Source organism: Lygodium microphyllum, chromosome 16, assembly GCF_053477565.2.
Source record: "Lygodium microphyllum isolate KBCC chromosome 16, Lygodium_microphyllum_v1.1.10, whole genome shotgun sequence".
Taxonomy (NCBI): domain Eukaryota; kingdom Viridiplantae; phylum Streptophyta; class Polypodiopsida; order Schizaeales; family Lygodiaceae; genus Lygodium; species Lygodium microphyllum.
This window is the reverse complement of record NC_141150.1, coordinates 70,922,226-70,994,314: the sequence shown is the minus strand read 5'-3', so window position 1 is coordinate 70,994,314 and position 72,089 is coordinate 70,922,226. Positions and strand designations below refer to the sequence as shown.

The following is a 72,089-nucleotide window of genomic DNA, read 5'->3' as shown; positions in this document are numbered from 1 at the left end:
TTCAACCCTACATGCCCCCATTAGGTTCACATGGCATGTAGGGTTAAAGGCCTACTAATCACATGATTTAGGATAGAAGGTATGTAGAGAGCAGGGAGAGAAATAATAAAAAGAAAGACTGTTTATGAATTATAAGAGCCCAAACATACCAATTGAAGCCAAATCAGGGCCTTTTAAGTGATTGATAGCTTGTAGAACATGTCAAGACTAATGCATGCTGCAAGTAATGGTACAAACCCTTATGATGGGACAATTGCCAAAACTCTCTTACTAAAGCATTGAATCTCAAACCTTATAAGCATTGAATATCATCAAATCAAGAGGACAGCAATCCTAGCTTGGCTGCACTTGATTCTCCTCAACTTTTTCCTTCAAACATGGTATATGGACATTCAAGGACTCAAATTAATTGGAACAAACCTCCTCTCCCAAAGCCTACAGAAGTAGAATTGCGAAAAACGTCTCAAAATAGTCAAAAAAGTCACTTTTCATAAGTTTTGTTGCTTTTTTGTTATAACTTAATAATGGGTATTCATAATATTTTGGAGATTAGTTCTAAACCTAAAAATCATGTTTATATCCTAAATAAATCTCCCACAAGTTGTCTTCTCATTCTTGTAGGTAGTGCATTAAAGTTTGCAAGGTACAAGTAATCATCCACTTTCAGAGCTTGGACCAAAATTCTCTTGACACCAAAGATTCCCTTGATCCAAATGAAATAGTGCAAACATTTTAAGGCCACATGCTAGCAATAGGAATCCATCATATCCATAAAATATCAAAAAACATAAATATTTAAAACAATGAATGAATAAGTTAATTACTATTTCAATGAGAAGGAGTGGACACATCAATTAGAAAGTACATCAATGATGTTCCAACATCTACAACATAATAATACATGACAATGCACCACACAATTTAGATCTCAAACAATGTGTATCGTCAAAGTATTATTAACTTACCTTTTACTTAAAATCCTTAAGTAGTAGAGTCTTAAAAATAACTAAAGTTGTTGGTAAGTGGAAAATGTGACTAACTTTCATATGAATGAAACTGACTTTTGATTTTCTATTTATATAATGGGAAAATATCTCTTCTATCAAATAAATTTTCATATGAAGGCACACTAAATAGGTTTTTGAGTATCAATAACCCTTGATTGTAGCTAGTTTTTCTCTTTTTGGCATATATAATTTGCAAATTGCAAAGAGAGAGAGAGAGAGAGAGAGAGAGAGAGAGAGAGAGTTGTGTGGGAGTGTGTGTGTGTGTGTGTGTGTGTGTGTGTGTGTGTGTGTGTGTGTGTGTGTGTGTGTGTGTGTGTGTGTGTGTGTGTGTGTGTGTGTGTGTGTGTGTGTGTGTGTGTGTGTGTGTGTGTGTGTGTGTGTGTGTGTGTGTGTGTGTGTGTGTGTGTGTGTGTGTGTGTGTGTGTGTGTGTGTGTGTGTGTGTGTGTGTGTGTGTGTGTGTGTGTGTGTGTGTGTGTGTGTGTGTGTGTGTGTGTGTGTGTGTGTGTGTGCAGATATGTGCTACAAGATTTCATATGTTTGTGTGAACATCATTTCCATAGTTCATTGTGATGAGGTTGTTACCACAACTCTTAATCATTGTAGTAGGAAAAGGGTATTAAGTAGAAACAATTTCACCCACTCTCCAAGAATCTAAATTCAAGGTCTATAACAATGGGAAGCTCTTACTTAAAGCAATAATATTTATCATATGCCCTCCAAGAATGTAAATTTCACCCACTCTCCAAGAATCTAAATTCAAGGTCTATAATAATGGGAAGCTTTTTAATGGATTTTTTTTGTTTATATATCCAATTAGTGACAAATATTTGGTTTACTAAGACTTAGATCCCTAATTGAGCATATAAGATTATCATGGAGACATCTATCAATTGCATGTGCACAATTTCTTCTATGTAGGTACATGGTACATTGCTATGATGAGTGGTTGATCCTCAATGTAATTAGTGGAGCACTCACTTTTTTTGGTTTGTAGAACTCTAAGTGATACACTTCAATTGCACATCCCAAAAACAATTTTGTTTTATTAATGGGCATAAAATTGTAAGAGTGCTAGTACTTAGCCATAAATATGCCAAGTTAAGCTTAAGCAAATAGGTGAATTATTTTATTTGGATGTTGATACATTTTCTAATGCATTACTATATTTTCAAAATAAACTTCTCAAATGACCCTTCTCCATTTTCACCCATCATCATCCAGAGCCACCACCAACAATTCCTACTTTGTCAAGAAGAGCAATACCTCATGTTTCAAAGTGTAGAGGGTCAAATTTGCAACAAATGTTCTACCTAAACCACTTTCTTTGTTGCATGGTTTGCATCTCATATTAGGGGTTTTAAAATAATATAGTGCATACTATAGTTCTCTTGTATTTATGTTCCTTGGTACCAATGTCTATGAACTTTTATAGTGATGGGAAAGTATACACTTGTTTAGTGCAAGGTTCAATACATCATCTACAAGTTCTCTATACAAGTTCTCTAATCGAATATGCTTTGAGCGGATGAACTAATTAACTAGCTAGAGGTCATATTAAATCTCTTATCAAAGAAAAAGAAACATTGAAGGTTGATGAAGGATTAACCATATGATTTCAAGTTGATCATTTGAAAACAAAACCATGATATTATCACCCTAAGTTTAGCAAGCCCTAATAATAAATCATGGAAGTCTAAATTTTATTATTGCAACTTGTGTAATCAAATTTTCCTAGTTAGCATCAAAGTCTAATTTAGGTTCATGGAAGTGTGATCATATTAGCATTGAGATAAGCATGATCACATGATCATTGAAATCTCCATTTGATATGTATGATGTTTATGTTCAAAATTGAGATAAAATTTGTGTTGTTATATCTCATTTGCACAAATCATGCATGCCTATATTTATGTCCTATATTTTATTATGGATGAAGATGAGTGGCATGTTGCCATATTTTGGCAATGATATGTCAGAACACATTTAGGACAGTTGAGGCACTTTTTTCCCCTTTAGGAGGCTTTAACCCTTGGCCTTGTATATATACCTATTCACTTTTAGGGTACACTTTTGTAGATAATTTCTATTGATACCTCTTAATACACTTTTGAGTTGTGCTCTCTCAAGTTTTTTTTTTCTCCAAGCTGTGTACTTATATTCTTATGATCCAAAATCCAATAATTATATCAAAGTGGGCTTTGATCTCTTTGATAGAGTTGTGAACACCCTCCCTTAATTTCTTCAGATTGAGATGAGATTTGACAAGCATTTATAGGTCGCCAAATACTGTGAGTGAGTTGGTAAGGGCTTGGTTTTTTCAGATCTTTGAGTTGCGAGCTCTTTTTGCACTATTGCTAATATTGTGTAGGTTATTTTGTCCTTTTGTGAAGAATTTTTGACATTGATCAATTTTGTAGATATGATCCCTTATAGTCTTCTTTATACTATGTTGCATAGCACAAGTTGGTTTTGTATATATTTTCATCTATCTATGCATCTTTTGCAATTAACGGCCATTGTTGGAAACAATGATGTATTCTATATATTGGCTATTGAGTACAAGTTGGATGGAACCAACTATTTGTTATGGGCGTATATGATGCATCATATATTGGTTGCAAAGGGGCTTTGGAACATTGTAGATTGAATTGAAAGACATCCTGATGGTATTTTAGAAGCTGTAAGTGCAACATCAACAATAGAAACAAATGCTACATGTCCTGGTTTTGCTCAAATTAATGTTAGAGCACCACCATCGCCTACTTTTAAGCAGATTTGTTGGGATTGTAAAGATGTAAAGGCTCATGTATGAGTTAGTTTTTGTTTTGATGTAAGAAGAATCGTCCAGGTAATACATGTCCATTATGTGTGTTGTAGATCAAGCTTTTGTAGCTAGTCAAAAAGGTAAAGGAAAAGCTTCCTATTCTACTAGTAAACATTAATTTGCAAGTGCTACTCAGACAAAGAAGGCTAATACAGATGAGAAGAATTTTGCATGTATAATAAGGCAAAAGATCATGTCATTAAAAGGACTATCCTAAATTGGTTGCATAAGAGGCTAGTATGAATGAACATTTAGTATGCAATGTAATTACGATCCTTCTTTACGTAATCTTGTATATCTATTGTGGGAACAAAGTATGGTACTTTGGCAATGGTGCCAAGAAACATATTACTTCTCTATGTAGTTTATTCACTTCTCTTGAGCCTACCCCTATGGATATTATTGTGATATGTGCCAATAACTCCTCTTATCTATCAAAAGAGTTGAAAAGTTTCTAGTAACTACTATTATAAACTAAATATTTAGTTAGGAAGAGATTGATTACCTCTCTTATCTATCCTTTTTGCATAGGGAAGGAGGAGAACGTTTCTATAGCTCTTTTGGGATTACATAGAAGTTCAAAAGTTTGGAAGGTGGGGAGAATGGGTAAAGCTAGCTTGACCGGAACCGCAATTGGATTGACAATGATGCCTTTGCCCGAAGCCTTGTTGCCGGTTGCAGGATTGTCATCCGCACGCGACATTCTTTGCTTAGAGGCCATCGTCCGCAAGTAGACTCAAGAGATTAAGAAGGTGGAATAGATTCAAGATGGGAGAGCGTAAGAGAAGATGGTTAAGTTGAGGATCGAGATAGAGGGAATTGAGCTAATTCTCTTCCTTGCAGCCTCTCGGGGTGACTCTTCTCTCTCTCTCTCTCTCTCTCTCTCTCTCTCTCTCTCTCTCTCTCTCTCTCTCTCTCTCTCAAGCTCTCTTTCAAGCTCTTCCTCACAATCTCTTGGAGGGGCATCCTTCTCTCTACCTCTCTCTCGCAGCCTCTCGGGGTCTCCTTATGCTTCTTGTACCTCTCCCATGCCTCATATTTATAGTGATTTAGAGGAGAGGGCTTGTGGCTGAGAAGTGGAGCTCTTTGTGGAGGGGGATCTTGGAAAGATCAGTGATCTTATGCTCAGATCATAAATCTGATGGTTCCATTGGCTCCGAAAGGGGGGTAAAACTCCAAGACACTTGATTAGAAAGCTCTTGGTTCACTCCTTCTTCTTTTCTCTATTCAAAGCGTTGCTTTTTGTCCGTGGACTGCGATCGCAACACGCGCGATTTCACAAATCACTTTTTTTATTTTTCTTTTTATAAATTCTCCAAAACTAACTAAAACATCACTTGTCTTTTCTTTTAAATGACATCCAGTTCTAAAAATCTCCATATCTTTTTTAGGATAATATCTAAAATATACTAGTTTTGCCCAAAATCTAATATTTCTGGACCATCCAACTATACACATTAATGTGGTGATTAATATAACTCATAAGTCTCGTTCACGTCGTAACTTACGTGAAGGCTGGCTATGGTCCTTGTCAATCCGAAAAAAATATCAGATTCGTGACCCTTGATTTTTCTAAATAAAATATTTTTAATTAAATAAAAATTATTATTAATTAATGTTACTTAGTTTTTACCTTAGTTAGTCTTTAGTTAGTAATCTTACTAACTTATTAATTGACTAACTAACTTTCAAACTAACCAACTAACTTTTATTGTGTGGAAGTATTACAATAAAGTAGAAATAATACCTCTATGGCCTTGATATGGGGGACAATGAATTTCATGCAATATAAATGATCTAAATGGAACAGTTACACATAGCCTTTTCTCATAAAACATGAATCCATCAACATAAGACAATGAATTAATTGGAATCCAGTTATTGGCAATTAATTTATTCCAATCAGCTTGAAAACTAGGGTCTTGGTCATAGGTATCTTTCATAGGGATAAGAGAATCGAAAGATATCATAGAGATATTATGAATTGTCGATCTTCTACTTAAGGCATTGACAATAACATTTTCTTTTTGGAGAAAATATTAGATAAGTGGATGAAAGCTTTGAATAAAAGTAGCCCATTTAATGTGTTGGTCAGATATTTGTGGTTGACTAAGGAGATGTTTAATACTTTGTTGGTTAGTATTAATCATGAATTCATATCCCATTAAATAATGTTTCCATTGATGTAAAGCTTGTACTACAGCTATCAATTCTTTATCGTAGGTAGAATACTTAAGTTCAGAGAGTTTAAGCTTGCAACTGGAGTAAGCTATGGGATGGAAATCTTACATAAGGACGACTCCTATTCCAGATCCGCTAGCGTCAGTGACTACTAGGAAAAATGGTCTAGTAAAGTTAGGGAGTTGCAATACTGGAGCATGAGTTAAAGCATGTTTCAGTAAATCAATGGACTTTTACTGATTTTTGGACCAATGATATACAATACCTTTCTTTAATAATTTTGTTAAAGGTAATGCAAGCAATGAAAATTTTCTCATAATTTTTCTGTAAAAACTGGCAAGACCTAAGAAAGAACATAATTCATGCGCATTTTTAGGTATCAGCCAATTCAAATTTGCTTCTATCTTTTTAGGATCAACTTGAATACCTTCAAATGAAACAATATGTCCTAAGTGTTTAATTTATGTTTGGAAAAATTCACTCTTTTTAGGATTACCATATAATTGATTCTCTTTCAATAATTTGAAAACCAAAGATAAATGTTCATAATGCTCGTTCTCATTCTTACTAAAAACCAATATGTCATCAAAGAAAACAATGACACAATGCTGATGCTTCAAAAATATGAGATTCATCATATGACTGAATGTAGCTGGTGCATTAGTTAATTCAAAAGGCATAATAAGGAATTCATAATGTCCAAATTGAGTTCTAAATGCATTTTTGAAAATGTCAGATGTGTCTAGTCGTACTTGATGGTATCCAGGTTTTATATCTATTTTACTAAATATTACAGACCCTTGTAGTTTGTCCATAAGATCGTCTACTCTAGGAATGGGATATCTATTTTTTATAGTGATTTTATTTAGGGCATGATAATCAATGCACATCCTATAAGTGTTGTTTATCTTTTTAACTAATAGAACAGGTGCACCAAATGGAGAACTACTGGGTCTAATGAGTCCTCGAGTTAACAATTCTTCAAGATTTTGAATTTCTTTCTGTTCAATTTGATTATGTCGATAAGGTGCTTTACATGGTGGTTGAGAACTTGGAATTAAGTCTATTTTATGATCTTCAGGATGTATGGGTGGTAAACCAGGTGGTAAGTCAGCAGCAAAACAGTCTTTAAATTGTGAAAGAATTTGTGCATGCCTAGGATGCATCTTATTTTCCTTAACTTTAATTTCATTCACCCAGATTAAATAGGATTTGCTACCTTTTCTTAATGCACGTTTAGCCTGTGTATGACTAAGCAATGAAAAATTATCAAAAGTGTGTATACCATGCAATGTGATTTGTTTCCCATAAGAATGAATATTCATTGAATGCGTGGAATAATCTATATCGGGATTATACCGATGACGCTAAGGCATGCCTAGAATAATGTCAGTAGATTGCAGAGGCACAACTAGGAAATTTCTACGTTCAACATAATCACCAATTTTAATTTCTAAGTTATGCACTTCTTGTGTTCCATTGTATCTAGTGCCTAAGAATGCAGCCTTGATGCGATAATGAGTAGAAACAGTATGTAATTTCAATTCTTTGACCAATTTTGCAGAAATAAGTCGTGTGTACTCCCATCATCATGTAAAACAATCTTTTCTTTACCATGCACAAAATATTTCATCGTTAATAAAGAATGGAGACTCGGGATACCTGGTAAAGTATCTAAAGTAGTGCCCTTATCGTCATCGTCTTCCATGAAATCTGGCATTTCTTCATGGTCTTCATCTTTAGTCGCTCCCAAATAGTTGATGTGAACAGTTGGCTTTTTGAATTGACAATTCACCGCTAGATGTCCAAGTTGATGGCATTTATAACAGACTATGGATTTGGCTTTAGATATATTATTAGTAATAGTGGGAAGTTTAGGAATTTTGGGAGTTGTTTGAAGAGATGGCTTAGGATTTGGATTTGTGTTTGATGGTAAAGCAGGGGATCGTGTCCAAGATTTACGAAATGAAGATGGAAGAAAACGGTTTGATTGAATCTTCAAAAATTAGAATTGAATTGTTTTGTACCAAAGTTACCATGGTTTAGGAATTGTTGTGGTCGCTTCTTTCGTCCTCAAATTTTGTCTTTAGCATCATGGGCCAAGGAAATTGAATCTTCGAGAGTCGTTGGCTTGAACATATTCACTTCCGCATAGAAGTGACCAAGTAACCCAGACATAAACTTGCACTTACGAGTCATCTTAGGTACATCTTCAAGCATTCGTTGTTGCAATAAAGCATTCCAAAAATGTTCGGTATATTGAGAAATAGGCTCGCGATCTCTTTGTTGTAGAAGATCCCACTGTTTAATTGCTTTTTCATGGCATTGGAGTGAAAGAAATTTCTACAAAATTTTCTTTTGGAAAGTCTCCCAAGTAGTAGGACAATCAATGCTTTTGCATACTATAGTCCATCATAAGGATGCTCTATCCACTAAATGATTGGTGACACACTTAAATTTTTTTTTCGACATACTGTTCTTCATGGAAATAATCATCAAACCGGTTGATAAAAGCAAGTACAGTCTTTCCATCGCATGACCCATTGAAAGTACAAATTTGGAAATTTCCTTTACTTATCTTTGTTTCTTTCCAAATAGATTGCGCTTCAAGTGTCGCATCGATCATACGTCATATAATATCTTCGGATTGTGGTCTATCTTGATCGGCAGTAGAGCGCTGCAGATTGGCCAATTGAACTTGCAAAGTTTGACGTGCTCTTCGTTCCTCTTGAAGCTACATCATAATTAGGTCCAGTTTTTGCTCCATCATTGGTTCCAGTAAATCACCTTCAGCTATAAAATCTTCCATATTTTGATTGGTCATCTTGCAAAATTTCAAACAATCTCACACACTCGAAATCCTATTAGCGGGATGAGCGTAGCTCAAGTTCGGGATTACAAGAATTGTTTTTTTTGTTTTAACGACTTTTTTATGATCTTTCTTCTTCACGGCTATGGAAATTGATGTCGAACTTCCTCCAAGAAAATACTTTGTCCGTGTAGACTGCGTATAGCAATATGTGTGCTAGAATTTGGCTCTCTCAGAGCACAGATGCGAATTGGACTTGAAGAGAAGTTAAAAAAACCAGCCCAAGAGTTGTTGCATATGAATTCCTACTATGGGAAGTAAAAGGTGAGAATGATCGAAGCTTGCACTTGAGAGCTAGGGCGGGAGAGAAAGAGCAAGAAAGAGAGAGACAAGAAATGGGAACTCCAACAGTCACAATGTGTGACCGGGCCTTCCTTTATTCAAACTGTCACTAAAAGAATAAAAAATAAAGTGACGTGAACGGGCGCCCACCACACCTGCAGTGTGTAGTGGCGGTGACTATCAGTGTAGTAATACACGGGCGGCTAGGCGGAGGTGCCTTTACCCCCAACAACCTCCCACTTAAAGGCGAATCTGCCCTAGTGAGGAGTGAAAAGAAAAGGAAAAAAAGACAGTACAACATGTACACATGTACAACAGGATGAGTGTAATGTGTCCACTTGTTCCCTTCAGGACACGTCTTAGTAGTCCATCGAAAAGGAGGTCTAGAAAGCTCCGCCCAATACTCCCATGGAATGTCACGGGATTTGCGATCTAGGACTTTCCCGCGTCTGCCACGTAGCAGAAGTATTCTGGCCGTTCCCACTTAGGACCGGCCTGAATTAGGGTTTTTCCTAATGGTCATTTCCTAAACGGCAACTAGTGTCGAACCCCGGGAGAACTACTTTACGCAGAATCACCAGGGTTGAAGCAGATTCACGCTGCACTTGGTTCAAGGAGAATGGGAAATGAGAGGGATGCAAGGCTCGACCTCTCTGCCATAAGGCATAGTCCCATTCCGTTCCCCTAAAATAGCATAAATCCAGGATTATTATTACCTAGACTCTAGATCAGCACCCTTGCTATTCATTTCCTTTGAAATGATCTTCTTGCTGTCCATTATGATTGAGAAAAGTTCCCAGCCGATCGGGACCACCCATCCGTAGGACGGACCCATGGCCACATCCACCGCACTTTCCTCAAGTTGTTTTAGTTATCTAATTACCTACCACATTTAGTTGAACATGCATCAAGCAGCTTCCTTAATTAGCCCGTTAGGCACCGGTTCCTTCACTAATCATAACACTTGACATAGAAAAGCAGTGTCAAACAAGTTCCTTTTCAACAGGTTATCATATTTGTCTTTGGAATACATTTATAAGCCCGTAGGCTTATCCATAATCCGCCCGAAGGCTATCCAGCAATCCACAGGGATTACTAATCCAAGATTCTACCCGTAGATTAGTGTGCAGGCCTCAAGATCCAATCCCGAGTCACATTGGCCTCTTGTGCAGGGCCCGGAAGGCGAGGGATTTACGGCTAGATCCCCCCTGGCACCCAAGCGTCCTCCTACTCCAAGTAGCGCTCAACAGAGAGACCTCACGCGGTGGGTTCGGTCCACCTTCCCGGTGCGGCTAACAACCCCCTTGGTTAGGGTCAGGCAGAAAGTCGGGGGTAATTGAGGCTGCCTCTTCCTTCAAGTCTTCAACTTGAAGCATTAGATATCTTTTTATCCTTTAGTTCATTGAGCAAACAAAGCAAACGGTGCTCTTTAAACTGTTACAAGCACAATCATTTCCAGTGGTTGTTTATTTGGCCAACTGCTAAGGAGTGAATCCTTCTCTCCGAATGTATCCAGCATTCGATCCGGGATCAATTGCGACTTGGCAAGATTCTCAAGGGTTTGTTTATTAACCCTTATGTCCTTAGGTTAGGGCCGTTACCCTATTAACCCAACTTAACCAATACCTTAAGTTTTATTAATATGTTGCTCCAATTTATTGGTTGGTCTTTTGCTTCCAAGAAAATATCTAATCCCCTTATCTTGGTCACTTTTCCCAAGAAATGTGCTATATCAGGACGACTACTTATCCTCTTGCAAGATAAACTTGCGCAAGAATCTGCCAATCTCATTCCGAGGAATTGGCCAGAGGAATTGGCCATTCTCCTGTGATCAAACCACAAGATCATGCGACTCTACAACTTGTTGCACAAGTGTCGCATCTAATCCATGGGACTATTTTACCCATCGAACAGTGTCTTCTAATCACGGAATCATGATTAGATAGGAAACAGGGTTAGGGTGTCTTCATATCCAATATGTTCCTGATTGCACTAGGCCGACATCGTCGGTCCTAGGGTTCCATCTCAATCCGAGTTTCATCTTTTTAGCGAGCGATCCTTAGGGTAGAAACCCTAGATCGTTTCTTGCAAGTATGTCCTATTGTCCCTACATTCCATGAATGTGGGCAGGTCTTTAGGGTATGAGAGTTTCAACTTGGCAATAAGTGCGACTAGGTCACGTCCTCAATGTGCTAAACCCTAGTTAGCACTTGGGATATGTTGCCTCGATTTAACCATTCCTAAGTGAGTCCTTTGCGGTTTTGGTGTTTAGGGTAAAACAATGTACTTGTCTATTCCTAAAGATATTGTCTTGATCAAAGAGGAGAAAAAACTAGTAGTATTACGTCATAATTCATGTAAGCATGCGATTCATTTCCTCTAGATTCGCAATCCCTAACTTTTCTTGTTAAGACCAAGCCCCTGTTAAAATTCACATAACTTCCATTGATCCTACTAGGACATGCATTCACGACTCATGCTACTAAGCTTTTAGGGTTCTATGTTAAACAAACCATGTAGCCTTTCCCTAACTTCATTTCAGAATGAAATATTCATACCCTGATTGAGCATTACACAACCTTTCCTAACTACTACGTAGTTGAATGAGATTGATGCCAATTGACTAGAGTTAACATATTTCATGCTGCCCTAGAATCATTTCCATGCCTTGTAAATTCCTACGGTTGTTAGCAACCTTCTTTAATGAATCAGTGCAAAGAAAGAGATGTCTAATAATGCAACATGCGATTTAATCTTTCCATGCATAATCGAAGTGTACTACAATAATTTCGACTTTGTAATGATGGTCATTAGTTGATCTAGATTTGTTACTTTGCAATGTATAAAAACAACTTGCTAAGAATGCATAGACATCTTATGTTCTTTTTTCGTTCGTTTCATTGAAAAATACAAATGACTGATTCTTCAATCGTGAGTTATTTCCTTTAAAATAGCCAATGTATTTCAATCGCAAAAGTGCATCTTACTTCTGTGAATTAACCATGCATAATTGCAATATTTCGATGTAAATCAAAAAATAGGAAGAAAACATGGACTTGTGGGTTCAGTGAAATGTCCACATGAATGTTAGGAGATGATCCTCCTGCGGTTGCGCCTTGTGCCTTTTTAGGGGCCATCGTGAATTCGACCTTCTTGCCTTGGCCGCAGACTTATGATCTTGGCATGTCTCCCTCGTACGCGCTATTCCCTTTGAGATACAGCTTCCTTGTCCGAAGTACCGACTTGCAGAATTGGGCTTTGGAAATGGGGACTTATGAACTTTCCCTTCCTTTCGTAGAAGTTTTGGGAATAAAGATCTTTATGGAGAGAGAGTGTGAGGGAAAAATTAGAGATGGGTTTATGGGGGAAATCTAGTGGGAAGGTTTTAGAGAAACCCCTCTTCTTCTTACAAGAACCGGGGCTAGGTTCTTAGTAACTCCCTTTGCTTCAAAGTCGGGATGGCTTATTGAGAATCTAAAGGGAAGGCCTTTAAAACCGGGGGTGAAGATTTTTGCTTGTGGTGGCTGCTATGGGAAGGGGACTTGAAAATTCCGAGTTCGGAATGAACTTACAGAGATCAATATGAAGGCTTTAAATTCCGGGAATAAAATGGTCTTCACGGAAAGGGGGCTTAAGAAAAACCCGCGATAAAATGGCTTGTGGGAGTTACAATGGGCAGGAGGGCTTTAAATCCGGAGGGTAGAGTGGACTTAAGGAGATCCAATGGGAAAGGGCTTAATTCCCAGTTACAATGGACTTAATAGGGTCTCCACAGATAGGGGCTTTAAATCGAGGTTAATAGGGAATTATGGGAGTCGCAATGGGAAGGGGTTTAAGAGAAACCCGGGGGGTAATATAAACTTGTGTGGGGAATCCACGGGAAGGGTGTTTAACAACCCGGGCTAAGGCGGCTTTTGGGGGATGCAAGGGGGGAAAGGGGGCTTAAAGACTCCCCCTTAGAAGCTTCTAAGGCTTCTGGGCTGCAGCACATGGCGATCTGGAGCCTTGATGACGACGACCAAACTTCACGACAGCAGGCGGCATTTGGACTCGGCGACAGTTGTCGCGACGCAGCCCTCTTCTCCTCCCCTCCACATGGCGCAACAGCACGTCGTTCACTCTCTCCACACAATGGTCCTCCCACAGTCGTCGTCACAGCCTTCTTCTCTCCCCTCACGGTCTATCAGCCTCACGACCTCCCCTCCTCCACCCCTTAGAGGGGGTTTATATAGGACAAGGGGGGGAGAGGGCTCCCTCCCCTACGTGGCCCTCCTTCATGCATTCTTTCCCTCCACCTCCCCCATTGCCCAAAATAGCCCATTCCCTTCCCTCAGCCACGCATCAGCTGGGGGAAGGTAATTAAAAAAATTTACACTTAACCTATTATTATCCTCTTGACCTCCTCCCAAGAGGATGTTCACCTGCGATTATGTGGGTTCTTTTAAACTTCGGTCCCATTTTGCCAGTGGAAAGTCATGATACTTCACGTACAGCTTAAAGATTTCACCATCGGTAACTTCAATGCTTGAATTTGTCATTTGCATGAGACTCACGCAGGCTAGTAATAAATTTTCAACAAAAATATTACAATGAGGAAAGATATCATCTCATCCCTCGCCCATCAACCTCCTGAGGAAGGCAAAGCACTCTGTAGAGAGGCTTTTCGTGAGCAGATCTGTAGGATTCTGGTCAGTCGAGATCTTGATAAGATCAACAGATTTGTCCTCAACGACCCCACATATGAAGTGATACCTCACCTCAATGTGTTTCGTCTTCGCATGGAAGACCGGATTCTTGGCTAACTGAATAGCACTCATAGAATCCGAATGTAGTGTAGGGGTAGCATCAATACCAAGGTCAGCAACCAAACGACCCAACCAAATGGCCTCCTTGCAAGCCTCAATGGGTGCAACATATTCAGTCTTTGTAGTAGAAAGAGCCATGCATTTCTGCACCCTGGACATCCAAGAAACAACACCTCTAGCATAGGTGAATACATAGCCGGAAGTGGACTTCCTACTATCTGCATGTCCTGCATAATCAAAGTCAGTGTGTCCCACGACTCCTATATCCTAGCTGCCATAGCATATGCACATATCTGCAGTGCCCTTCAGGTACCTCATGATACCCTTCACGGCATCCCTATGCTTCTTGCCAGGTGTAGCCATATAACGTGCCACAACACCAACTGCAAAGGCAATATCTGGACGAGTAGCTATCATGGCATACATAAGATTGCTCGTTGCAAATGCATAGGAAATGTTGGCCATCTTGGCCCTCTGCTCATCTATCTGCGAACAATCAGCCTGTGATACCTTCACATAAGAAGGCAATGGATAGCAATAGGCTTTATGTCCTGCATGCGAAAGCGCTCAAGGACTTTATGAATGTACTCCCTCTCTGACAAGTAGAGGAGTCCCTGATGCCTGTCGCATCTAATGCGCATACCAAGTATGTGAGAGGCCTGTCCCAGATCTTTTATCTCAAGGCTCTTTTTGAGGTGAGCCTTAAGATCATCTAGCTCATCATGAGCTTTCCTTGCTATCAGCATATCATCCACATAGAGTACCAAAATCAATAAAGAACCATCACGGGCTTTTTTCGTGTAAAGACACAGATCCATAGCACTCCTGTTGTAGCCTTGTGACTGCATAAAGGCATCAAACTTATGATACCTCTCCCTAAGTGTCTGTTTCAAGCCATAAAGACTTTTCTTCAATTTGCACACTAGGTGATCCCTGCCAGGTTCTGCAAAGCCCTTAGGCTTCTCCATATAAATCTCATCATGCAAGTCCCCATGTAAGAAAGCCGTCTTGACATCCATCTGGTATAAATCCAAGTCAAGCTGAGCAACCAAAGCCAAGACTAAGCGCAGGGTGGTCATCTTAACCACAGGAGAAAATACCTCATCAAAGTCCACACCATGCTCCTGCTTAAAACCCTTTGCTACCAATCTAGCCTTGTATGCTGGCTTGGGGTGTCCAAGGGTACTTTTCAGCTTGTATACCTACTTGCATGGCAAAGCCTTCTTGCCCGTAGGTAAGGAAACCAAATCCCAAGTGTCATTCTTATGCAAGGAGTCTATCTCAGACTGCATAGCTCTCTCCCAAGAGTGACTGTCACCCCTGTGTATAGCCTCATCATAATGCATCAAGGGCTGAAATCTATCAGGTGGACATCTGTCTCCAATAGACCGCAAGCTCTGTGGCCTGCCCAGGTACCTGTCCAACATCCTGACTATGAGCATCTGCTGCAGCTGTAGGCTGTCCAACTAGCTGTGTGGGAGCTCTCGATTCCTCCTGAAATATGACCCTGCAAATCTCAATAACTCTCTCAGGCTGCCGATGCATCTTGTCTTCATGGAAGACTATATCATGACTGCGGATGACTTTCCGCGCTTTGCGGATCCCAGAGATGGTAACCCATCTCGCCTGCATCCCCATAACCAAGGAGAATGCATTTGATACTCTTAGGATCTAGCTTACTTCTCTTGTCCCTGGGCACATGGCAAAATGCCTCACATCCAAAGACATAGAGATGCGCATAAGAAGGAGGTTTTCCAGTCTATACCTCCTCGGCAACCTGGAAATCCAAACCACTAGAAGGTGATCTGTTTATGATATGCACAGCTGTACGAACTGCCTCAGCCCAAAAGCTATGTGGTAGGCCTGCGTGGCTAAGCATACTACGTACACGCTCCTGGATGGTTCTATTCATTCGCTCAGCCAAACCATTTTGGGGGGGTGTAGGGGGCGGTCAACTGACGCTTAATACCCCTCTCATCACATAACTGCTCAAAAGCACATGAGACATACTCACCCCCATTATCTGTTCTTAGGCATTTTAGCCTATACCAAGACTAGTTCTCAACCAATGCAAGCAATATCTGAAACACAGCCAAGACATCGGATTTCAGCTTAATGGGATAAGCCCAAACTTTCCATGAAAAATCATCTATGAAAGTAACAAAATACTTTGCACCACCCATAGAGTGACAAGGCATGGGCCCACAGACATCCGAATGTACCAATGCCAAGGGCTCACTCATGCGTGGCTTACCTGACTTCTTATGCATAGATCTAGTCTGCCTGCCATAAAGACAATGCTCACATGAATCAAAACATACATAATCAAGAGGCGGTAAGTACTGCAAACCAGAAAGCATTTACATTCCCTTCAAAGACATATGGCCCAAACCGACATGCCAATGAGATACATGTGGGATAGAACCCACAGACAAAACATGATCAAGGGAAGAAGCGGATACAATCAAGGGATAGAGGCTGCCAGCCTTGGCACCTCTCACAATCACAAGTCTGCCACGAGTGATCTTCCATGCAAAGTCTCCAAAAGATACATGATAACCTGCGTCATCAAGCTATTCAGCTGACATGAGACTGCATGTCAAAGTAGGTACATGATGTATATCCTGCATAACAAAACTGCTGCCAGAAGGAAACTATAGCCTAACATCACCAATACCCACAATATCAATAGAGTTGTCATCACCCAAGCGCACAGAACCCAAAATAGTATAGTATGAATGAAACCACTCTCGGCAAGGTGTCACATGAAAGGACGCACCTGAGTCCAAGAGCCAACACTGTGCATACATAGAGTGTATCTCGGTCATCTGCGAAGCACTAGAAGAAGCTGCAAGGATATAATCATCATCATCAACATCCTCAGGCTACATAACATTGATCTCTTCAATTTTAATAGTGGACTTTGCAGGCACTATGCTGCGATCAGAAGACTTATCATGCACTTTGTCTTTCCCCTTATCTTTGCGCCTTTCATTGAGCAATTCATGGCATTGTGGCCTAATATGGCCCTTTTCCCCACAATGGTGACAATTAACATCTGCATTCCTGCCACGAGATTTGCTACGTGACTTCCCATGAGACTTAGACCGGGATTTCTGAGAATCCCGTCCATGGCCACTGCCACTGCCGTGCTTTCCATACCCATGATTCCTGCCTCTAACTGTCATAGCATGCGACACACGAGAGGCATCCAAATTCTTACGATTAACCTCTTCCTGTAGAAGAGCACTCTCAACATCGGATAGTCTTAAGGTAGCAGTAGAGGAACATAATGCAGTGCAAAATACATCCCATGACTCATTAAGAGTACCAAGCAAGAAAAGAGGAGTGACATCCTCTGCAAAAGTGATGTCCTGCGAAGTCAAGTTCTTGAGTATACCATGGAACTGGCTCAAGTGAGCAGACATAGTCACATTCTCCTTCATGCGCAGATCCATAAGCTGCTTCAGCCAATACATCTGACTCGTTGGACTTTTCTTGTCATAGAGATTCTTGATTTTATCCCACAACTGCCATGCACTCTGTTCTTCCTCAAATACATTGTAATGAACCTGTTCTGTGAGAGATAATACAATAGTGGACTTGCATAACTTATCAAGCTTAAGCCATTCCTCATCTGGCATAGTTGTAGGTGGATGCCTGCTCAACCTCAAAGATTTGATCCGCGATTTCTGCACCAATACCTACCAAATCTGGCTCTTCCAATAAGAGTAATTCATACCATCAAGCTTAGTGATGTTGAAAATAGCATGATCAGTGGACGAACTCGCCATAATCCAGGCTGGAAGACTGTAGACAGTTTAAAACTGCTTGCTGTTTACTGCAGAAAATGACCAAAAAATCACCAAAATCGAGAGAAAAATGGGGAGAAAAGTGTAACAAAGCTGTTGTCCACCAAGTACTAGTGAAAGTACATCATTTCAAAATATTTCAGCATGAAAAATCCATATCAATTTGGAGTTATATGCTTGTTGTAACAAATGACAACAGGGTACTGTGAGAGTCAATTGCTGACCAAATCACTGCACTAAGTCAATAAATGACAGCCAAGACATGACCGGCCATAAACGGGCATAAATCAGCACCAAATAATCATTAAGACCCTGAGCAAACACCCAAATATGTCACCAAAGCATCCATCAGTGAGTATGCATACCCCCTGGACAGTAGGGCAAAGTATACATAACACTGGCAAGACCTGACACCAGTAGGTGTATGCTCACAAGAGTCCAAAGCCCAAGCTCAGGTCAAAAGCAACTCCAAGATATCAATGCATGGACCATGCATCATTTAAGTGTAAGAGATGCCAAAGTCTCAAGTATCTGCAAAATGCTCAAAATAGCATAAACCTCCTGCTCAATGTCAGTCAAGCATACAAGATGCTCCCACTAGTACAAAAGGTGGATAAACGAGCTCAACAGCTCAATCAAACCAAGTCAGAGTACCAAAGACAAGTAACCAAGACAATGCCTCAATAGCATCCCAAGAGCATGACGGCTATAAAGCAACTGTAGGTAGCATCCATGAGCAAGACATACATCCCAATAAATATCTCTGACAACCAAAATAATAGCCAATACAAAATTCCAGAATAGCAAATGAGAATCCAATCCAAGTCTTCAGAGAGCACTAAAGCTCAACAAGTACATGGTACACTATGCCAAGACAAATGCATCAAGCCGTAGGCGTCGGGTAAGCATGTACCCAAATAGCATATAACTGTCAAAGCACTGACCACTGTCAAGCATAGATCAATGTCAATAAGTGTGGGCTGAAATAAGCTCAAGCTTCCAAAAGCATATGGATCCAATGACAAGCTCGAAGTCGTCCCTCGAAGATCAATACATCATAGCATAACCCAAGACAAACATCCGAAACCAATATGCATATATCAAAGCATAAAAGATAGCTTCAGCCCAAGAGTATTCAGCATGCATTTACTGTTATAAATTGAGTATTTCCAGCCCTACAATCAGGCCGAAATCATAGCATTACATGTAGCTTCAATCCCCCAATCAATTGACATTAGTAGAAGCATCACATAAGCCATAGGCATACAAATACGTGCTGTCTCAGACCTGAAATCTGTTGCAAAATATTCTGTCATCAGAATTTGGCAAATCCGACATCATCATCGCGTCCGGAGCAGCGTGCCAAAACCCCAACTTAGACTCTTACCTTGCCTGAATCGGGTTCTGAATGGGCCAGATTTTGAAACATGTGCAAAAAAAATGTGAGCTAGCTGGGGGGGTCTGTTGTCCCACGTGTCGACAATGGGGCCCAAAAGGGGGCCAAAGAAGGCCTACACCAAGCCTCAGCAAGCCTTGATAGGCTGGAAGCAAGATCCAGGTGAAGGAAGCTCCAAGAGGTGTGAGCTATGGTTGCCCACAACATGTGAAAACCCTGTTTACCTAGACCTGTAGACTGAGATAAATCTCTGAAATAATGAAGCAATACCTCAATGTCAATGCCCTGATGGTGCCTCAATAGGCCGCGGGAAGAAGCTTGGGAAGCCGGGGAGTGACGGGAGCTCAAGAGAATGAGCTATGGCTACCGGAAAGGAGACCCAATGCGAGTGGGGAGTCTATGGGAAGCTGAGAATGCCACAAGCCAAGCTCAAGAGTCGAAAGCCATGCTGTGATACTAGTTGAAAGGTGAGAAGGATCAAAGCTTGCACTCGAGAGCTATGGTAGGAGAGCAAGAGCAAGAAAGAGAGAGACAAGAAATGGAAACTCCAACAATCACAATGTGTGATCGGGCCTTCCTTTATTCAAACTGTCACTAAAAGAATAAAGAATAAAGTGATGGTGACGGGCGCCCACCACCTGCAGTGTGCAATGGTAGTGACTGTCAATGTAGTAATACACGAGCGACTAGGCGAAGGCGCCAACAAGAAGATTTTGGACATTGAGAATTGAAAGCTTTAAAGCTTAGAAAGCTTTAGGCTTTGACTATTAAGCCTTAATGAAAAATGTTTTTCTGCCTAGTTTTCAACGACCAGGACGTCAATATACGTCAAACGCCAGTTCATCCTGCCGCCGCAGCGTCGTGAGTTTCCAATTGTTAAGTTTTTTTTTAAAAGCTTAAGTATTAAGCTTAAACACTAATCAAACTGGAAGTCTCTGAGAAGAAATAGACTTAACAATTGGAACTTCTCGGGTGGTCCTCCGCCTGTAGAGGCTGGTCCTTTGCAATCCGACTGTGTAACAGAGGGTTCTTTACCGCCAGGAACATGCTAGTATTGACTGATTGTCTTGAGATTGACTGTAGAGCTCGATCGTTCCAGGAGCTTCGCCTTTGCGCAAAATGGTAAGCCATTAGAAGCCCTCGATCTCAGCTATGCTCTAATACCACTGGTACGCAAATCAAATGCCGTATATGTACGTAGCGAGCGTCGAAAGGTCCCCAAGAACAAAGAACTCTACTTTTTGCTCAAAAACCAAGAGAAAAGAATTGCACAACATGAAGCAAGAAGACCAATCGTGTACAATCTCCCCCCATGCCTTATGTGAGCGCTCCACAAAGAATGTATTTAATATATTATTCATCTCCAAGATTAAAAATAGCCCAAATTTACAATTAGCACGCTTTAGCTATTGTGTTTGCTTTTGTCCAAATAAAGAATAAAGCGATTGGGTGCCCAAAGAGTCGAGCTGTGCCCAAATACAATGTCCAATAATGAATATTTAAATCGTACGTCCATGCGCATACAAAATAATAAATATATATCAAGTGCTTTAATAAATAAGCACGTCAAAAATAAATATTAGCACCATGCCTAAGACACGCATCTATAAAAAATGATAATTTCTTCTAAATAACTTGAATACACGCTATCACCCAGTGCTTCCTAGCGCCGTCGCCACATGCTCTACACATCAACTGAAGCATTCACAATTATTAGAAAATAATAAAATTAAACTGACAAAAGTGAATACCTAGCAGTCTTCAGCTACAAAATAAATAAATAGGTTGGAACTCTATCCTAACCTTAATTTAATACGAGTGCGCACTCTAAACTCATAAATGTCCATTAATTTAAATATGTATTTTGCGAAATCACCCGCTATGGAATCACCCACTTGCACATTAAATTAACGAGACACCCAAAAAGGACATGTGTCCCCATCAACATTTCGCACAAGGAATCCACCTTGTGTATGAGCCCCGGCATTAAATATAATTTTATGAAATCCACCGCAAAACCTCATGGAATCCACCGTGGAATATGCTTGGTATCAACTACTACTGCTGCTGCTGCTGCTGTTGCTGTTGCTTTTGCTGTTGCTGTTGCTGTTGCTACTACTACTACTCCTACTACTACTACTGCTAATAACACATGCCTCATATAATCACTAGTCCTTGCAATAGAACTAGAACCTGATGAATATCCCATGTTTGCAATCCTTTTAATGGCCTACACTTCGAGTTCACCAATGTCGAGGTGTGTAGGGTTGAAGGCCTAATCTTAGGGGTTTCGGATAGAAGGGATGCTGAGAGTAGGGAGAGAAAGATTTTTTTAAAAGACAAATTATAAATTAGCAAAGCCCAAACATACCAATTGAAGCCAAATCGGAGCCTTTTGATTGATATCTTGTACGTCAAGACTAATACATGCACTACAAGTGACAATATAAACCCTTATGAAGGGACAATTTTCCAAACCCTTTGAGTCAATAGCTCAAAAGATACCCTCGTATAGATTATATTCCTAATGTACATAAACCTCTATGATATGCAAAAGCATCAAAGTTCAAACCCTATCCAACAATGGAATATCATCAAACCCAAAGGACAACAATCTTGTCTTGAGCTTGGTTGCAACTTGATTCCACTTTAACTTTTTCCTCCAAACTCAAAATATGGGCGTTTGGCCAGAATAACCCTGATCTCTTAGCCAATGCAGGCAGCATTGGGAAAAATATCTAAAAATAGTAGAAAATTTCACTTTTCATGAAACCCATTACTCTTTGGTATTTATGGGCTTGGACAACTTGTAGCACTCTGATTAAGTCCTTACATGTATTTTAATCCACCCAAAATTTTGATTAAGTTATTAGAACTTAATAGTGAATATCCATGATATTTTGAAGATTAGTTCTAAACCTAAAAAATAATGTTCACATCCTAAATAAATTTGACATGAGATGTCTTCTCATGTCATGAAGGCAATGCATTAAACTCTGCAAGGTACAAGTAAGCATCCACTTTTAGAGCTTAGACCAAAATTTTTATTAGTATCTATCTAAGACATGGCTACCAAATTAGCCATCCACTAGCCTATGTCAAATGTTAAGGCTTAAAATAACCTTATTCAATGTATCTAGGTGGGAACTTTAAGGACCATGGAACAACTAATTTTTCATGCCTTTTATTGATGTTGTAATAGGAAGATTTGTTTATTTTCAAGAATGGATAAAACTATGTTGTTATGTTTTATTGTATGTCAACTTTAAAATCATTTCTCATGTTTAAACGTTGTGAAGTGCTAATGCTATTAGTAATGGCATGGTTCTTATTACCTTAACTCTTCAAGATATAATGCTTTGTCCGTTCTTTTAAAATGAAAAAGAGGGCCAAAAACAAGTCTAATCCCAATAGTTTATCCAAATCCAAGGAGATAGATGTTATTTTCTTATCCAACAACATGGTTTTGGGTTTTGTACAAAGTGATATCTTGAAAGACATATGTTAACCCTCAAAATGTGAAGAAGGATGCAAAGTAAGTCAATCAAAGGAGCATGCAAGTCAAGTCTTGAAAGAAATGGAGCATTTTTCTAGATTTCAAATATATTATATTAGACTCTATCCATATGTAATATGGAGGTGTAAGTCACACCATCAATTTATTGCAGATATGTGTATATTATCATATTTCGTAACATTATGTGAGAGATGGTCTCACTCTTGTGCAAAGTATAAAATTTCCTAATGATAGATTGGGTAGTTCTGTGTGTGTGTGTGTGCGTGCGCACGCACGTGCATGTGCGCACGTGCATGTATGCACGTGCGCATGTGTGTGTGCATGTGCGTGTAGGTGCACGCGCATGCCGTATGTGTGTGTACTAAGAAAGTGAAACACTCTCTCACATATCCTCTTACTCATCCTCCTCTTCTACTTGCAACACATTCCACTCAAGCTTGGAGAGAGGCTCATAGATGTTGGATCAAAGGCTTAGCTTGTGAAGGGCAAGCATGAGATCATGAGACCATCTACTTCTATCTACAAGTAAGGACTATAATGAGAAGGTATTAGAGAGTTGTGTATACTACAATCTCATGAATTATTGAGCTCTCTTTCTTACATGGATACTATGAGAGGAGAATGAAATGATTTTAGGTTGAAAGGTGAGTGATTGCATGATAAATAGTCACCTTAAGTTTGTCAAACCCTTTAAATAATAAAAGCTCCATCCATGTCCCATCCTTAACTGCTCATAGAACATGATATATTAGTTCCAAGCCAAGACAAGGTGCTTGCATTCTCATCATACATAGGAATAGGAGGTTTGTGTATATAGGTGAGATGCACCAATGAGGAATCAATCTCTTCCTTGTGTGTTATGCTCTCTCAAAAACATGCATGGTTAGGCTACTACATAATTTAGGCATAGCTTAGAGGAGGATAGTTCATTTCAAAAGAATTAAACATAACAAAAACAATAGGAAAACAAGATAAAAATCTCCATATTTTTCCAAAAAATGTCATTCTCCCTACACCCATACATGAAAGGAAAGTGGAACCCAGGAGAAAGAAGCTTGGCGGTGAGAGCTATGGCAGATGGAGAGCAAGAGCCAAGAGAGAGAGAACCTCAAAAGTGGGAACTCCAACAACCACAATGTGTGGCCGGGCCTTCCTTTATTCAAACTATCACTAAAAGAATAAAGAATAAGTGACTATGACGGGTGTCCGCCACCTATAGTGTGTAGTGGCGGGTACTATCAATGTAGTACTACATGGGCGGCTAGGTGGAGGCGCCTTTACCCCCAACAACATCCCACTTAAAGGCGAATTAGCCCTAATGAGAGAGAAAAAAGAAAAGATAGTACAACCTATACACATGTACAACAGGATGAGGAAAAAGACGTCATCTCATCCAATGCCCATCAATCTCCTGAGGAAGGCGAAGTGCTCGGTAGTGAGGCTCTTCGTGAGCAAGTCTCTAGGATTCTACTTAATCGGAATCTTGACAAGGTAGGCAGACCTGTCCTCAATGACCTCGTGAATGAAGTGATACCTCACCTCAATATGTTTCATCTTCGCAGCATGGAAGATCGGATTCTTGGCCAATTGAATGGCACTCATAGAATTCGAATGCAGTGTAGGCATAGCATATGTCATACTAAGGTTAGAAATCAAAAGGCCTAATTAGATAGTCTCCTTGCAAGCCTTTGTGGTTGCAATGTACTCGGCCTCTGTAGTAGAAAGGGCCATACACTTCTGTGCCCTGGACATCCAAGAGATAGCCCCTCCAACATAAGTGAACACATAGCCAAAAGTGGATTTCCTACTATCTGCATGTCCTGCATAATCAGAGTCAGTGTACCCCACAACTCCTGTATCCTAGCTGCCATAACAAAGGCACATATGTAATGTGCCCTTCAAGTACCTCATGATACCCTTCACAGCATCCCAATGTTTCTTGCGAGGTGTAGCCATATAACGTGCCACAACCCCCAATTGCAAAAGCTATATCTGGACGGGTGGCTATCATGGCATACATAAGACTGCCCACGGCTGATGCATAGGGCTCATCTGTCTGTGGATAATCGGCCTATGAAACCTTCACATGAGAAGGTAATGGACAGCCAATAGGCTTAACATCCTGCATGCAGAAGCGCTCAAGGACTTTATGAATGTACTCCCTTTGTGATAGATAGAGTAGTCCCTGAGATCGATCGCGCATAATGCGCATACCAAGTATATGAGAGGCATGTCCCAAATCTTTCATCTCAAAGCTCTTCTTGAGCTGAGCCTCAAGAGCATCTAGCTCCTCATGAGTTGTCCCTACTAAAAGCATGCCATCCACATAGAGTACCAAAATCAGTAAAGAACCGTCACGGGCTTTCTTCTATACAAGCACGAATCCATAGCACTGCGGCTGTAGCCCTATGACTACATGAATGCATCAAACTTATGGTACCATTCCCTAGGTGCCTGCTTCAAGACATATAGACTCTTCTTTAGCTTGCACACTAGGTGTTCCCTGCCAGGGTCTGCAAAGCCCTTAGGCTGCACCATGTAAATCTCATCATGCAAGTCCCCATGTAGAAAAGTCGTCTTGACATTTATCTGGTACAAGTCCAAGTCAAGCTATGCAACCAAGGCCAAGACTAAGCATAGGGTGGTCATCTTGACCACAGGAGAAAAGACTTCATCAAAGTCAATACCATGCTCCTGCTTAAAATCTTTAGCAACCAATCGAGCCTTGTATGCCGGCTTGGGGTGTTCAGGGGTACTTTTTAGCTTGTACACCCACTTGCATGGCAAAGCCTTCTTACCCTGAGGCAAGGAAACCAAATCCCAAGTCTGATTCTTATGCAATGATCAAGCTCAGATTGCATAGCCCTCTCCCAAGAGTGACAATCACCCCTACGCATAGCCTCATCATAAGTGAGAGGCTCTCCTACATTTGTAACCAATACATAATCCATAGAGGGAACAAAACGGCGGTCAGTATCTCTAGTAGAGCGCCTCAACCCAGGCTCTACTGCCTGACTGACATCTTGTCTAACATCAACATGTCTAGCAACTGGGCCATGAGCATCAGGTGATGCTGCATGCTATCTAGCTGGCCGTGGAGCGGGCTGAACGGGAGTAGGTGGCTCCTTCTGAAAGATAACTCTGCTTACCTCAACATTTTGTCCTCATGAAAGATGACATCATGGCTACGTATCACTTTTCGCACCTGCGGATCCCATAGACAGTAACCCATCTCTCCTGCATCTCCATAGCCAATGAAAATGCATTTGACACTTTTAGGATCCGACTTATTGTGTTTGTCCTTAAGCACATGATAAAATGCCTCAGATCCAAAGACATACAAATGAGCATAAGAGGGGGGACTTGCCTGCCCATACCTCCTCTGCAACTTGAAAGTCAATGCCACTACTAGGCGATCTATTAATGAGATACACTACAATAGTAACTGCCTCAGCCCAAATGTGCTGTAGTAAGCCAGCCTGGCTAAGCATGCTATGGACCCTTTCTTGAATGGTCCTATTCATGCATTCAACCATACCATTCTAGGGAGGGGTGTAAGGGGCGATCAACTAACGCTTAATACCTCGCTCATCACAAAACTACTCAAAAGCACGTGATACATACTCACCCCCATTATCTAACCTTAGGCATTTTAGCCTTTTCCCAAGCTGGTGCTCTGCCAATGCAAGCTAACACTGAAATGTGTCTAAGACATCGGATTTTCTCTTTATGGGATAAGCCCAAACCTTACGTGAGTAATCATCTATGAAAGTAACAAAATACTTTGCCCCACCAAGTGACTAACAGGGCATGGGCCCATATACATTTGAGTGCACAAGAGCCAAGGGCTCACCCATGCATTTCTTACCAGACTTTTTATGCGTATTTATAGTCTGCCTGCCATACAAACAATGATCACAAGAATCAAAATGCGAAGGGTCAAAAGATGGAAGATACTACAAAGCACGAAGCATTGTCATTCCTTTAAGAGACATATGCCCCAAACGAGCATGCCAAAGGGATACATGGGGAATAGAACCCACAAAAAAAACATGATCCAATGTAGCTCTAGATACAAGAAAGGGATAGAGGCTGCTAGACACTTGGCACCTCTTGCAAGTACAAGCCTACCACGAGTAATCTTCCATGCTATCTCCAAAAGACACAAAATACCCTGCATCATTAAGCTGTCTAGCTGACATAAGGCTATGAGTCAACGCAGGTACATGGCATACATCATGCAAAACAAAAGAACTACCGGAAGGAAACTGCAGCCTAACATCTCCAATGCCCACAATGTCAAGAGACTTGTCATCACCAAGATGCACAGAACCAGACATGGTATGATAGGTATGAAACCAATTTCTATAGGGTGTCACATGAAAGGACGAACCCGAATCCAAGAGCCAACACTGCGCATACATAGAATGTATCTCAGAAGTCTGTAAGGCATTGCGTGAAAAAGCTGCAAGTATGTAATTATCATTTGAATTAGTGGTCTGCATGACATTAACCTATTCTATCTTCACACTGGACTTTGCAAGTACAATACTGCGCTCAGAAGACTTTTCCTGCACTTTCTCTTTTCCCTTTTCCTTGCGCTTATCATTGCACAATTTATGGCACTGCGACCTAATATGTCCTACTTTCCCACAATAATGACAAGTAAGATCAAACTTTCATCCACGAGACTTACTGCGACCACGTAATTTGGACCTAGACTTCTAAGAGTCCCTGCCCTTATGATCATTATCATGCCTGCCATGTCTGCCACCTCTAATGGTCAATGCATGTGAAGAGCGGGAAGTATCATTGTTTCTCCTGTTGATTTCCTCAATCAATAAAGCACTCTCAACATCTTTGATTTCCAGCCCATCAAGCTTGTTCGTGCATATGGCAGTACAATGTCGTCGTCGTTAAGAGTTGAAGGTCTACCACCGAGGCTTTTAGTGCATAAGAAGGGTTTGGGATTCAAGATTCAGAAAGGAAAAATGGATTGGGTTTTAATAAGATTCAGGAATTAGAAATAATTTAGGTACGGAAGAGGAATTCAAGCCTTCTCACTTTGTACTTAACATACATGAACAGAAGGGATAAGACTAACTTGAATGCATCAAATGCTTCAGGATACATGCATCATTTCATAAAGGATATTTTCAGATTTCCAATTCATTTTTGAATGTCAAATGCAAGCTCTAATGGCATTTATTACATGTACAAAGATGGATTTCAATCCTTTGGGACAAGTATATTGATGCTAGAATCAGTATTGATGCTAGAATCAAATACATCCAAGATTTGGGCCAAAGATGCATGAAATGGATTGAAAATAAATAATTTTAGCTTCAGCCCTGTTTTAAAATAGAAAATTCTAGCCCATAAACAAATTCAAAATGAGTGCATAAACTCAAGAAGAAGCACTCTTAATCATCTATGAACAATGTCATGAAGAAAAGAGGTCATTTTCCTCTATTACAATCATAAAAAACCCATGTTTGCTCATAAAAATGGATCAAAATAGTAGGTTGCCCTATTTATGACTGGTTATTCCAGCCCATAATAGTGCATAAATATTCAATATCCTCACCCTTTGCTTGCCCCAAAGTCACTCAAGTACTTGGGCACAAGTTGGGCTTCATTGGACCAAGAATAAGGTTGAGAAGATGAGAGAAGTCGCGCATAAGAGCAGGCTGAATACTCTTCTCTCAGATTTCCCCTCTTTTATAGACAGTTTTAGCATGCATTTTTGTCAGACCAAAGAGGCAGAGAAGTGGAGCACTCACCAAGTTAACATCTTCAGTTGTGCTGGCCTGTTAATCTTCAGTTTGCATGCTCCATTCCATGCATCTCAGCTCCAACTTTCTCCCAGTTTCCCTCAAGCAGAGCAGCCCGCATTTTGCACCAAAAAACGCGGGCTGCTCTCTGCTCCAACCCTGGTCACTTTTTGACCAACCTAGGTCACCTGTTGGTCACCTTAGTCAGTTACTTTTGGTCTCGTGTGGACCTAGTGGACTTTTGACAGTTTTTGGCAACATTTTTGGGGTTTTGTCCATATTTTTGTACCTGAATTAATGTGATTTATCCAGCAGACTGTCAATTACTTTCAGATGTCCAAGTTTTAGGTTCCCATAGACTTATTTTTCATAAATGTACATGGTATATCTGTAAATTATATGCTAAATACGAAAGAACTTGTATAACTAAGGTAGATATTGGATAACAATGCTTGGAAATATCTCATATAATTCTCAGTGAAACTCTTTTGAGTTCATAAGAATCCCATGATTTATATCATGGACAGTAAACTCTTTGACAACAAAAGACATCCCATGATTTAGGCAAGGTGCCAAGCAGAAACAACGGGTGCAAGTTGTCTTTGAACTCAATACCCTATGACAACAAACTCTTCATGATAGTATGAAACTGACTAAAATGAGATGAAAGGGAGGTCCCCTCCTTCATGCGAAGGTCCATTAACTACTTCAGCCTATACATCTGTGATGCAGGACTCTATTGTGCATAGAACTCCTGAATCTTCTCCCATAAATCCCATGCACTCTGATTCTCATCTTCAACAACATTATGATGGACCTCTTCTGAGAGTGACAAAAAAATGGTAGAATTGCATAGCTCATCAACTTCCATCCAAACATCATCATCCATATCCTCAGGTTTGATGCCCTTGAAACGCAAGGGTTTAATTTGCAACTTCTGCACCAAAACCTGCCATATTTGGGACTTCCAATACCCATACTTGGTACCATGCAACTTGGCAATGTTAAAGAGAGTTGTGTCTTTTAGATGACCGGCCATATTGTCCCAAATCAATGCAAAAAAGCAAAAGTGTAGGTTGTTGTAATTAGCAGAAAATGCACTAAAACCATTGCTAAAACTGGTTGAAAGGGTGGATTTCAGTGAGAGAAGCACCTATCCACCAAATATAACCAATATAACATCAAATAGTAAGCATTACCCTCATAGAAGTGCTCAAAATTTGCAAATTTTAGTTGCTGTAATAAATGACAACAATATGTAAAACTGTCCCAAAATGAAGCAATCACTGATACATATGTCACTGCAACTGCCAGGTAGCAAGATACATCCAACAGTGAGTTTGCAGGGGCAATGATAGTTTTGATCTCTTCACAAACACAAACTGCTTCAACACACAAGGTTTTTGATAATGCATCAATTCTTGAATTTCATGATGGTATGATTTCCTCCATGTAAGCATTTATTATGTAACACCACTATGCCATTTATCATGCTTCTAGTGCACTTCTTCAAACTTGAGCCCATGTGAGGTTAACAATATGTGAACCTCCTTACTTTGGCACAAATTTATTAATGCACAATTATTTTTTTGAAAAAGCTTTAAACATTAAAAATATACTTGAAAAAAGTGTTTATGTAATCTAAGTGCAATGAAACTTGAAGAGCAAATTCATAAGGAACAAAGGATTCACAAATTAATTTTTTTAAAAAAAGGTGGCATGTAGATAGCCTAGTGGAAGTTGTATCTATACTAGGACATTTTTAGGCTAGACTTTGACAAGTAGGCTATTTCTAGGACACTTCTTTTGAAAAACTTTAATTTGTGCACTTCTCTCACCATTGTTGATATGAATGTCCCTAAACTTTCCCTTTCTAGTTCATTCTATAGGTGCTTCTCTACATACATAAGAGAACCACTCTTTTCTACATCCGTATCCGAGAATTCTCTAATCGCAAGATCACTTGGCCTTATAAGTCTAAACAAATGAAATGAACTTAGCCTAGACTAAATTAAAATAACAAAAAATCAAGAAACAACAATTGAATAAAATGGCCATAGCCATGCCATAGATGAAAATGTATTAAATCTACATCACAATGAAGCCATAGGTAAATAATATCATAGGTACAATGAGAATCAAGGATGAGAGGCTATGGTGGGCATTGAGTATTCACCCTCAATGTTGGTGGGGAAGGCAATAATCCTCAAGCTCCAAGAAATGGAGAATGTTTACAAGCGTGCTTAAAAATATCCTTACAATGGCACACCCTTGCCCTTTTATACTCTAGCCAATTAAGGTATTTCCCCCTAAGCTAAAGGTACAAAAATTGTTTTATTACAATCCATCCCTACCTAAAAGTTTTTTTCTTAAAACTTTAAGATAGAGAAGGTAAATGAATGGTAAAAATTAATAGAATATGTCCAATATTAGAGTATTCTTCAAGAAGTCTCATCAAAATCAAATAGTGTATTTATCCTGAACAAGGTAGCTATAGAAAATGGCCCATAACTTGAGATAGACATGTTGAATTGGTGCATGTGAGGTATAGAAATGAAGTATACTTTAGTAGGTAACAATCCATGCCTTCAAAATCCAATTGTGACATCAATAGGCCAATTATTTTGAGTGCAAAAATTTTATATAGCAAGCTGTCCACTATTTAGTGAGCTAGTATCTGCTTGGAGAATCCATGGAAATTGTTCCAAATATGAAGCATGCTACCAAGAAGATATTCCATGATAATACGGTTCCTTAGAACCTTCTCCCACTTATTTCCAATAATTCTCTTGGGTTCATAAATGATTAATCCATCTTCATCGAGGGGAGATAGTTCTTCAAGAACCTGAATATCAAGACCAATATACTTTTTGAGATGAGAGACATGAAATACATTGTGAATACGGGTTGTGGAAGGAAAATCAAGTTGGTAGGCAACATCTCCAACTTTTCTTGAAATTTGATATGGACCATAATAGCGATGAGCAAGCTTATTATGTCCACCTTTAAGAGAAGCATAACATGACTTAGGTACTTTTAAGAAGACCCGTTCTTCCTCTTCAAAGTCCACATACCTTTACTTATCATGAGCATAAAATTTCTTAATCTCTTGGGGTTTTTGAATATTTTTCTTACATTACTTCATTAAGGTCTCTATCTTTTCTAGCTCTTCCTCGAACCTTATAGCAATGTAAAGCCTCAAAGGATGGCATGCCTATACTCATGTGGTATGGTTATTGCAGCAAAACTCCACAAGATGAATCCAATGATCCCTGTGGATATGCCTCAAGTCAGAGTTTAAACTCTTTTAACGTATTGATTGGGTTGTTACTTGAGGCCTATTGCTCAACTAATGGAACTCTTGAGTTTGTTGGCTCTTCACTAGCACCATTCAGATTATTAGAGCTTTGCTTATGCTTGTGTTTGTAGTTGATGGAGTGATTTAAGATGTCATCATTATCTTCCACCTCATCCATGCACATGTCTTTGACCTTCTCATGAAGCTTGCTAATGACTACTCGAGCAAGCTTCCATGCAGAGATTTGCATGGGGTTGCCACATTAGTGGCCCACTAACTCTATTGAAATGTGAAATAAGGGCAAGTTAAAATAAGCATGTGAAGGAAATGGGCCGTACTATAGCCTTCTATTAAATATGCTTAATGCCCCACCCTCATAAGGTGCCACCGATGATATTGGGACATTGGTTGGGTCTTGTCTTGTATGTTAGATGAGATCTATGTGATTTGATGACAATAAGGGAATCTTTGTGGATTTAGCCTTTGGGTTAGATAGAGTAGCTCTGCTGGTAGCAACTTGAGACACAATGCATCGAGTTGTAGGGTATGGGAGTTGTTAGGGATCTCTACTTTGGGGCCCAAGCATCGTAGAAGTGGCCCTTAGGTCTTAGGGAGGCCAGCAACCCCCTGATGGGGGTAAGGGAATGTATTCCATGGAACATTCCTTGGCTGACTAGGGAAGGTTCATAATATGGTCAGACAGGTTGATTGGACTACTTTCCTAGGCTATAAAAGGAAGACCCCTCCAAAGCCATAGTTAATCCATCTTTTACCTAGTCAAAGTTTTTTCGGTTAGTCTTGAGCTCTTCGTCTATTATCTGTTTGGATCGCCATATAAGCTTCATAGTGGAAGTGCACGGGTGGATAAAGCCATATCTGTATCAATTCATTTGAAATTAAAGTAGTTTCTATTCTCCTCATATTTGTTGTGAATTCTCTACCCCTTGCTCAAATTCTGTCCGTTATGTTGTGTATATTTTATACTTTAGATAAATTTTCATTTCCCCCTCTGCTACAACGTATTGATATTTGCGCTTTGTAAATATGAATCCCTTTTTTTAACCATACAATTTTAAAATCAACATTGCTTGGTCAATCAATCGTATCACACATTTCGAAATTTATCGATGATAGCAATCTTGTATTTTTGATCTTTGCCATGAAAATTTTCCATTTGATATATTGTAGAGATCAAATGCAACGGAGCTCTTTGTGGGCGTCGTTTAATGGGCTCCTCAATCGCAAAGATGTTTCATAAAAGTGGTACCTCTTGTAAGTTCGCATGTTCACGGTCCGCTGCCGCGACTTGCGTGTGGAAGGGCTCTAAAGAAGCTCTAGGCGAGAAGGGCCAGGATGGTGCTGGTCAGTGACCTGATCTTTTTGTGGAGGAAACCAGATCCATATATTTGGCACATGAGATGCTTTATGTGGCAAGCAAGACGTCATCAATCGTCCTTGTGACTCCTAAAAGAGGGGACTGCCACTCTGCCAAAATGGTGAGCCTCTGGTCTTTGTCTGTCTGAAAGCCCTAATCTTGCCATATCTACATCTACAAGGGCCTTCCCTTCCTGCAGACTCAAATTTCGCCGAGTTAGAATGGTTGCTTCTCTTCAGTCTCCTTTCTCTCCATTTTCCTTCATTGCTCCGCCGCGTAGCCGGTTCCTTAGAGGGCCCCCTTCTCTTGAGCTCCATTGCCCTGTCTTCTTTCTCTGCTGCTGCAGCAGCATTTATCCCTTTTCCCGATCTGTGCCTGTCGCTGAAGTGGCGTTGCCCGGTTGAATCTTGCGGTGCCATGTTAAATTTGCTTCGCTATGCAATTTGTTGGCGACGATAACAATTTCATCTCTGGAAAGCCTGCTATGGTCTTAGGCATGCTGTTTGAGTTTATTAGGAATCAATCGGTGCAGGTGCTTCAGTGAACCGTTGCCTCTGCTTCGGTCGGGCCATGAATCTCCCGTACTCGATTGGATTGGAAGGTAATCCTGAACACATCCACTTCATCCTAAGGTCTGTACGGGTATTATGTCCACGCTCATTATTTTCATTCTCGACATCCGCGCCAATTCATTTAAGATGCATGCCAATAGGTGATCGAATTCTTCAGTTTAGACATGATGTAAGGGATATCTTGTCTCAGGGCATGGTCTAAATCATACATTATTCTTTTGGCTGGTAAGTGTTGCCACAGGTCCTATTGCAAGCTCTCTGGATCAGCTAAGGCTACGCTTTGTGCTTGCTAACTTTTCTCTTCATCATGGCGGACCAGAAAACAAGGCTTCTGCCTCCACGGCCACCCGCACAAGAGTCAAATCGTCGAGCGGTTTTACCTGCTCGGCCTCTTTTCCAGGGTATGGATCTTTCAAGTTTGAAAAAGAGAGGGTCAGGTGTTCGTTCTTGGATACGAATAGACAAAGAAGGAGTTTCTCAAGTAATGGAAGTTGACAAGCTGACAATCATGAGACGCTGTGACCTTCCCGCCCGTGATCTTCGTCTGCTTGATCCCCTGTTTGTTTATCCATCTACGATATTGGGAAGAGAGAAGGCCATTGTAGTCAATCTAGAGCAGATAAGATGTATTATCACTGCCGATGAAGTTCTACTACTCAATTCACTTGACAGCTATGTCCTTCAGTATGTTGCAGAATTGCAGAGAAGGCTGGCTGTTAAAAGTGACTCTGGGGCACAGGGGGTGAGAAGAGTTATAGAAAATGTGCAACAGAAGGGGACTGATTATTTGACAGGTGACAGTATTACTCTGTCAGAGGATCGAAATTCTCATCCAGGCATCGATCCACATTTAACCAGAGGGTCGTCTGCTGACTACATGCCTTTTGAATTTTTGGCCTTAGAGGTCGCTTTAGAAGCAGCTTGCACATTTTTGGACACACAGGTAAGAAATATATATTGTGTTTAGTGTATTTTGATGTGAGTTTTCCCATGTTAATTTGCACTATTTTTGTCAGTAATGTTCTTAGCATATCTATCAGTGTGCATGATGAAGGTGCTTGTCCTAAGCAGGCAAAGTTTTGATCTACAAGATGTCCAATAAGGCGAAGGCACATTTCAATTCAGATTTACCTTTGTTTGCCAGCACTTTTTTTGGTATTCATATCCCTATAAAGTCTTGTCATCACATTTATACTCTCCAATATTAAGGCACTCTCTGAGTTACATTAACCTGTCTGATGTTACCAAAGGACTGGTGATTAAACCTTGTTTACAAGGATTCTTCTGAGGTTCTTTTTGCACACATTTTGTAGCTTTCTTTCTAGAGCTGTCTTAATTTGTTTTTGAGGTTTGCTGTATGGAAGTTAGATTTGTCTGCTTCTTCCCATATTTTTTGACTAGCTCTTTTACCATCCCTGACCCACGCTTGCGAGCAGTATTCACTTGGACAGGGGCCTATCATCAACCTGCTACTTTTTGTACATCTGAGTTGGTGTGGATTATTAGATATTGAACTCTTGGCTATTTCTGCTGAAACTTTGTCTTGTAACTCATTAAGTCTTCTGAGTATTGCAACTTTTTATTGGATCTAGTGGTTTTTATTCCTTTACAGGCTACTGAGTTGGAGTTGGAGGCATACCCTGTGCTAGATGAATTGACTTCAAGAATAAGCACCTTAAACCTTGAGCGTGTTCGAAGACTAAAAAGCCGGCTGCTTGCTCTGACTCGGCGAGTGCAGAAGGTACTTAGAGTTGGGAACTTGTGAACTTTGTCATGTAACTGGTTTGCAAAGATACCAAGTTTTCACTTTACAGGTCAGAGATGAGATTGAGCAGTTGATGGATGATGATGGAGACATGGCTGAAATGTACCTTACAGAAAAAAAAGAGAGGATGGATAATGCATTCTACAGGGAGCAACCTCAGACTACATATGCTAGTATTGGAGTTGGAGGTTCTATGTCGGCTCCTGTTTCTCCTGTCTGTTCTCCCCCAGAATCTAGAAGGCTGGAAAAAACCCTTAGTATTGCGACTAGCAGGCATAGCAGTTCAAGGGTCTCTGAAGAGGACAGTGACATTCAAGAACTGGAGATGCTTTTGGAGGCTTATTTTGTGGTTATAGATGCCATACTCAATAAGCTAACATCGGTAGGCATTTGAGTTTTTTATTTTCAAGGGTGAAAATGCTCATGCAGCTTTAACGTTGCAAGTGCTTCTGTTTTTAATATCATCTGTCTAAATATTGCAACTGCCTCTGCTCTTTTGTATCACAGCTGAAGGAATACATCGATGATACCGAGGATTTTATCAACATTCAATTGGTGAGTGGTCTTCATAATAAGTACCTACCTGCCTTGATGCAATTAGGGCATACCATGAGTAGTAACAGTCAAATATTCATTATACAACTTTACTCGACATTGGTGGAGCCTTAATCTGTATTATTCAACATGGTAGAATTCATCGCATCAATGGTCAAAGAGCTGTGTCAATCTATCGATCGATAAAGTTCAACAGCCTCACAAGTCAAATAGGTTATAAATGTGCAGCACATATACAGACCTCATTATTGGATATTCATATAAGCATGCGGTGAACATTGTCTACACTTCATAGACATTAAATTTACACCTCATAGATGTTAAATAAGGGTCAAATAAGTTGCTGTAGATATGTATCCTTAACCCTTTAAAGGGCTTGAACTTTGTACTCTCATTGATCATGCCACTTGCCTGCTATATGCATTTCTCTTCAGCTATGATATATTAGACCAGCTTCAGGCTCAAGTGTCTCCTCCATAGGTTGCCTCTATCGTCTTGTACATACAAGAATTTTGCCAATTGCAGCTTTGTAAGCCTTTTCATAGCCTCCATCCTCGTTCTTGAGGCCCGGTAAGCAAAGTTCATCCTTGCATCACAACATAAAGCTGCATTCTTTTCTCACCTTATGCTGTCACATTGAGCTGTGCTCTCCCTCATCTCTATTTGTCACAATTAGTTTATCACTTAATAGCTCATCATAATTGAATTTTTCTTGCTTTTACTCATTGTATATCTCTTCACATTTATGATGACATTATCGACTTTTTTAGACTCTTCATGCACTATATCAAGATGGCTTCTTTGATTGACATGTTGAAGTTTGACATCACTTTGAAAAACTATTTTTGGAGGATGAAAATGTAGTTGTTTCTTGTGAGAGAAGGGCTATGAAAGTGGTCTTATCTTCAATGAACCCTAGCAAATTTGAATCCATCTTATTTGTATTAAAGGGATTTGATATCCTCAAGCAATATTTTGACGGCCTCACTTCCTTTTATCAATTGTATGTGTCTAAGTTTTCTTCCTTTGTGTCCCTTTTTTGTATTAGTTACACATTGATGCATGTGTCCTTTTTTAATGTTATTTACACACTGATGCATAGGGCTTTATGATTGGTCTTTTGTGAGAGAGACACTCTAGGTTGCTCATCTCTCACATAGCCGAGACAAACATGTTGGTAAGTGGGCTCCAAGATTTGGTAACCTCTCAACTAGCTTCTCATGGGCGGCCTCTCATTCCCACCTCTGTGTCCTTCAGATGTCATTTTTCCACGTGGTTAGGTTCATGTGGCTGGTATATCGTCTTGTTTTCTCTGTAGTTGGGTCTCCATGTATATTCTTAATGATTAAGGACCAGCCCTTTAATGGTTATTGGTAACCCTTCAACTAGATTCATGTGGTCGGCCTAACATCTCATTCCCACTTGTGTCTCCACATGTTGTATTTCCACATGAATAAATTCACGTGGCTGGCCTACCATCTCGTTCACATTGTTGTTGTGTTTGCATGCATCCTCTTCATGTTTAAAGACCATCAACATCGAACAATTAAGGCCTTTATTTACCAAGCCATTATCCTTAATAGAAAGGAATATCCTTCACTCTTCATTTCTTGCTTTTGCTCTCATTTTCTCACATCGTATGCATGTGTATCATTAGGTAATTTGAATGATGATCTAGTTGACTACCCCTTGTTATGAATTGACATATCCTTAGTTCAAAGCATCTAAAGTATTTCCTTACAACATTGATATGCAGGTTATCGAGAATTTCTCTAGTATCCATATGCTAGGCTTGTATTTCGAACTTTAATGTCAATTTAACATTGCAAGATCTACTGAAATTAATTGGTTGGGGTTTTGTGTCTTTATGCTCTCATGGTGGTTACATGTCTTCTTTGGCTCAACCTCCACATCCTCGCACCAAAGTCAACAATTTAGAAATAGTGACAAATTTGAGCATTGATTTGATTCACAAATAGATCTTATTTGTGGAATCGCCATGGTAGTCATAGGGTGGGAATAGACTTGGTGATGTGGCCAACATATACAGGTGTCCATGATGATCTAGCCTTACAACTTCTATAAGGAGTAGTTGGACTCGTGTAATAGCTAGTGTAGAAGTGAGGAGGGCTTAGATGATTTTGTGTCCTTTGAATTTGTATTAGAGCCTCAAGAAGGCTTCCAACACTCCTCCTTGAAATCTCACAATATGGGTTAAGGCTTCTTTGAATTTGTATTAGAGCGAGGAAGCTTCTGAATGTTGAACTTAGTTCTTTTTCTTGTTCTTGGCTTGCTTGTCCTTTTGTGGCCCACTTCCAAACTCGCAGCAAAAGCCCAAGTAATGGTGGATTGAAACCAGCCTTCCTCGTCGGATAGGGTGGTAAATATCGTGATTAAGCACAATTAACAAATTCTCAAAATTGAAATGCTTTCTTTACCATATAAGCTTGGATATTGGACACCTTGTAGGCCCCAAAACTAGCGTCCCTTTTGGTATTTATTTAACTTAATTGAAGAAGAAGTTGATGTACAATGGGATTCTCCCAATCCCTTCCAATATTCCAACTTCCGTTGCTGTTCAAAATGACTAACAAGTCTCCAATTTGATTTGCCCCTTGATTCGGGCAATCAATTGGCCTTTACCCGCTCTGATGGAGATGGAAAATGCTCCAAATTCAATGATTCGCTGATCCCTCCACTTGAATAGGCTAAAAACAGCTTTAGTCCTGTTGAATCCAAGTCTTGGATCTTCTAATTTTTGGTACGCTTCTCGAGGTTGGTACTAAATCCTAATTTCTGCTGTGCAGATTGGGGTTTACAGCAAAGAAATCTGAAATTTCTTAGTCTTTGGTGATCTCAATGTTGTAATCTTTGGAGCAAGGCTGTAGAAAGGTTGGGAGATGGGAGAGAATACTGAGGAGAGAGAAAATTCAGACTTTCTTCGTGAAGAACTAAGGAAAATCTGCCCATTATTGCTACTGCCCTGTCTCTACAGCTTGTAGATGCAAAGAACTGAAGAAAATCAGTCATTTATTGTTGTAGATGCTGACACTTGCTGTTGATTGGTCTTCTCTTGTCCCTGGTTGCCTCAGAAGGTCCTCCAATGGCTGCAAATCAGACAAGCAGCATCTTCTCCCTCTCTCTTGCAAGCTGAATACACAAAAAATGTCTCTCTCCAGCCTCTAAAGACGTTTTTCAGTCTTGCATGGGCATTTTTGACAATTGGCAGCCTTTCCAAATGGTTTTTTCAACATTATCTATAATTAAATATCAATTTTCAGTCTTTAAATATTGAAAATTAATCTAACAATTATTTTGGTGCCTTGAAAAATAATCTAACTAGCCAATAATTAAATTGACTTGGCAACTTTCATTCCTGAGTGTCTCTGTGCCATCTTTGACCATTAGATTGGCATTAGGTACTAGTAAACGCCACTTCGCTAGTATCACCAACTAACACTTATGGCCAAATGAATGACCTAGGCCAACAACTAGCACTAGATACCACCAAGTACCCGTGCAACATAACCTATAGCAACTTTTGCCTTTGACATCCCGTGATTTCCTTGGGTTCCGGGCTCGTAAATTTACTAACCCTAGTTACACCTCACATATGCGATATTTACTTAACCATGTGATTAAAAATTAATCTACATGTTAAACATGTACTCATGACATGGATCTAGTAATATCAAGCTCTTTGAATTGCTATGTGCTTCAAAACAAGTGCAGCCAACTTTTCCCATAAAAGAGTCTCATGAACCCTAGAGGTGAGCAAACTGGTGTAGAAGATATCATACTTGGGAGATGACAATCGAGAAATGAGAATCATTGCTATTTTCTCCAATGAGATAATCTTGTGAGCGTGCAATGAAAGAACACGAGCATAGTGAGAAAAGGAGAAGAGAGATGACAACATGAGAGGAAGAAAGATTTGCACTAAATTTGAAATGAATGCTAGATACAAGGGTGGACTGATCAATCCTGGCACGCAGCCCAATGTGTCAATGAGGGTATCGGATTAGGTTGTAAAATGATGATGACATTAGAGACGGTGATGATGATGGAGATGGAGTGTGTAGCAAGTAGTCCTTGCAATCAACGAAGAAAAACAACGAAGTCCAAGATTGCACTTGCAAGACAAAGAAGTAAATGATCTGCCCTAGCCAACCAGCTACTTCATATAATAGCAAATGGCCAATGTGGCCTACTAGTGCTGTTTGACCTGTTGACCAGTTGGCCCATCACATTAGATGCAATCTAATTTCCTGGCTAGTGAAAATGCTGACATGGCAGTGTAAAGGTGATGTGGCACTCTTGAGGTCTGATCCAAACAAGATTGTGCAAGTAGAAATTACACATTGAAGATGAATGAATGACATAGTTAGAGCTTGAATGTCCTCGTCAGACTTTGACTTCTCAAAACTAAGAGATTATAGATTGACAAAATAGGGTGCGGTAACATCCCCTCTTAGATAGTGGGAGAGTTTGAGACCCAGCCACCCCATATGGTGAAGCATAGGATCGTGTAGAAGAGGTTTCGTGAAGAGATCTGCCACAGGATAGTAGGCCACTTCTAACTCGGAATCCACTATCCACTCTTGGACATAATAATATTGAACCTTTTGTTCTTCGCACGAGCATGAAACATAGGGTTCTTTGCCAAAGCTAAGATACTTTGGATTCCATGCATATTTGTGTGGGTCTTGTTTGTGGAAAGCCAATCTTCGTCAACATCCAATGGAGCCAAACTACCTCCATAGTTATAGAACAAAGTGCTCGGTACTTTGCGGATCATCATGACTTCACATCACTTGTCCAATTTGAGTCACCTCATCTAGAAACAGTGGTCCCGTAGGATCGAGTCCCCTATAAGTAGCGCAACCGTGCAAAGTAGCTCACGAGTGAGGGTGAGTAGGAGTCTTCATGAAAGAAGACCAATGCTACTATAAACTTTAAAGGAAACATCCGGCCTAGTGTGTATAAGCTAGACCAAAGAACCAACAAGGCACATGTAGTAGGTAGTATCAGGTAGGGGTTTTTCGGCTGCCACAAACTTGGATTGTAGGTCCATTTAGTCATACTAAACTTTAAAAGAAGCTTGGAGATGTGCTTGTGTTAGGAGATGAAGATGCCCTATGCCATCTGACAGGTCTCTAGACCAAGGAACAAGTGAAGGATTCTTAGGTCCCTCATATCAAACTCCTATTGCAAGATCTCATGAGTTTGATCAATCTCCTGTGAGTCACTTCTTGTGATAATCAAGTCATTTACATACAAGTTGACTAAAACTAACTTGTCACCTAGAGCCTTGTAATAAAGGTTGGGGTCATGATTTGATCAACGGAAGCTATTGTGTAAGAAGAATTGATCAATCCTTAGGTACCAAGCCTAGGAGCCTACTTCAAGCCATAAAGAGCTTTCCACAATTTGTAGATATGATCCTTCTTTCCTTGTATAAGAAAACGAGGAGGCTTTATAACATAAACCTCCTCCATTGGGACGCCATTTAAAAAGTCAAACTTGACAGGCCAATGATATTGGTTGCATCCATTTGAAAGACATGCCAATGGTGATTGGTTGCAAGAACCAAGATAGCTTGCATCTAAATCATAGGTGCAAAAGTCTCAAAATAATCCAACTTTGCCCTCTATGTAAATCCTTTGGCAACAAGCCTAGCTTTTTTCTTGTCCAAGGATCCATCAACCAAGTACTTGGCCTTAAAGGCCACTTCACACCAATCACCTTTTGGTTTCATGGAGGTGGAACCAACTCCCAAGTCTAATTTCGCTCAGTAGAATCAAGCTCCTCTTGTGTAGCATGACACTAGATATCCTGTGCAAGAGCCTCATCAACCATAGTAGGTTGATGATCTTGAAGAATTTGAGACATAAGGACACTGTTCACATAGAGTGAACTATCCCATTGGGCCCGTATCCTGGCTGATCTACATGGGCTTGAAGGGGTCGCAAGAAAATGAAGCACATGCATACCACTGTTCACATAGAGTGAACTATCCCATTGGGCCCGTATCCTGGCTGATCTACATGGGCTTGAAGGGGTCGCAAGAAAATGAAGCACATGCATACCAGATATCCTGTGCAAGAGCCTTATCAACCATAGTAGGTTGATGATCTCGAAGAATTTGAGACGTAAGGACATAGTTCGCATAGAGTGAACTATCCCATTGGGCCCGTATCTTGGCTGATCTACATGGGCTTGAAGGGGTCGCAAGAAAATGAAGCACGCGCATCCTCTTGAGCTGTCTATACCACTGAGGAATGGTGATAGACTCATCTTGCTGTAAGGGACATTGAGAGGTCTTTGGTACTTGCAAAGCATTTGTATGGGAGAGGGACTTTCCCTCATTGGGTGAAAGATACGTCCTCCTTATTAGAAGAGGGCTCCTCCTCAGACGACTCTTGCCAAAGGACACAAGAGGGGATAGGGAAGAAGTAGAAACATATGATATTTGATGAAAAAGGAATAGAAGGAGATGGAAGAGAAAAAGGGAGGGAAGGAGGGGATGCAAGGGGAGGAGTGGAAGATGAAGAAGGGGTGCCAACAGGTAATCAAGAAGGAAGGGGTGGAGTTGATGGTTTTTTTTGGGTGGGGGGATCGGTCAATGACGAAGGACCACCTGCATATGAATCGCTATCAATGGGATCATAAGAGGCTAAAGCATTATTAAAGATAGCATTCCAATTTACATCGATCTTTCATGTCAATAGATTGTAGAGCCTATAGCCCTTCATGGTCGTGTTGCTATCCACCAAGCTAAGCTTCTTTGACTTCAAGTGAAGTTTCCTGTCGGATTTCTTATTGTCTACATGGACATAAGCATCGCACCCAAAGATGCGAAAGTGGGACACATAATGTTAGAGGAGATCACAGCCTGTGCAGCAGGTGCAGTCGGACAGGTGCTGTCCGTGTGCAGTCAGACTGCAGCCGACAGGCTATTTCTGGCACCCTGTTTTTCGCCCAGATTCTCGCTATAAATAGCCGAGTTCTCCAGCAGTCTCCAACACTTCTCTGCTCGCAGATTACAGACCGGTGGCACGCGCAGATTCCGTCTCTGTTCGCAGATTTCAGACAGGAGACAGTGCAGACTGCAGCGGACTTCGAGGTGAACAGCAGGTTGCATCGTCGAGGTGGAGACACGCAGTCCAGCGCACTGCGCCCGTGTATATATCTGCATATCTTTGTATTCAGCACACTTTATACAGCAGATCTTCATCTTCCACTGTCTCTCTCTCTCTTCTCTCTCTGCGTTCTCTCTCTCTCTCTCAGTCCTATGCTTCCGCACTGCTGCACTTTGACATGGTATCAGAGCAGTGTTAAGAGGGCTGACTGAGCGCAGAACCAACCTGAAGAGGAGTTTCTATCGCGACACAAATTTGCGTTTTCAGCGTTTGAGGGCAGACAGGAGGGCTACGCCTTGGAACAAGGCTGAAGCGAGCATGGGGGCACAGGAAAGGAGTCCAGGTGGTGGATTTGCTACTGTTTACTGCTGTTTGACGCGGAGGAAGTTTGAGTTTTCAGTCTACAAGTGCAGGTTTTGCTTTTTCATCGCCTCCGGTGGGTGAAGAAGTTTCAGGACGCGGAAGAGCCTTAGCAAGCTGAGTTTTCACAGTCAGAGGGGGCTGCTTTTGCGTTTGTGAAGGCATTACAGGTGAAGATGTCTATAGAGATTGACTTGGAGTTCCAGTCGATTATGGACCGGAAGGTGCTTGTCTTCCCGACTCTTCCCGCAGATCAGAAGCTCGACGGCAACAACTACCGCATTTGGCGCGTCATGATGTTGGCCATCCTTGAGTCCTATGATTTGGCGGAGCTTGTACAGGAGGCGATCAACCGGCCCTCGGTAAGAGATGAGTCCAAACTCTCTTCCGATGCTCGTGCGGAGTTGGCCAAGGCTCAGTCTCATTGGGACAAACTAAATGCCAGGATTCGTTCCTTTCTTTTTCTATCTTGTACTATAGCCGTGATAGCTCACATCAAGCACTTGACGGTGGCTCGTGAGATATGGTTGGAGCTTGATCAGATGTACAATCGGATGACCCTTATGAAGCGGGTTTCTTTGGAGGTACAGATGCGGACCTTGTCTGTAAATAAGTCTTCTTTGCTGCGGGAGCATATCAACAAGCTAAGGCAGCTTTAGATGCAGGTTCAGAATGCGGGGAAGCCGATTTCCTCCGAAGACATGGCGATCACACTATTGTCCCAGTTGCCACCACGATTCGGTACATTCTAATCTGCTCTTATTGCTTCGGGGCGAGAGTCTACTCTTCGGTGGAAAGGGTTGGTTCCTATGGTCTTGGACCAAGAGGAACAACTAAAGGGACAGAATGCTTTCAAGACGGAGGCGCTGACAGGTCAAGCCTCTCAGAAGAAGGGGAAGGACCAAAAGAAGAAGAAGGGAGATAACAAGTCAAAGAAGGACAAGGACAAGGACAAGGACAAAGAATCCACATGTCATATTTGTGGAAAGACTGGCCATTGGAAGAAGGATTGCCCTGACAAAGACAAGGACACCAACAAGGACACAAAGGATTCTGGAGCGGTGGCTGCACCCTCATTAGTTGCATTTCTTCATCTAGCTGTCATAGAGGACTCTACACCGAATGCTTCTGATGCTGCGATGACGGCTCCCCAGGCTCGAGAGTGGATCGTTGATAGTGGTGCCTCCCTGTACATGACTTCTTCATCAGATGGTGTTGCCCAGTTGCGACCCTCGTGTGGGCAGATTCTCATTGGAGATAGCTCTTCAGTATCTATTGCAGGACAGGGTAAGATGCAACTTATTCCAGATGGACGTGGTGGTACCCATACCTCAGAGGTCTTGCATGTACCAGGCTTAGGGTATCATCTCCTGTCAGTTCATAAGATTTGCTCCCTTGGACCTTTGGTGGAGTTTGACAGTAACTCGGTGCGAGTCCTTGATTGTGGGTCAAGAAAGGTTCTATCATCCGGATATGAGGAGAACAGCATCTATAAATTGAAGTCTTCCACCGCCTTCTCTACTCTTCTTCTTACCTCTCAGTCACAGTCAGAGTTATGGCATGCTCGGTTTGGTCACCTCAACTATGATTATCTTCGGAGGGCATCACGTGGACAGCTTGTTCGAGGGTTGCCGGATATAGTGGTGAGCCAACAGCCATGTGTCTCCTGCATTCAGGGGAAGCAACATAGGGATGCCATTCCCCACACAGCTTCGCGGCGGTCTACTTCACCGATGGAGCTTGTATCTACGGATCTATGTGGCCCTATGAGGAATGAGTCCTTGCGTGGGAGCTCGTACTTCATGTTGATCGTAGATGACTATAGCAGGATGACATGGGCCTATTTCTTGGCATTAAAGTCAGAAGCCTTCTCCCACTTCAAGGATTGGCTTCTCTTTGAGGAGAACCGATTGGGCCGGAAGTTGAAGACCTTGCGATCCGACAAGGGTGGTGAATTTGTTTCTAATGAGTTTGCTCGGTTTTGTGTAGATAAAGGTATTCACCAGGAGTTTGCCAATACCAACACTCCTCAAGAAAATGACATTCTTGAACGGAAAAACCGCAGTGTGATTGAGATGGCGTGCACCATGATGGAGTATCGACAGACCCCTTAGGTTCTGTGGGCTGAGGCTGTGGCTACTGCAGTCCATATCCTTAATCGATTCCCCACTTCAGCCGTTGATGGGATGACCCCTTTTGAGGCTTACTATGGGACCAAGCCTGATGTTTCTTACTTTAGGGTCTTTGGGTGTGATGCCTATGTTCACATTCCCAAGGCTCACCGTGATAAATTTGAAGCAGCTTCCCGAAGACAGATATTTGTTGGCTACAGCTCCCAGTCCCAAGGCTATCGATTGTATAATCCCGTCAAGCGGGATGTGTACACTAGTCGAGATGTGCGGTTTGTGGAGGTTCTGGCTATATCAACGGGTGAGGAGCATCCCGTTCTTGGAGATCCAGGGGAGAGTTGGGCTCTTGCTACCGTTCCATTGGAGCCCGTGCCTTTTGATTATGATTCTGTTTTTGACACAGAGTCTACTGTTCCACCTGTCACCCCTGAGGAGTTACCACCGGTGGATATTCCAGAGTCTTCCACTGATGGAGAGCGACGAGGGGAGGTTCGGCCTCCTCCTCGATGGGCCCGTGACACACTCCGTGATTCAGGGATCGAGGGGGTTCTTGAGGAGTGGAGACCGCAGGATGGTCTGCGGCGGTCACGGCGGCACCAGGTACATTCTATGGAGCTTGTTTGCTCTAACTATTGTTTGATGACCCGTGTTATGCAGGATCGAGAGCCCACCTCCATGAAGGAGGCTTTATAGTCCGCACCATGGAAGAAAGCTATGGAAGCTGAGGTGGAGGCTATTGAGAGGAATGACACTTGGTCACTCGTGCCCTGCCCCCCGAATAAAAAGGTGATTGGCGTCAAGTGGGTCTTCAAGACCAAACACCTTAGTGATGGTTCTTTGGATAAGCACAAGGCTCGCCTTGTTGCTAAAGGTTTTGCACAGCGCCCAGGGATTGATTGTCATGATACTTTTGCCCCTACTGCTCGTATCGCGACCATTAGAGCCGTTCTTGCCTTGGCTGGCCATAGGAGATAGCCTGTTTACTAGTTGGATGTGAAGTCGGCCTTCCTCAATGGTGATTTGACGGAGGAGATCCATGTTGAGCAGCCTCCTAGCTTTGGATCCTCAGATGGGAAAGTCTACAGGTTGAAGAAGGCCTTGTATGGCCTTAAGCAAGCTCCTCGTGCATGGAACGAGAAGATTGATTGGTTCCTTCAGTCTCAGTTGGGATATCGGCGTTCTACGGCCAATCCGCAGCTTTATGTTCACACTTCCGAGGATGGTTGTGTGCTTTTTGTGTTGTATGTTGATGACTTGATTGTCACAGGTGATCATGCACAGCAAGTCCAAGAGACGAAGTCAGCTTTACATCGGACGTTCGAGATGACGGACTTGGGTCTACTCCATTTCTTTTTGGGCCATGAGATTTATCAGTCTCAGAGGGGGATCTTTATCTGTCAGCAGAGATATGTACAGGAGCTCTTGGTGTCTTTTGCGATGGAGGATTGCCGGACCCTTTCTACTCCTATGGATCCGAACTGGAAGGCCACTTCCCATTCAGCTTCTCCCCTGGCGGATGCTTCCCGCTATCGTCAGTTGATTGGATCCTTGATTTGGCTTCTCAACACTCGGGTTGATCTTTGTTTTGCTGTTGGGCTCTTGGCAGGGTTCATGAGTGAACCTAAGACGGTGCATTGGCAGGTTGCTTAGAGGATACTTCGGTATTTGAGGGGGACGTCTGATTTAGGGATTCATTATCCCGCAGGGACGAATGGTTCAGATCTTGTACTGGCAGGTTGGAGCGACTCGGATTGGGCCGGTGATGTGGACCACAGGCGGTCTACTACAGGTTACTGTTTTACCTTGGGTGCAGGTGTTATCTCATGGAGTAGCAAGAAGTAGCCCACGGTAGCCCTTTCCTCTACTGAGGCGGAGTATCGGGCCGCGTCTTCCACCACATGTGAGGCTGTGTGGCTTCGGAGCTTATTGGAGGAGCTTGGGTGCCCCCAGACTCGTCCTACTTTGCTGCAATGTGACAATGAGAGTTGCATTGCCTTGGCATGGAACCCTGTTTTTCATGCCCGGACGAAGCACATAGAGATCCAGTACCACTTCATCAGAGAAAAGCTTCTAGATAAGACCATCACTGTGGCGTACTGCAAGACGGAGGACAATCTTGCGGATTTGTTTACGAAGGCACTTCCCCAGGCTCTACTTCGGCGACATTCTAGATCCCTCAGGCTTCTGCGTCGCCCAGGCTCTGAGAGGGGGTGTTAGAGGAGATCACAGCCTGTGCAGCAGGTGCAGTCGGACAGGTGCTGTCCGTGTGCAGTCGGACTGCCATGTGGCAGTCCGACTTGTTCAGACAGTCGGCCGACAGGCTATTCCTGGCGCCCTGTTTTTCGCCCAGATTCTGGCTATGAACGGCCGAGTTCTCCAGCAGTCTCCAACACTTCTCTGCTCGCAGATTACAGACCGGTCGCACGTGCAGATTCCGTCTCTGTTCGCAGATTTCAGACAGGAGACAGTGCAGACTGCAGCGGACTTCGAGGTGAACAGCAGGTTGCATCGTTGAAGTGGAGACACGCAGTCCAGCGCACTGCGCCCGTGTATATATCTGCATATCTTTGTATTCAGCACACTTTATACAGCAGATCTTCATCTTCCACTGTCTCTTTCTCTCTCTTCTCTCTCTGCGTTCTCTCTCTCTCTCTCTCTCTCTCTCTCTCAGTCCTACGCTTCCGCACCGCTGCACTCTGACACATAAGGCTTCTTTGTAAGAAAGTCTCATGCGGAGTCATGTGTTGTAATGTGGAAATTGGAGACTTGTTGCGGATATGAACTATAGTAGCAACTGCCTCACCTCAAAGGGAGCGAGGTAGACTTCGATGCTCAAACATCGATCGGTGGGCCATCTCGAGTATGGTTTGATTTATGCACTCTACCACACCATTCTTTGATGGTGAGTGTAGATGGGAATATTCCATCCGAATGCCTTGATCACTACAAAACTTAGAAAAAGCATTAGAACAAAACTCGATGCCATGGTTAGCATGTACATCGCGAATTTTGAAAGACGTTTGCATTTCAATAAAAACCTTCCACTCGGAAAAGTTGGGGTATGTACTTTTGTATGCCAAGAAGTGTGACCACACATATTTGCTGAAATCAACAACAATTGGCATCAAGTACTTCCCTTTCCCAAGGGAGACCATACCTATAGGTTAAGGGATGAATAGGAGGTAAATTAGGGACCCTCCACTAAGTTTTTTTGAGAAGCCTTGCATATTACCTTGAAGTTGAGGTGCCCATTATGGGCATGACAAAGGAGCCCAAGCCTATGAGTAGTCTGTGCAGCAAGGGTTGTGACTTTGCAAAGCCCACTCTCTTGAGTAACTGTCCAAGGAATAGAACTCGTAGAAAAGTCCACAAGAGTCACAACATCTCAGATAAAGAACACATGGGTACCTAGCTATGTCAAATCATGGACATAAAGAAGTTTAAAGCCACAATCTGGAAGATAAAGAACTTTGACCGTTGAGGCTTGACGATCAGGGAAAAGGGAAATGGTCTCCACTCTATGCACTGACATGTAAGAGTCATCACCAATGGTGACCAAACCCCCTCTAGAATGAAGATTTTGAATGCAATCTTGATGGTTAGTCATATGAAAAGTGGCCCCATTGTCAATGAGCCATGGCTTCTTCTTAGTGGAGGATGCAAGAGCAATATGCTCCATCTCAAATAGATACACAAAAACAAACTTTGGAGTAGTGGGGGTGGCCTTCGAGTCCTTTGAACCATTCTTCGGCTTCAAATGGGGTACTTTTGCCAAAACTTCTCCTCAAGACAAGTGCCCTTCCCACAACATGGGGACTCGGGCTTAGACTTCTCATCCTTCGTATCTTGTTTCTTGTTATTTGCCTTCTTGTCCCCTATTTGTTTCCCCCTCTCGTACTTGCAGTAAAAGCTTTGGTAGAGTTGGATCCATTGGCTCCTCTCTCTTTAAGACGCTCATCATGCTCCAAGATAAGCGAGGCTGATACCTCCCAAAGAAATCTCTCGGGAGTTCTTAAAGCAACAAGGTGTAGAACACATTGTACTTTGGAGATGGCAAGTGAGTTAAGAGAATCATTGCCATATTCTTTGAAGATATTGTTCTCTTGAGGGGTGCAAGCTCATTCCTCATATATTCTAGTTTATTGATGTGATCCTTCATGGAAGGAGTGTCATCAATACTAGGCATCCGAAGTTTTTTCTTCAAGGTGATTTTGTGGCCAAAGGTCCTTTGAAGATACAAAGAAGCAAGTTTTGTCCTCACTTCTGCGGCTATCTTTAACTTGTGCACATGAACAAGGACAGAGTTGTGAAGGCCTACAAAGATAAAAAACCGGGCTCAAGAATTGAGCCTATCCCAAAGGTTTGCTCAATCCATAGAGGAGCCAATAGCCAAATTCTCCACGAGCTGAGGAATGGGGTTTTAGCAAATATGTTAGTTCATGGCTGAGTTTGTGCATGTGATTCAGTGGGTTCAGTTCATGGCTGAGTCTAGGCATGCGATTTAGTGGGCTAGGGCACCAATATATTGTATTTAGGCATTTTTATTTGGCTATTATGATGTGGTTTGTGGCATTTATTGCTTGCCGACCAGACTGGCCCATATTGATGGCTGATATTTGGCCCATTTATTGTCAATCTCTCCTTCTTCTCATTCATTCATCATCAGATAGGTTTTGGTGGAGAGAGGGAGACGGTGCTAGTACCTTCACAGCCGGTGACTCACGTTGGATTTGTATTGTCTTATATCTTGGTATACCCCAAAGGTTTGCTCAATCCATAGATGAGCCAATAGCCGAATTCTCCATGAGCCAAGAAATGGGGTGTTGGGAGATATGTCAATTCATGGCTGAGTATGTGTGTGTGATTTAGTGGGCTAAGGCACCAGGATATTTTCCTATGTATTTAGGCATTTTTATTTGGCCATTATGATGTGGTTTGTGGCATTTATTGCTGGAATTCTTGTTGACCAGCCCATATTGATGGCTGATATTTGGCCTATTTATCGTTAGTCTCTCCTTGTCCTCATTCATTCATCATCTGATAGGTTTTGGTGAAGAGAGGGAGACAGTGCCAGTGCCTTCACAGTCGGTGACTCACGTTGGATTTGTACTGTCTCATATCTCAATGTATGGATTCCATTTCCCGAGCATCTCTTTGGTTCTAAGTTCTTTGTGCAGTGTTCTTTTCTTTTGTAGTGTTTCTCTTTCCTTTCTCTCTTAGTCTATTACAGCAGTTTTCCACGCTTTCATCATAGCATCCACTTTTGACACGGTATGAGATTTTGGGATTATGGTTTCTGCTGCTGTTTTATGCTGGTGCAGGTCTGTGTTTTGACTTTTTGTCTGCTGTTTGGACCTGTTCTTGCTGCTGCAATTGCTCTTCAGCTTGGGCGACCATCCTCCCTTGATTTTTGGCCTGTTTCCATCAGTGTTTACAAATTTTTTGGGCTGTCTTAGGGCTAGGACTTCTTGTTGACCCTTCCACATCAGTGTTTTGGTGCCTGTTGGCTGAGACAACCTGTTTTTCTGCAGGTCGATTGCATCTACTGCAGCTACTGTCTGTGTTTTACTAATCAGCCTTTGTGTTTTACTTTTTTGCTCCTGTGTAGGGCTGGGTGACAGGTTTCAGGCTGCTTTTTGGCTGTGTTTGGTTTGTCTTTTCATGTTGTAATAACTTTGCTCAGCTTTAGAGAGGGTTCATGTGCATCTAGTTGTTGTGTTCTCATCACTGCACTCTGGTTATTGTTGATATTTTCTCTATGTGCTTTCTTTACTGCTTTGAACTCATACAATCCTAATAAGCTTGTCTTTTTGGCATACTTTTCTTCCTAAAGATCCCTTGTCTTTCTTTTGTTTCTCTGTATCTCTCTCATCATGGCTCCTCTGGTATCTCCCTTGGATGGTTAGCATGCATACATTGTTTACTTATCTACAAGTGTCATGTTGGAGACTTGCTGTATTCAGCTTCAAGTTTCTATGAGGATGCTCTCTCTTGGTGCTTGAGATCAGTTACAAAGGGGTGACATACGGAAGAAGAAAAAGAAGTCTCAGTGCTATTATTGTGGCAAGAAGGGACACCTTTGGAAGGATCGCAAGACATTTTGTCAAAATAGGGCAGGTTAATAGGTCTTTTAAGGAATGCAAGCCCATTGTGCATGTCCTTCATCTTGTTAATGTGATCTTGAATGGACGGGGAATCATCAATAGAAGCATTTGGAGTTTCTTATCTATGGTGATATGATGGACAGAGGTCTTTTGATGGTAGAGAGAAGAGAGCCTCATCCACACCTTTGCTACGGTATGAAGTTTTCACACATACACAAGGACAAAATGGTATAGATTTATAAACTAAAAAGATCACACTCTAGAATTGAGCCAATTGTAAGGCTGCTAGTTCCGTTGTAGAACCAATGTAGGGATCTTGTATTGGGGTAGTAACAAACTCCCACAAGTTGAAGGTGTCAAGGATATGCTCTACTTTGCAAGACCAAACGGAGTAGTTTGCACCATCAAGGTGATCTTCTTTGGGGAGAGAAGGAAGCATTGACACCTATATAAAAGGAACCAACATGGCTATGTGAGGACTTGTAGTATGGGCGCTTGTGAGAAACATGGAGGGATTCAAAAGTTTTTCTTTTGGGAGGAGAGAAGGCGGGTTCAGATCTTCTTGATCTATTAGAGTGAGAATGAGACTCCAAATATCAATCTTTGTGTCATCCTTTGCGATTGTCTGACCAACAGGACTGCCTATCGAAGGAAGACTCAACGGTCTCCTCATTTGAGTTATCGAATCTTCAAATTGGTACTCCATAACTCTTCAAATAGACTTGCAAATACACAAAAAACTCCTATCTTTTAGGGCTGGCCAAATGGAGAGAAAATCAGCTACGCTCTACAACGAGATGTTGTAAATGCCTTGTACACTTCATAGAAGGCCCAAACAGGGCAGAAAATTTGTGTTCTTTGCTGTAGATCTGCTTCAAAGAGCAATAAAACCATGTGAGAACACAATGGAGAAAATCATTGTCATGGAGAGAAAAGGGAAGAGAAAGATTGCAATGAAAAAAGGAAATGGAAGAAGAAAATTTGCATTGAACTCCAAAAGAATGCTAAATACAAGGAGGATTGATCAGCCCTTGTATGCAGGCCAAGGTATTAGTGAGGGCTCCCAGTGAGGTTGATGACAGAAGTCAACACTAGAAGATGGAGAATAGTCCATGTATGTTGGAGTGTGCTAAAATGTGTAAGAATGATGATGGTAGTCACTGGAGTCTGGCTATACAAGGCAAAAAAATTTGAATGCTGGTTGATTTGGTTAAATTGGATCTAAAAATGTTGGTTGGTCTAATAATTGAAAATGATCAATGTCTTGTTGGAATTTGATGAAAGTCGGCTAAAATAAGATTCTGGTCAAAATTCATTTTTTCCAAAGCTCTTAAGTGGACACTTTGGACCCTTTAAAATAATTGACAAATTAAATGAAGCTTCTTAACGACTTGAGTTTCTTGCTCATTGGAAAATACACTATTTTTTATTTAAGTTTGGCAAAGTCTTACACATGACTAGAACTAAAAGAACTTATCGTTGAAGATTTTCTAGAAATATAAGAAACAAAATAACTTTTGAAACTTGAAACTTGAATAGATTTAGTTTCATAAGGACTGAACCACAAGAAGTGACCTTGTGATACACAATTTTTTTTGAAATTCAAAGATTTATCCATAACCATACAATGGATAGATGGAAAATTTATAAAGGATTACTTAGATATTCTTCAACCATCATATGAAGCTTTTCTGTGATGAAGAACAACTCATTGAAAATGAATTTGTTCTTAGTCGAAAAGTGGAGAAGGCTATCATAATATAATAGAAAATAAATTTGTATCGTTTTGATTACTTTGTATATCTAATTGTTTATTGAATTTGTTTTCTTTATAATTACTAGATATCTAGAAAAGTGCATTGGAGCTGACCACTGATGAGTGATCACATGTTATGGGAAATCCATATAGTGGGTTAAAAGAAAGATAGTATATACTTTCATCTGTATATACTCGATTAGGTCCCTATGATTGGAACTCAAGCATATCAGGATCAAACTTGAACACAGAAAGGATTAATGCCTTGAAGTGTGTGCTAGATGTATCAGAATAGATAGTTACAACTAACAAGATGACATGATCATGAAATGATCGTATAATGTGCCCGTGTAGGTTGAAAATGCAAAATGCATGTATCTTTGTATAGAAAAGTCGTATGAAGATTTCGATATTGTTTTTGTGATGTACTCGAGAGAGCCTTCACAGGAGACATATTTTGGGATAGGAATTCTAAATTTTAGAAAATCCTTAAATTTTAGAAGGTCCTTGAATTTTAGGAGCCTCAGATTGGTTAAAAAGGCCAATCCTAAAAATGGGGATGATTTTCTAAAAACTGTAAGTTTTGTATTTGGTAGCGCTCACTAAATCTTGTCGTTTCTATTCTCAACAGTTTTCAGTCCAAAGGGGAAGGCCATAGAGAAGAGACAAGTGTCAGGATACTTGTCATACAAGCTTACAAGTGTCCTGCCACTTGTCATACCTCATGACATGTGGTTGGACATCTCTAGTGATATTCGTCATCCACAAGATTCAAGAGTAGTATACTACTATGGGTCATCCAATAAGCATCAATATTCAACATTATAAAGTGAGAAAAAGTTGACTTTGTTGAACATGCTCAAATACTCACTCTATATCCAATCTTTTAAACAACTTTGATATGTTGCTTATAACAATGATCACAATTTTTCTTTCTCCATTGCCAGTCGTGATCTTGGCATCATGCTCAGCTTTGCTACATCAATTGTAGCATGTTATTGATCTCCTCATATCTAATTTTACTTAACATGGTATGGCAAGAAAAGCAAGAGGGGAAAAAAATCGTGATGTTTCTTGTTTTTGTTCTATCGCCCATAACATGTTGATTTCCTCTCTTTTGATCTAAGAAGAAAAAGTGATGTAGAAGGACAATGAGATGTTGTGCTGCTCCTTTGTGATTGCATATATGAGAGAGAGAGAGAGAGAGAGAGAGAGAGAGAGAGGGGGGGGAGGGGAGGCAGGGAGGTCCGGGTAATTGCAACCGCTCTAATCACGGTCTTCCAAAAAAAATTACAAGTTTTATTTTGAATTTGATTTTTCTTATTGTATGTACTAAGGAAAAATGTCGCCCAGAGTGAACACTATGGCAAAAGGCAGGCTGAAAAGTGGATAGGGGCTTGGGATGTATTCGAACTTTCACATCAGGTCCACATGTGAGCTTTTGTCAGTTTGGGGTGACATTGGGGTGGACTTTTACTTCTAGCGGACTACTTTAGTGGCACTTATATTTCCTTGTGCATTCTTTCATCTTAGTGCATTTGCGTGTGTGCCATTCACATGACTAGACATTTAGTGGCAAAACAGCAGATGTTACTCAGTAAGTTTAAAACCACTGACTTTATGAAGGCTCCTGAAAGTGAGCCTGGAAGCACTCTCTCGAGTCTAGCTGGGGCTGTGTGCCCTCACCTGAGCAGCTGCCTGCAAGTGTTGGCTGCTCTTCGTGGTAAAGTAAGTGGCTGCTTCCAGTCTTAGCTAGTACGATCCTATCCTTGTACTGGCTACAGCAGTTTCTCAAACCTTGCAAATATCATTGCAGGTGAGCCTACAAATTTGATATCCACGGTTTGCTGCCTGCATAGGGAAGTGTAGATACTGGATACCTCATTGGGCCTTCCTGACATTATCTGAATGCTAGTGTAGTAATCTAGGAGAAACCAAGGAATCTACAGAATGGTTGAAAGGAGAAAGGCCAGTTATAAGGAAGGGGACTTGGGGAGGGAGGGAAAGAAACGGGATTATCAGGATAGTTGACAATTTGCAGAAAAGCTTAACTGGTTACAAATACTTTTGTGCGAGTAATTTCAAATTCACCCCTAATACTCGTAGCAAGCCAGTTTTTTAAAGCTTGTTATGCAACGTGCAAACTCACTGCATGATTGCTTGCATGGAGAAGAATCTTGAAGAAAACTTTCCTTTTTCACACTTTGAGAGGCTTTTTGATTGGTGAAATTGCAGGACAATGTTCGAAACCAGCTTATTCAATTTGAGCTCCTTCTGACAACGGCAACTTTTGTGGTGGCTATTTTTGGAGTTGTGGCTGGCATTTTTGGCATGAATATTCCCATAGCTATTTTTGACGAGCCTAGTGCATTCAAATGGGTCCTAATAATATCAGGGATTGCTGGTCTAATCATTTTTGGAGCTTTCATCTGGTATTTCCAGCGGAGGGGCCTTATGACACTTTAGTTCTATTTTACTTTTTTTAAAAGACCTTCACTGCAGAGAAGTCTCAGATCTATTATTGGTAATCAAGTGCGGTTCATGCAGAGGTTGTATCTCCAGGGGTAATTAGCTACTATGGCAACTGAATTCTTCTTTCTACAAGTATTGTATAAGGCATTGAATAATACTTGCATCAATCATAAACACAGGTTTAGCTCATTGTGGCTTTCAAAACCAGTGACATCATCTAGGTTATTCTATGAAGTGATTTGGCGTTTGGAATAGCCAGCCAATGATTTGGTATGGAGGTTGGAGTGTTGGAGAGCCTCACACAGTCTTGTGCTATCATACGTTTTGCTTGGATCTGTGTGCTATTCTACTTGTTTAGGAGGGAGGGAGGGAGACATGGAGTTTAACACTGGTGCCTGTAGTCCATGTGTAGACTGCAGTTGCTGTTGTGATCCGTGTTACCTAATGGGACAAGCTAGTAACACTTAAATCTACTTTGTCATAGAGTAGCTTAACTTAAGCTTAAATTCTCCACAATAGTTTTTGCCCCATGGAAGCCACTGCCCTCTCTTCTAATTGCTTGCTTCTATTTTTGGAGTGATTTCATGTAGCTCTTCTTTAAATTGAGAGGGTGTAGACATTTTTGTTGTTCGTAGTTTTAGTTGGGAGTTGGTTGCTTTCTTTTTTGTTCAATAGTTGCCCATAAATTTACTACTTTGAAACTCTTCCACCAATTGCATTGAGTTATCTTGTCACCCTTGCCTTTGTTGGTGCCTTGGCCTAAAACATATTACAATAATTTGTCTCAATTTATGGATGAATCGACATTTTTCACACATTTTGAATGGAGACATGAATTTTGTGTTTATGTTAGGCTGGAGTTTTTGGTAATGTAAAATACTTTTTTCAATGCCCATCACAACACCATCCAGTATGACTTGAGAGCAAGCTCATGGGAGGAATATCTATTGTAGTGGGTTTTCAAAGAAGAGTATAATTTCAAAATACTCGCTCATGTTAATGCAAACACGTGGATGAGCTAAAGAAGACAGAGATTGAGCTAGCAACTATTGCAAGGAGATTGAAGATGGGTGGTATAAGAGGTTCAAAAGGAAATCAAACAAGGAAGCATAAAATTATGTTATGACAACCATCTTTTAGTAGTCAATCAATGTGTGGCATTATGGAATTAGATCCTTAAGTCATGTTTTGTGGAAACTAGCGATCAAACTAATGCTATTATTAGAATCAGGGGTTTTGTTGGGTGACTCCACGGCACATCCCCAAGAAGGGAAACATAATAAGAACCAGGGGTTTAATTAGGTGATTACACGGCCAATCACCAAGAAAGGCAAGATGAAGTGGAAGCACTAAAGCAATCATAATGTTGGAGGAAATGAAAATGTGAAATTGTGGATGGGCTCATAGAAATTGTTAGCCTATCTTGTCTAGTCTATTGGGATGTCATCTCGTGGTTGTGACCCCTAGTCAAAGTTTGACAGGTACATTGGAGTATTTTTTGTTAGACTTTAGGGCTCACAACTAGGAGATGATGCACTTTGACTAGGTTTAGTTGGTTAATTTTGTGCTTCTCTACTATTATTAGCAATTGTCAAGGATAGACCGATCATTGCCTTGTCTATTGAAGGTACTTCAAACAATGTGCATCAATATTTTTGGTTTCTATTAGGGATTGTAGTTTGCACTCTCTTTGTCCTTAGTCCACTCTTATATTCAGTAATCTCAAATTTAGTGCAAAATTCTCATTTCTTGTTGTGGTTCTCTTCTCTCTCCATTTTTGTGGTTCTCTTTCATTGTGCACTCACATGGTATCATTGCTTACATGAGGACATAGTTTTCAACTAAAGAGGAGACTATGCTGTTGTTGTAAACTCAAAATTTAGCTTCTTGTTTGTTATTAAAAATGCAAATTTTTGCAATGGAGGGGTGCTTTTGATAAAGATGAGAACCCTTCTTGGAAATAATGTTGATTTTTCTTGAGTTTGGGCTCTCTTACAGCAAAACATAGTAGCATGTGTGTTTGCAGGTTGTACAAAAATGTCTTACCAATGGTTCCAAGGATTTGATGACTCAAGCGAAGAAGTTTTCCATTATTTTTTTAAATGATGGTGTGATTATTGTGAAGAATAGAGGTCACTAAGCCCTTTTATATGATCTCACCATTCGAAGCAACCTTCTCACTTCCTCTCTCTCCATGTTTCACACAAAGCTCGCTCTACTAGCTTTGAAATGCCTCGCATGGTTCCTTCCCTCTAGGTGCATGTTTTTCCTCTACCCAAAGAGGATCGGCTCAATCATGTCAACTAGTTGCTTTGGTCATGTAAGGTGAAATGTATCCTTGACATCTTTGATCATTGGGAGCTTGTTACCCTGCTTATACTTGGTCTTGTGGAGGGTCCCAAAGAGGGAGTATCAATGGATCATGCCTCCCTTTGGGATTGGTTCAAGTCTTGAGCCCAATCCTTCCATTTCACAAGCTTACAGGATTTTGTCGTAGTGCATGTTTGGAGGTTAAAGATAACAATTGAAGTGTGGCAAAAGCTAGCCTCAAAGTGTTCACACCGTGGGAAGGATACACATCTAGAGAGGAAATGTTGGTAGAAGTACCCCCATTTGAAGCCCAAGGTGGAGAGTATATCCCTATTGTTGGATCGACAACATTCTTGTGCCAAAGTTCTTTATGTACTAGACTTGGGTTTTAACCTATTGTGAGTTCATGGTCTTACATAGCTAGGTACTCGTGTTGTTTTTACATAGGATGTAGTGATTGTGGAGAAACATGAGCGGTTCTTTGGACAAGTACATAGGAGGGTGGGCTTTATACACACACAACTCTTGTTGCGAGGACTTTTCACGATCTGGACTACTTTGTCATTGCTTGATATGGGAAACTAAACTTTGATGCTATCAGGAGGGCTTCTTGGAAGAAAATGGTGGAGGGTCTTCTCGATTTTCCTCCCATTCACATTCTATATCCCAATTGTTTGAGAAGCAAGGAGCATAGGTATCTCCATTTACAGGTTGCATCTTGGTGGGCTTCTATACTGCACGTGTTAGTCCACGCAGACCTATATGGTTTTATGGCGTGGTCTCCCTTAGGAAGGCCAAGCATGTGATGTTGATTGTCGATGACTTTAGTCGTTATGTGTGGGCTTGTTTTTTGGAGTATAAAAGTGATGCATACTCCAACTTCTACGAGTAGAAGTGTATGTGGAAAAACGTCTTTCAAGGTTCAAGGAGTTTGAGCAGACCATGACGTCGAGTTTTATTCTAATCCCTTTTCTTAGTTCTATAGGGATAATGACATTTGGGTAGAGTACTCCCATTTGAATACACCATTTGAGAATGGTGTGGTGGAGCATGTCAATCAAACTTTGTTGGAAATAGCTCGATCAATGCTAGAGCACAAGAGCCTTCCTCACTCTCTTTGGGATGAGGTGGTGGCTACATATGTTCACATACACAATTGGTCTCGTATCTTTGCATTACAAGATACAACTACTTATGAGGATTTCTTTGGAAAGAAGCCTTCCATTTTCCATTTTTAATCTTTGGGTGCAATGATTTTGTCCATCTGGACATGAAGAAGAGAGGGAGCACACTTGACTCCAAGTCGAAGAAGCTTGAAGGGCTATTGGCTCTATGACTCGAAGATGATATAGATCAAGATAGGAAAGTATGTGATCTTTAATGAGGCTTTCGAAGATCGTGTTGATGTTTGGGATTCCTTCCCCTCCTTCCCCTTCTCCCTCTCCACTTCCTTCCCTTCCTCCTTGAGCAACTCCTCCTCCTCCTAGTACTTGGTTTTCAAGTATTTCTACTCCGTCCCCATCTCCTCAAGTTTTTTTTGGGGTGGTTGAGTTGTAGAAGGGGAGTTTTCTTCTTCGAACGAGGAGGATTTATCTTAACCTAATGAGGGGGAGTTCTTATCCTAGATAGGTGTATTGTAGGTACTGGAGGCTACTCAGTCTCCATAGTAGGATAAGTCTATCACCATTCTGGAAACATATAAAAGCGGAACAGTTTTTTCATCACGTTGCCCATTAAAAGTACGAAATTTGAAATTCCCAAAGCATTAGTGAGGCCACTAAATCACATTGAAAATTGATGATAACACCTATAATGGGTGACGATGAGAGAGAGAGAGAGAGAGAGAGAGAGAGAGAGAGAGAGAGAGAGAGAGAGAGAGAGAGAGAGAGAGAGAGAGAGAGAGAGAGAGAGAGAGAGAGAGAGAGAGAGAGAGAGAGAGAGAGAGAGAGAGAGAGAGAGAGAGAGAGAGAGAGAGAGAGAGAGAGAGAGAGAGAGAGAGTTGCGAATTGTCAAAGCACTTACAAAAGACAAAAGACAATGATTTGCCCAAGCCTTACGGCTACTATAAATAGTAGAAAAGGCAAAAAACTAGCCGACTGCAGCAGCTGGTTGACTTGACAAATCTAGCGAACTATAATAGATGTAGTTAGGCCACATTGAATGCAACGAAAAAATTGTCATTAGGTCCTAGGAAAATCACAGCCATCCAAAGCACATTAGGGCTACAAACAAGGGTGCATGAGCTAAAAAATGCCTAACAAACACAAGAAATGCAAACTAAAATGAATGAAGACACAGTTAGAGCTCCAATGTCCATGTTTGACCCTTACTAGGGCTCACAACTGGGAGTTGATAAACTAATAGACTAAATAAGGCAAGCTAACATCCTCTCTCAAATCCTAGGAGTCTCATGTGATAAAGTCAAAGCACATTAGGGCTACAAACAAGGGTGCATGAACTAAAAAATGCCTAACAAACACAAGAAATGCAAACTAAAATGAATGAAGACATAGTTAGAGCTCCAATGTCCATGTTTGACCCTTACTAGGGCTCACAACTGGGAGTTGATAAACTAATAGACTAAATAAGACAGGCTAACATCCTCTCTCAAATCCTAGGAGTCTCATGTGATAAAGTATAGATGCCTTAGGTAAACACTTCGTGAAGAGATCTGCCACATTGTCCACCGCGAGATAGTAGGCCACTGCTAAAATGGAATCCATGATCCCCTCCTGTACATAATGATATTGAGCCTATGTCTTCATGCAAGCATGAAACACGAGGTTCTTTGCCAAATCTAAGGCAATCTAGTTATCCACACGTAACTAAGTGGCTCCTATTTGCTATGGAAAGCCAATCTCTACCAACTTCTGATGGATCACAAGAGCCTCATCAACTATAGTAAGCTCACAATCTTGAAGGATCAACATAAGAGTATATTTCACATAAAGTGAACTATCCCATTGGGCATGTAATTTGGCTAATCTATGTAGACCTGAAGAGCTAGCAAGAAAGTGGAATACACTTGATTCCTACATAAGTTGTGTAGGGATTGATCGGTCTACTCTTGTGTTTAGCATTCATTCTAGTTTTAGTGCCGATTTCTCTTTTTGCTGTCATTTACTCTGTGTGTGTGTGTGTGTGCGTGTGTGCGCATGTGTGTGATTCTCTTTTGTTGTGCGCTCTCACAGAAACATATCTCAAAACACGCTGATTTCGTGGTACACTGCCTTAAGTGTGGATTATTGGTGGAACTCACGCCACTTATTCTCATAATGTAGCTTATTGAAATTGCAAAGACCTCTCAAAACATAGATTATTGAAATTGCCAAGATGGAGGCTAGGAAAGAGGGCATATGGCTAGTTTAGTGAGGTTGCAACACTATTATATCAAAGTTTAAAAAGCTTGAGCATTAGGTTGCCTAAGGTTCATGACATAGGTAGTAATGATTGTAGCTTTAGTAGTTGGTTTCATTTTGTATAACAAGCACTTTGAAATGGATTTTAATGAAAATCTTGATGGTCTTTGTTTTATCCTATTAGCCTTTGAGGTGCCTTGGAGCATGTTATTATAGCTTTCTTTATTCACTTTCACATGGTGTTGTTTGTTCAGGATTAAGAAAGCTATACAATGATGGTTAAGCATGTGGACCGATTAAACACGTGCAAAGGACACCACAAAGCTAGGGTTGTGTAAGGCCATGACATTGTTAAACTAAAGCTCATTGGAAAACTGATCTCATCTCATCAACAAAAGCCACTTTGAACTGCCACCACTAAGAGTAAGGTTGTCCACCACCTCCATATACCTAAAGCTAAGTTAGTGCATAATGTCTAGACCCCAAACTATTGCCATGATCTCTATCAACTTGCACTCTATGGAAGATCTCCATCCCTAAGAACAATATGCTCTAGAGTACCATAGATGTCACCTAACCTAGTAGCTCGGCCATAATGACCACATAGGTCCATAACATATTAGAAAACAATGTTGAGTTTTGTGATAGCCGCATATTGTACATCAAATAACATTTGGGACATTGTCTAGATGTCTTCTTTTGCAATACCTTGATGTGCTAGATGATCTAGTCCTACTCCAAGGTGCTACTAGTGGAAAACATACCTGACTTAGAATTTGTTGTGCATCAAACATGGAACCATGTGCAAAGAAATGAGGTACTAATGATATACATCACTAAGCACCATATAGTGAAACATTGTTACCTCTAGCTAGCTCGATCGAGTCAACATGGTCCTTTTGAGAATTGCAATCCTTGAAATATGGAAACATATAGTCGATTCTAGAGCACCTATATCTTGACATAGAATCTAAATTACAAATCAATTGAAGTTGATTTAGTCTTAGGTGAAGTAAGATCTAAATGATACAAATGGTAAGAATGTAGATATTGATCAATGAATTAAGTTTTTAGAAGACATAAACTTCATTCGATGGTTCAAAATTTTAAAGTTCTATGCTTCAATTTAGGTGTACCATGAAATCCCTAAAATATAGGAGTAGGTAGTTGATACTAGGGCACCTATATCTTGACATAGAATCTAAATTTCCTCAATTCTAATGACTAAATTATGGGAATGATGTATTAGGAAAGTTTTATGTTTTTACATTAGCAAAAGTCAATGGATTGTTCAAAATTTATTTGCTTTGCAAATTTTTACTTTGTCGAAAGTTGAAAGTAGTGTGAAATCAATCCTAAAATATAAGAGTGCTTTGACCAATCATATAGATGTGTAATCTAGCAATACATGATTGTATATTAGGATGTATACTAACATGTCATAGATGGTTATTATTATATGCCTCCATCTTAAGTCACTTCACATACATAATTTTATCGCCCTCTCAAGTATAGAAATGTATTTGCATTCCATGTTTGTCCTTGAACATAGTGTATTTATTTGGTCTAAGGGCTTTGTGAGGATACTTACAACTTCATCTTGTGTTCATAAATGAATCAAATGAATCTCTTGCTTTAATATTGTCTCAAGTGAATTTTAGTGGATATTAATGTGTTTAGTCATGGCTTGTAAGATGGGATTATTAGCTAGATAGATACTCGCGAGATTATCACAAAAGATTTCAATTGGTTCTTCAACTAGTACTACCAATATCTTTAACCATCCTTCTCAACCATAAGATCTTGCTAGTGCCATTTTCTTGCTACACATCTATATTAAGCTTCAGTAGATGATAAAGCAATAAAGCAATTGTAGGTTGCTTCTTACTTGACCAATTAATGATGCCAATTTGAGTGAGCATCAATATCATAAAGAAGATCTTTTATCCTAAATATTTCCAACCCAATTAGCATTAGTGTATCCAAATAACTCCAAGTCTAAAGTAGATCTTGGATTGTAATCCAAAATCAAAAGGTTCTTTTACATATCTTAGAATCTACTCGGACATACTCTAGTGACTTTGCATAGGCTCATTCCCTAACAATGCTTACAAAAAAAGGAAGATCTAGCCACATTATGGTTAGGTAGATTAGATAACCAACTAATTCCTATACAAATTTGTGTTTCCAAGTTTCGATCCACCATCTTTTACAAGCTTGAGATTGGTCAATATCTTCATTCACAAAGTTCTAAGCTACTGCGCATTCATGCTATGCATTTTCTTGGTCAAAACTATGTCATAAAAATGCAAAAGGCATTGCAATCATAGTGGGTCTCAATATTCATTTTGTGGTGTCCTTATCTATGTGTGTGCTCCAAAAAATTTTAAGGTATAAGAGTTATTTTAATTACCAAGTTACATAATGATTTTTCAACCTTATGCCTTGAATAATTTATTTACAAGAAATAAAAAAAAATCCTTTAATCTTGTAATGTTTATGAAATGGAATATACGATGTTTATGAAATCTACAATGTGATTGGAGGAGTTGGTTGGTAGAGGGCAAGACCAACTTAGATATCTCTTTTATCTTCTTTCATTCCCTCTCTCTTCCCCTTATGCCCTTCTTGCTTATTTTTCTTCCTCTCTTTTCTTATACTATATTGTATGATCTTTAGGTATGGAGGTTGAGAGTGATGAGACGAGTTCAGATAATGAGTTCCTTAACTGAGCATGATTATTTGTTTTCTTGTGGCAAGAGAGCATGATTTGATAGGTTCACATAGTGGGCCTAGCCTAAGCATGGACTTTGCTACATATGACCCTTGGTTTTATGGCTCTTTTGGTATCCATGGTAGGGTAGCTATTTTTTGGTGAATGCTACTCACAAAGTTACTAAAGAAAGGGGGAATTGGGATCCAACAAGTGTTAGGAGTTTTGATTAAAAACAATGCTAATTTTTTTCTAAAAGATTTGGATAAATATTCTTTTAATGTAAAATAATGATGAAAATGATTATTTTATTGACAATTATTATTTTCTAAATATGGCAATAGAGAAAAATTTTGAGATGTTATCAATGGTGACGTGGTGTATGAAGAAGATACATATGAAGGCTACTATGATTCTAAAAGGGAGGATGATAAAGAAGGGAATGACTACAAAGAAATCAAGGTCATCATCATAAGCCACAAATTTTTTTGCCAAAGATTGCAAGTGGTTCTTCAACAACATTTTTGGATTGTGTTCTTCTTTTGGTCTCATCTTTTCTTGTAGAGGTGTTTAGTAGAAGATTAAGAATAAGATTATAATATCGTATAAAAGTGTTGGAATAGCCTGAATGAGACAAATTTCTGTGAAGTCAATTGCTTGTCTATAGAGTTATTCGATAATATCATGCAGTTAAATGTAAATATTATTAGAGATGTCCATGAGGATGCTTACACCCACTTTTGTGCAATAAAAAGACACATTGTCAAAATTCTAACTTACTATGCTATGCATTTTCTTGGAACAAACTATCTCATAGCAATGCAAAAGGCATGACAATCATTTTAGATGTGAAGATTCATTTTTCCATGAACTTCTTGATGTGTGCTAAGCTTTTAAGATGCAAAGATTATTTACATTTATAAGCTACATAAGAAATTTTCCATGCTATGCATTTTCTTGGAACAAACTATCTCATAACAATGCAAAAGCCATGGTGTCATAGATGTTAGTGTGAAAGGCTTGAATACAGTGGGTGTGAGAAAAAAGTTCAATCGTAGACAATTCAAATACAAGATAAGAAGAAGAGGAGAGAATGACTAATCTCCTTCTTTAGTAGTTTTAGATTGTGTTGAGATGGCAAGCTCAACCTGTGCAGACATTGTTGATGGACCACCTAGCTAGATGTGCCCTCACGTCTACACTTAGTACGTCGATGGCCATTATGATCCTTACATGTCCATCGACTTATCACTTATTATATTTGATTAGTTACACCACCTACAACTGGCGTAGTTATAATGCCTATTGATTAGTATAGTTAGTTATGTACTATTTAACGTAGTAGGCTACTTTCCTTTATGTTGTATCTTATTGATAATTTGTGTACATTGCATTGTGTGAGGAAGAAGGAAGAAAAACCAAAAAGAAAACATTTTGGCCTCCACCTCTCTTTGTGTATTCTTAAGTGAGCTTTCTCTTATGTGTAGTGTGTGGTGAAGGAGAAGGAGCAAGGATTCAAGTAAGCAATCAATAGGTAAGAAGCTTTCCCACTCTCACTCTCTTTTCCTTGGATAGTGTCTATGGAGGTACCTATAGTAAGGCTAAACAAAAATCTCAAATTGTTATGAGATGTCATCTGTAAGCAGAATGGTGCATATTCTACATATCAACCCTTTAGGGCCTTCTAGTCGTGTGCTTGGCCATATGAGATCGTTTTAGTCCCTATTTTAGCTCCATAGGGTTATGGACTACACTTTTAGGGTATAATATAATTTTGGCTATGTCGACCATATTCAAATGTATATGTTATATATTTCAAGTCTATAAGCTGTTGAGGTGTTTGTCAGGAAGCAACACAAGGTTTATCTGCAAACATGTTGTAGATCATATATATTATTGACCATACAATAAAAAAGGTTGCCTAGTGTGTTGTTGTTCATATTCTATGAAAGGCTGTAGAATACTTGCTTGCTGTCTAGTACTCAGTTTTGTTATAATGGTTGAGAATAGTGAAAATCCTATCATTGAGAAGCTAAAAAAGAACAATTACCCACCATGGAAGTTTCGTGTGACAAACTTCCTTATTGAAAAAGGCATTTATGAGTTTATTTTATGTGAAGAATAGGAATTAGAGCTAAGCAATCTTGCGATTATAGAAGAATCAAAGGCATAAAAAGAAATCAAATGTAAAAGGCAAGGTAATGTATTGGTTGTTTGAAGTCATTGATGACACTATGCTGGGGTATAACAGAAATGCAAAAACTTCACATATAGCTTGGACAATCTTCGAGAATATGTTTTCAGTAAATACAAAGGTACGGAAGATTCGACTTAAGAAAGAGTTGAATACCTTGAAGAAAGAAAATGTATTTATAAATTAGTTTGGTTTGAAGGTGAGAAGCATTATAAATGCCTTAGTAGCTATTGATGCAATGCATGATGATGATCATTTAGTTTCATCTCCTTTGGGTGGTCTTAATAATGAGAAGGCTTGAAAATTTTTTCTTACTTCAATGTATTTATAGAAGCCATTTCCATATTTTCATGAGTTGGTCTCTCTCAATCACTAAAGAGATTAACATGTAGAGTGAATCATTTGAAGGAAGTGGTGAATAGATCCGAGTATTTACTCATGTTCAGGAAGAGGAGGGTGCGACAAATCCTCTTCAAGACATTGTGGTAGGGGTTTGCTAGTGCTAACCAACAACACAAGTTAAATCAACAATTTTGTTACATGCAAATTTCGGGCTGTCATAGTAATTCTAGAAACAGGAGGAGTAAGAGGGAGAGGTGGATGCAGAATATAGATTCTAGCAATTTTAGTATTGTCTGCTATTATTGTGAAAGAACATGTTATATTACTTTCTATTGTTTTGATATGAAGGATGTCATTTATAGTGGCAAGTTGTAGTATGAAAATTATGCATTGTCTTCAAGACAAAATGATGAAAAAAATGAGCATTTTTTTGTCACAAAATATATGATGAATGCTATTATAGGAAAGGGAACACGTGACGACATCTAGTATATTGATTCTAGTGCATGTGATCATATAAGTAGTCACGTTGAGTAGTTTGGAGAGATGCCAGATTCACAAAGTTTAGGTTATATAGAGATGGGTGATGATTCATGTTGTCCAATTTCACATATAGAAAAAGTTTCTTTGTTCTTGTATGATGGTCATACAAAGTGTTTATCAGATGTTTTACATGTGCCATCCATAATAAAAATTTGGTATTTGTTTGTCAAATGGTAGAGCAAGGACTATAGGTTAGATTTAATATAAATGATTGTTTTGTTGAAGACCAACAATAAGTGTAAGTTGGCTACAAAAGAAAGCATAGTTGGCCACATGTTTATTTTAGATGCTGAAATTCTTGCTATAAATGCTACTATGTATTGCTAAATGCAAAGGTATGGTTGTAAACATTGAAATATGACAAATGCATTAGACATGTAATTCTCCAAAGGCAGAAATCAATACAATTGAAAGGGTTAGTTACATATTTTCCTACATTCAAAGTTGCATAATTACATAAAGTTAGTGAAGCATATTAGTTTGGGATGTAAGTAAGGCAACCATTTTTACATGACAAAGATGAAACCAAGAATATACTTGATGTGGTGCATAGAGATGTTTAGGGGCCTACCTAGAATGTATTTCTTTGGTGGCAGTAAGTATTTTGCTAACTTTCACTGGTGATTACTCTAGGAAACTCTAGGTATATTTTATGAAGAAAGAGAGTGAAGTGTTTGAGCACTTCAAAACTTTCAAGACTATTTTTGAAATAGAAACATGCTTGAAAGTTAAGTATGTGAGGTTAGATAGAGGGGGAGAATAACTCTCTAATGAATTTAATGCCTTTTTGAGGTCTCATGGGATAAAGCAATAGTTTACATGGAAGTATACCTCATAACAAAATGAGATTGTAGAAAAAAAAACAAACATATTGTAGAAGTTGCATGGACATTGATGATAGAAAATAATATACTCAAGCATTTTTGGTTTAAGGTTGTTTGTACAGTTGTCTATAGTATGAATAGGTCTTCCACAACTACAATTAATGACATGACTCTTGAAGAATGCTTTATAAGCAAGAACATGATGTATCATACTTGAAAATATTTGTTTATAATGTATATATTCATGTGTCTAATGAGTTAAGAAATAAATTGAACCCAAAGATTGAAAAATGTATTTTCATTGGACCAAAAAGAGTATTGTTGTTATAATCCTATTAATGGTGAGTTTTAGATGAGTAACGATGTTATTTATGAGTGATGCGATGAGCAATTGGTATGTATCTAGTGGAGATGCATTGGATGATGTTGATGATCATCATAGTCATATACATACATAAAAATAGAAATCATGGACTCTTAATGGACCAGAGATATCGTTTGGTAGTAGATCTATAGTTAGTCCTTGGTTTGGGAGACTAAGCATGCCCCACATCTTCAGATGCATCTACTAGTGTTGCAGGTAATGACAAGAAAAGAAGAAAGTGTTAGATGAAAATAATGCATCTACTAGTCATGCAATTCTTGATGGAGACTCTAGTGACTCAAAGAACTTGGTATTCCTTTAGTCATCAGGACACGAGGTGTACATAGAGTAGATGGTAATGTAAAGGCTCCATTGAGTAAGCTAGTGGTACACATGTCTAGCAAGGTGAGATACCTTGTTAGAAGATTTGGTTTTGAGGGTTACACAATTCACTAATATGCTTATATTATAAAGGTAGTTGAGGATATTGAGCCTACTTATTTTGAAGAGGTTTTTGGTCACGCGCATTGGGATGTAGCAATGGATGATGAGATTGATGATGTGTGTTCTTGAGTGAGCTTTCACTTGTGTAGTTTGGCGCATTAGCTCAAGCAAGTCCCCTCACCATGTGATTTGTGATAGGTGGAAATTAGTGTCTCTTGTTAAATCTATCTTTATTTCTCAAGCTTCCTTTCTTTAATCTTTGTATTGCATACTCTTTATTTTTTGACCTTCTTTCCAATTGATGGATCCTTAGAGCTAGAAACTCCTTTCTACTCATTCCTTCATCCCAAGGCAACACACTCCATGTAGTAGTTACTTCCTTTATTAGCATGTACCCTATTGTAGCACTATGAGTAGTGTGATCAGACCATAATGTATACAAAAGTAATTGGGATCAGTTTGGAATCTTTTGTTGAGATGGCAAGCTCAACATGTGTAAACATTGATGATGGACTGCATGGCTAGATGAGTCCGCATGTCTATACTTAGCACGTTGGTGGTCATTATGATACTCACATGGCCACTGACTTATCACTTATTATATTTAGTTTGTTACACCTACCTATAGCTGGCAAAGACATAATGCCAGTCGATTAGTGTAGTCTGTTATGCACCGTTTGACTTAGTAGGCCACTTTTTTTAATGTTGTATCTTCTCTATACTTTTGGTACATTTTATAGTGTGTGGAAGAAGAAGAAGAAATTAGCAAGAATACGTTTTGGCCACCATCTCTCTTCTTGTTCTCTTGAGTGAGCTTCCTCTTGTGTCTACAGTGTGTGTTGGGCACATCAGCTCAAACAAATCTCCCCATCACACGATTCTTGACATGATATCAGAGTCGCGCCACTGAGAGAGAGTGATTTTGAAGGCTGAAGTGAAGGAGAAGAAGCAAGGTTTGAGCAAGCAAGCAACGGGTAAGAAGCTTTCCCATTCTTCCGCTCTCTCTCTTGGATAGTGCATGTGGAGGCACCGGAAGCAAGATAGAGTGAAAATCTCAGATTACTATGAGATTTGGTGTGTGAGGAGAGCACTGTATATTCTACAAATAAGCCCTTTAGGATTTTTCCACAGTTTTTTTGGGCATTTAAGGCTGTTTCAGGTCCTGTTTTAAGGCCGCAAGGTTGCGGACAACAGTTTCAGGGTACACTGTGATTTTGGCTGTATTGACCAAAAGTGGGTGCAGAGGTTACATATTTCGAATCTGTAATTTTTGAGGTGTTTTCCAGGAAGAAAACATAAGGTTCATCTACAAATAGTTTGCAGATTACATGTGCTAGTGAGAAATTAGTGAAAAAGGTTGCTTGGTGTATTGCTGTGCACGTGTTGTGAAAGATTGCAGAAGACTAGCTTGCTGTATTGTATCCTTGTTTGTATAATGACAGAGAATAGTGGAAATCCCATTATTGAGAAGATCGACAAGAACAACTACCCTTCATGGAAGTTCTGTGTAGCGAACTTCCTCATTGGAAAGGGCCTTTATGAGTTTGTTTTAGGTGAAGAAAAGGAGCCAGAGTTGGGTATCCTTCCGATTGCAGATGAATTAAAAGCATGGAAAGAATGGAATGCAAAAGACAAAAATGTGATGTACTAGTTATCTGTAGTCATTGATAATATAATGTTGGGACATATCAGGAAAGCAGAAACTTCACATGAAGCTTGGACAATTTTTGAGAACATGTTTTTAGTAAATACAAAGGCACGAAAGATTCAACTCAAGCAATAGTTGAATGCCTTGAAGAAAGGAAAAATGCCTGTCAATGAGTATGTTTTGAAGGTGAGAAGCATTGCAAATGCTTTAGCAGCAATTGATGCAATGCCTAATGATGATGATTTGGTTTCATCCACTTTGAGTGGCCTTAATAATGAGAAGACATGGAAATCATTTGTTACTTCAATATACATGCGAAAGCCATTTTCAGATTTTGATGAGCTAATCTCTCTCATGATTACCGAAGAGATCAATATGCAAGGTGACTCATCTGAAAAAATGGTGAACAGGTTCAAGCATTTTACTCAAGTTCAGGAAGGGGACGTGGTAGATTCTCTTCGAGAGGCCATGGTATGGGACGTGCTGGCGATAACCAGCAAAATAGGTTCAATTAGCAATTTGGTGAAATGCAAGTTTCAAGAGGCCGAGGAAACTTTAGAGGCAAGGGGATAGCAAAATAGAGGTAGAGGTGGATAGCAAAATAGAGGTTCTGAAAATTCTGCTATTGTTTGCCATTACTATGGCAAAATAGGTCATATTGCAGCCAATTGTTATGCTAAGAAGGATGATATTTGCAGTGGTAAATTGCAGCAAGGAAACTATGCATCGTCTTCATGATAAAATGAAGACAAAAATGAGCGTTCATTTGTTATGCAATATATGATGAATGCAGTTACAGGAAAGGGGACACATGATGATGTATGGTATGTCGATTTAGGTGCATCCAATCATATGACCAGTCATGTTGAATGGTTTGGAGAGATGCAGAACTTACAAAATCTAGGTTATGTGCAGACGGGTGATGATTCATGCCACCCAATCTCACACGTTGGAAAGGTTCCCTTGTCCTTGTATGATGCCAGACAAAGAGTTTGATAGATGTATTACATGTGCCATCAATCACAAAGAATCTAGTGTCTATTGGCCAAATGGTAGAGCAGGGGTTGTAGGTCCGATTCAATACAAAAGGTTATTTTGTAGAAGACTTTTATGATAAGTGTAGGTTGGTCGCAAAAGGAAGTAGAGTTGGCTGCATGTTCACTTTAGATGTTGGAATTCCTGCAATGGATGCTGCTATGTATGCTAAAGAAAAAGGAGTAGTTGCAGATATTGAAATATGGCATAAACGTATTGGACATGCAAATGTGCAAAGAATGAAATTAATGCAGTCCAGAGGATTGGTTACAGGGTTGCCTTCTTTTAGAGTTGCAGAATTGCATAAAGTCTGTGAA

At 40.2% G+C, this 72,089-nt stretch overlaps 1 protein-coding gene across 4 annotated transcripts; it reads left to right on the top strand.

Moving 5' to 3' along the window:
* The first annotated feature begins 33,268 nt into the window (after positions 1 to 33,268).
* Positions 33,269 to 56,610, top strand: LOC148022968 (magnesium transporter MRS2-1-like). Of its 4 annotated transcripts, none has more exons than XM_087695912.1 (6): positions 33,269 to 33,742; positions 33,944 to 34,656; positions 35,326 to 35,454; positions 35,528 to 35,860; positions 35,986 to 36,033; positions 55,760 to 56,607. In XM_087695912.1, exons 2-6 carry the CDS (start codon positions 34,021 to 34,023, stop codon positions 55,988 to 55,990), a joined length of 1,377 nt encoding a protein of 458 aa, XP_087552038.1. In that variant the 5' UTR covers positions 33,269 to 33,742; positions 33,944 to 34,020; the 3' UTR covers positions 55,991 to 56,607. The 4 variants fall into 4 exon arrangements, with proteins under 4 accessions (XP_087552038.1, XP_087552037.1, XP_087552039.1 ...); XM_087695911.1 differs by having other exon boundaries at positions 33,955 to 34,656; positions 55,760 to 56,565; XM_087695913.1 differs by lacking the exon at positions 55,760 to 56,607 and adding an exon at positions 54,156 to 54,628 and having other exon boundaries at positions 33,955 to 34,656.
* Positions 56,611 to 72,089: the final 15,479 nt, after the last annotated feature.

Coding starts and splice junctions, on each gene's coding strand:
- LOC148022968 (XM_087695914.1), top strand. CDS start 34,021: ATGGCGGACCAGAAAACAAGGCTTCTGCCTCCACGGCCACCCGCACAA. Junction 35,861..35,985: donor TACTCAATAAGCTAACATCG/GTAGGCATTTGA, acceptor TTTGTATCACAG/CTGAAGGAATACATCGATGA. Junction 36,034..55,759: donor ATTTTATCAACATTCAATTG/GTGAGTGGTCTT, acceptor GTGAAATTGCAG/GACAATGTTCGAAACCAGCT.